The sequence below is a fragment of the Corylus avellana genome, chromosome ca1 (assembly GCF_901000735.1).
Source record: "Corylus avellana chromosome ca1, CavTom2PMs-1.0".
Taxonomy (NCBI): Eukaryota; Viridiplantae; Streptophyta; class Magnoliopsida; order Fagales; family Betulaceae; genus Corylus; species Corylus avellana.
The window spans coordinates 5,905,478-5,975,430 of record NC_081541.1 but is presented as its reverse complement, the minus strand read 5'-3'; the positions used below and the strand labels follow the sequence as shown (position 1 = coordinate 5,975,430).

Genomic DNA, 69,953 nt, shown 5'->3' with positions numbered 1-69,953 from the left:
CCAGTTGGATTTTATGTGATAATCAAATGTAGAACTCTCTTTTTGTGGTAAATGTCTGAAAATTTTATGAAGGTTCAGATGTTGAATGCTGAAAAAAAAAGTCATCCTAGTTTTCTTAGCCATTGTTTGCCCACATACTGGAGAAGTCCTGTATTCTGAAACAGAGACGACGACTCTTTTGGGATTTTCAATGAATATCATACCTGTTGACTGTGGTAAGTAACTGCCCCTAAGCTTTCGGACCTAGTTTTCACTTCCTTGGATGAGACCCAAGCTTCATTTTTCCTCAGTCTCAAGTTTCTTTTCCCCCAATACGTAATAAAATGGGTTTTGTCAGGCTGCTGAGGTATGAATGTTGTATTGGCTTCTAGGGACAACACTAGCACTGATGCTTTTAATATGGTGTTGAATCTCCAGTCTAACTTCTAATCACCATTTCTTATATAGTTTCAGAACTTTGTACTTTTCGTAAGATAATTAGCAGTTCTCTTTTATTATGTTCTAGCCAATTTTTCTAGATTTTTGCGATACAGCTTGTTATGTTCTTGAAATAGTGCCAACTGTGGATCTTGCAGGCATTGTTGCATTTGAGATGGAATATGCACACTGGGTTGAAGAGCAACGCAAACGAAATTTTGAACTTAGAAATGCATTGCAAGCTCATGTATCTGAAATAGAACTTAATATACTTGTAGAAAATGGCTTGAACCATTATTACAATCTTTTTCGCATGAAAGCAGATGCTGCAAAGGCCGATGTCTTTTATTTACTGTCCGGGGTGTGGAAAACATCTACAGAACGTTTCTTCCTCTGGATTGGAGGATTTCGCCCGTCAGAGCTTCTAAATGTAATAAGTTGTTTATTTAATCTCAATGCTTGAAGAATGCTTATATGTTAGTGTCAAAAACAAATTTGTCTCCGTATTTGCTGTTTCTATTTTGGATGACTATTAGTTATCAGTGTGCTGGCCTTATCTTCAACCTTATAGGCGGACTGCATATCTGGAAAACTAATATCTACCTGCACATTATGGAAAAGAAGAAATTAAAGATTATCATGCAGGAAGCTGCCCTTATTCTGGAAAAATTGGTTGCAAGCAGAAGTCTCCATATTCTTCAACTTCTTGCAATTTACACAATTTCACCTCTTTGAAACTGTTGCATGATAGCATTCAGGACCTTATGGATGTTGGTAGTGTATTCAAATAATTTTTACAACATCAAATAGCTGGAAATGCCACTTTGATAAGATGTTTCATGAGTTGCGCATGGGCTTTCTATATACTGTTTAGTTGTTTTGCCATTAACTATTTAAATACATGCTAAATTGCTCTTCTACATCAAGCTGATTTATATTTAGAACAATACTTTTGGTTCATTTGACCATAGCTCTCATCTTTGGATCTAATCTCACTTAATTACATCGTCATGATTTGTTGTTAGCTCGTGCAACCTTATTCATAAATTGTGAAATGCTTACTTTATTTTGACAGATCCTCTTGCCACAACTTGAGCCATTGACTGATCAACAAGTTGTGGGAGTACGTGACCTCCAGCGGTCATCTCAGCAAGCGGAAGATGCCCTTTCACAAGGAATGGATAAACTCCAGCAGAGTCTGTCCCAGGGCATAGGAGCTCAATCAATAAATGCAGGAAATTATGGGTCTCAGATGGCTGCCGCAATGCTTAAGTTGGAAGATCTTGAGGGATTTGTGAACCAGGTAATATATTACAGATTGCTGCTGTGAAGAATTTTAGTTGATCTGAGAAATATGAAGTTCATTTAGGGCAGTTAACTCACAGGTGTTAAAAAAACTTATGTTGGTTCAAAATTTGCTTCTTGAAGATGTAAGACATCATTGGGTCTTCAAATGAATACAGAGCAGCCTACACTACATATTCATCCATCCATAACCTTAAAATATAGCTCAACCAAGTGATGTTTAGTCATTTAATGGAAGCAAAAGCTGTGTCAAGAATCTAACATGTCTATAGTTTTTGTAATATTTACCATGTATCTATGTGCAACTTTTTCACTGTACTGTGTTTCCCTTCTACAAAACAGGCAGACCACCTTCGGCAACAAACTATGCAGCAAATGTCTCGCATCCTAACAACCAACCAAGTAGCTCGTGGCTTGCTCGCCTTGGGGGAGTATTTCCACCGTCTCCGTGCTCTCAGTTCGCTTTGGGCTGCTCGTCCTCGTGAACCTGCCTAGCCTAGAAAGTACCTCTAGAATCACCATATATATATATATAGAGAGAGAGAGAGGTTGTAGTCCCTTCACGCCTCAGCTGCAAAGGGAATGAATACCGTACCTTTTGTTTGAAAACAGTTTCTCTAGTTTGATAAGGTGTAAATATGCATATATATATATATCTCAAGGTTATGTTTATCAAGAAATTTAGGAAATGTGATATTCCATACAATGCCTGTTGTAGACTATATTATCTGCATTGTGATAATATATGAACTTGAATGTTGGTGCTTCTTGGGCAACATGTTGGCTTTAGATGATTGCTGCACCATTAAGGCACATTGAATGCAAACTCCCCTTGTTTTACATTTTCTCAGGAAAAAAGAAGGAAATTCTAGTATACCAGTTATGCAGCAGTAAAAGCAATGTATCAAACTACAAAAACGATAAGCAAATCAAGCGCACATCATAATCAAGAAGCTGAATAGGGCTTTTAAAGAATCAAGCACACATCTTGTTTTGCTTTGTTGAAGAGAGCTTCTAAAGAATTTTTCCTACATTTAAAGAAATTTAAAGAAAATGAGATTTAAGAGTTGGTTGAAGGTCTTTATAATCAAGAAGATGGGGTCAGGCTCTCGTTTGTGTCCCTTGAGATTCGAGTTGAAAGGTCTCGAGACGGTCATGTCTCTGCGTATCTTCTATTTTGGTGTTTTCATCGCTTTATACTGCTTTTATTAAGAATATCAAGTCATTTTTTATTGTTTGTATGTATTATCTATACTATATTAGTCGTTTTGGATTTGTTGTTGGATAGCTCACTAGTTTTTTAAGTCGGGGTGAGGAAATGGGCAAAATGGTAATATTGCATATCCCAACTGTCGTTGAACAGGAAGCCCAACCGTCCACAAAATACCCGGTTTTTATTTTATTTTTTATTTATTTTTAAGTACTCCAAAAGAGTATCTAAGAAAAATATATATATATATATATATATAAAAATTTTAGATTCAGCCAGAATCTTTCACATGTATGGTATCAGAACCTCATTTCACTTCCTTCACGTCTTCAACCATGGGAGCTAAATCATAACAAACTAGTCAAATTTTTGTGAATAAAAACGAAACCCTAATTTTTGGTTCTCAATCTCTCTTTGGTCGTGCGATTTGAGCTCCAACTCTTGAGGAAAAGATGAGCAATCTGAGGACAATCTGTAGGCCACACGCGGCCTTCTTCTCCTCCTTGGTGTGTTGCAGGCAGCGAGCTCGAGCTAGGGCTTCATTTCGAAACCCTAACTACAAGCCTCGCTTCTCCTCGCCGTCTTCGTTCGCTCCCTGGTTCGAGTCCTTGGGTTCGAATGGGACTGAGCCGTGGTTCCGTGGGAGCCAGAGGAGGACACTGGTTCGGGCGTCCAAATGGTCCGATCAGAAATCCCCCTACGACACTCTTGGTAATTCTTATTTATTTATTGTTAATTTTTTTCTTTAAAGGTTCTGTTGAAGAAATTATAGAGAGAGAAATTTGTTTTTATTTATTTACATCTTTGCGTGACTATATATTTTTCGTTCTCAATCTCTCTTTGGATGTGTGAACAATTGAACAAAACATTGTGGAAAAAATTGAAACTTGTGACTATACATGTGCTTGTGATTGAGTTTAGGACAAAGCCTTCCACCAGGTCAACGAAATTCCACCAACCCAGTCTATTAAATTGGCGTATGACGTTGTCCTAGAGCATGTGAGCATGTAATTCTCACATATATTTTTATCTGCTGTTGGGTGACATGTACACCTTTTGATGTGTGTATTCTATTAGTATGTTTGAGAGTGGTTAACAAATTAGGCCTTAATTTTCTTATGCAGAGTTAGAAGGAGATGCTGATGAAGAGCAGATAAAGTTTGCTTACAGACGCTTGGCCAAATTCTATCATCCAGATGGTTTGTCCTTTATCATGAGTTCACTTTTTGGGATTTTATGTTTCATGGATGTTCTTTGCGACTTAGTTCCTATTTGTGTATGTATTGGTGTTTGCTTAAAAGTTGGCCCCTATTCTTGGACTCTGTATTGATCCAGTCATCTTTCCTTTTTCAAGTGTATGACGGTAGAGGGACTCTTGAGGAAGGGGAAACGGCTGAAACTAGGTTTATTAAGATTCAAGCTGCTTATGAATTGCTCATAGATGAGGAGAAGCGGAGGAACTATGATATGGACAACCGAGTCAACCCAATGAAAGTAAGATTTCTAATTTATATGTTAGTCGCTGTGTCAGTTCATAGTTTACTTTAGGCTTCTAGATGTTTATATTCTGGGTATTATTGGGAAACTTAGATAAGCTATTTAATTTCTATCATATGTTTTTTACATGTCATTCCATTGCTTGCTTTAGAATATTTTAATGGTTCTATTGAATTTCTATCATATGTTCTATTTTTACATGTCATGTAAATTCCTGATTGCATTATAGACTCTGGTTGCACAATCCTACTGCCAGCCTGGTCTGGAATATGGCAACTACGCTGTGCACACTGCACACACTCAAAAAGTATTGTATCAATTACTTTTGAGAAGGAAGCAGCACTGGATGATTTCTCACCATAAGTTAACCATGAGAATGAGCAAACCAATGATTTATGAATTTAAAATTTTTCTAGTTTCGTGCTAAAGCCAAATGGAGCATATTGATTCATTAGATGCATTGGAGCTGTTGTATCACGAGTCACCATATTGTGTTTTGTTTTTTCAAAAAAATAATATGAAGGGTATATTTTACATTCTTTTTTGAAAACTAATACGTAAAATTGACCTTGTCATTTGTTCAAACACATAAAATTGACCATTTGGTTCCTTGGTTATTTAGTTCATGTAGTAGAATAAAGTTTTGTTTGTTTAGAGAGTAATCTTAATTAGATGATGCTTTTTTGTAATTTTATTAATTCTGTCCTCACTTTAGCTGCTTTACTAACGGTGATTCCATGTTGACTATTATATCAGGCATCTCAAGCATGGATGGAGTGGCTTATGAAAAAGAGAAAAGCTTTTGATCAGCGGGGTGATATGGCCATTCAAGCGTGGGCTGAGCAGCAGCAACGTGAGCTGAATCTCCGTGCTCGTCGTCTTTCGCGTTCAAAGGTATTGAATTAAATTATATCTCCCTCAAGTTTGGAAAAAAAAAGAAAAAAAATTGCTCTCATGCTCCATATTTATCTTCTAACAGCCATTCGCCTATATCTCTGTTCTTGTTTTGTTTGCTTATATATGTATAAGCAAATAAAGTTATGCTGATTCTACACCATATTAATGTTATATATAGCTAATTTCTGGTGACATCTAAAAATAATAATCTTAACTGATTCACATTTGAAATAATAGCTTCAGTGATAGTCCTTATGTGATCTCACTTTTCACTTAATTGAGTTCTTTCATTATTGGCCACATTTTACTGCAATTATCTCTTAAAATCTATGCTGGGATTTCAGGTTGATCCTGAAGAAGAAAGGAGAATCCTCGCTAAAGAAAAAAAGGCATCCCAGGAGTATTACTCCAACACCCTTAGGCGGCATACACTTGTCTTGAAGAAAAGGGACTTGATGCGAAAGAAAGCAGAGGAAGAGAAGAAAAAGGTTATCAGTCGGCTTTTAGCTGCCGAGGGCCTTGAGCTTGACGCAGACGGTGATGACGAGGCACTGTAGGCAATTTGCATCTTACTACAGAATACATTCTGGAATATTTGTTGGTGATACATATATTTATTGTACAAGAAAAAAAAAAGTTGTATATATTATTCCTTCCATAGTTGAAAAGAAATGAACAGAGATGATCGTTACACATTTAAGTGCTCTCCCCCCCCTCTCTCTCCCACACTCAGATCATCGAGTTTTCGAGTCGTTCGGAATGAGTCTCTTGTTTTGTTGGTGGTGGTATTAGCTTTGCAATTGGTTGTTACATATTCAAAAGCCATCATATAGATGAAAGAAGGCCAATTTACGTCTATTAAACAATTTGATGATAACGACGTGACAATAAAAATAAAATCTTTTAGATGATCACTTGTTAAAAAAAAAAAAAAAAAAAAAAATTTTTTACTGCCATGTCATTATAGTTATATTTTTGTTCTATATGAGTTTACTAAATAACATTATCCGTTACTAATGAAAAAAACATACGATCCCAAAGTACCCAAGAAACCAGGGCAGTAAAACATTAATAGGGTACACACCCCTCAAGAGAAACTGTAAGAGATGAAGGTTTATTCACTAAAAATTCAAGACAACAGCTTTTTATTCACTTTAAATTCACAGTTCTTCCAAACAAATAAGCTATTGAGTGAGTACAATTTTTGCCTTAATCTCCCTATCATTCTTGAACACTTCTATTTTTCTGGCTCAAAAAAAGCAAGTATATCAGATAAACCAAACAACACTGTAAAAACTAAGACGAGGCAAAGAAGGAAAGCTTAGGTGAGGCAGAAAGGCAAGTTTCTGGGTAAACTTGTGGTGTTGTATGCATCATCTATCTGAAGCTGTTAGGCCTACAACATATCAAAGGTCGTCAGGATTCTCAAGATAAGCTGAATGTCTCTCCACAAGAAGTCGTATCAGGTGATTCTCAACATCATCACCAACCTGCGTCTTGTCCCGGCGAACTGATATCTTTTCATTAGCTGTAACAACCACAACCTCCTCGTTGCGGTTTGAAAGCTCATTTGCCACAACCATATGCATCTTGTTCTTTTTAAGAGCCACATCAGCCTTCTCTAAAAGAATTTTTGCATCTGTCTCCAGCTGTTTAGTCAAGCAGAGGAAAACTTTTCAGCACCACACTAAAACCTGATTTATTAACAGGTACTTCTCAATTATACATCACAAAAAGTCAGGGAAGGTTATAAAAGGACACTCTGAAAATTCTATTCATCACGGAATCATCCCTGGGGAGGAAGAGAAATAGACGAGAATCGGGTGCAATGAGCTGCCAATCCAAATATCAGAAATAGGGGTGCAATACGGGCCGGCAGCTCATTGCACCTAATCCAAATCCGAGAAATAAGCCCTCCTCTTTCTTCAGGACATAGGGGGGGTAATAAAATACCATACTATAGTCTGTCTTGGCCTATCCTTTCATATTTGCAAATTCAAATACAACCCAGCCACCACTTATGGACAAACAAATTATATTCTACTTCTAACATCCTTGATATATGGAGGAGAAAAAATATAAAAGTTTCATGCATAATATGGTTGATATTAACAAAAACAATAACCTTTTCTTCTTTTTTATTTTTATTTTTTAATCTTATGTCATAGTTGTAGATGCTGCTATTCATCAAATAAAGGTTTACAAGTATAGTCAAACCTATATTAGTAATAGTCACCCAAGTTACAATACACTAGTGGTAGAAAAACATCTAACCTTGAAAGATATGCAGAAGGCCAAGGGAGCCCAGTCTTTCCTAAGCACCGAGAGCATCTTTGGCACTTGAACCAGTCGCATATCCAAAGGACCAGATGCTGACTGTATCTTGTGCTCTGCCTGCAGAATTGAACCATGTAAAGTAGGCACAGACATGATATACTTCAGACAAATCTTTTACGTGTCCATAGAAGAGCAGTCTTAAATTGTGGGAGTGGTTACAAGTTCCCTAGTAGAGGAACCTCTGCTATAGCAAAATGACACAGGAACCAACAGGGTTAAGTTAAAGAAATCTGAGCTAAGTTCCTTGGCTAAAGCCGAGACTTCAAAAGCAAATTGGTGCTGCTCTCATGTTTCTGTTGCTATTGCTACAAACATGATGCTTATACGAGAGGAATTTGAATTATATAGTCAGCCCATTTTCCAACATGCAGCTTACCAACAAAAGATGGTGACCTTTCTTCATGTTGTACCAATATATAATGTGTTCATAAAAAGAGCTTATTTTTACCCATCGAATAAAAGAACTGATTTTCAATCTGTTTTCCAGAACACTAAATGCAGCCAGAAGAAAAGAGTAAAATAAATGACTACTCAACATATTAAACCTTTACCATGTTCTTCCACGGAACATAAAAGTCAGAAACTGCAGCTGCAAGATAAAACATTGCATTTGCCCCAAGACGACTCATTGAAACTCCAATCATTTGTAGCATCTGCTCATAATATAAAGACCACTAATCAGTCCATAGGAGAACGCCTATCATGTCCAAAACCAACAGACACTTTAGTAATATCAAATAGAGCAGCAACAAGTTTATAGGATGGAAAATTGTCCTGCAACAAGAAGTATAAACAAGTTTATATTGCCTAAGCACTTTAACAACATCATTGTACCCAAAAGAAAAGGTAAATTTACACAAGGGAAAGGGTAGCCAAATAAAAGCAGCCGTTGGCACCATGAGGGATTCCATACAATCACCATATGACATACAGGGACAAAAAAGACTGGCCATATGGGGCTTAAGAACTACTTCTACATGACTAAAAGTTATAACTGAACAACTCTCCAGTAGAAAGCAAATCAGACTACCTTATAATTCCTGAATATGTATCTATAACCTTTTTTTCTTTCCACTTGAGCAGTCTATGGTGGCATTTACTGCATTGCACCCTGGATGCAGAGGTATGGTACTTGACCTGCAGAATTGAATACTACTCTCCCAACAGGAAGCTTACAAATAATAAAGTGTTGAGTGTGGAGGGCACATAGAGAGAGAAGCTGATTTCCATGATAGACACAAAATATGATCCCAAACATCGACGCAAAAAATCATTAAATATACAGATGTACAAGTAGGCACATGATTTGGCGTTAAAGAAAAACAACCAATGATCAACTGAAGCTAACCTGAAGATACTCAAATATGGTTGTAAAGGGAAGTTTTAACAGATGGCCTTCTGCAACTGCCTGCAAGAATAAAACCTCAAACTGGCTCACTGTTATGTTGAGCTAATCTTCTGCCATCACATAATAAACCAAGAGATCTAAAAGTTGAAATACAGGAGTAAAGGGGGGAGAAAAAAATGCACGGCTAAATATCGATAGTTCATACAGCATGATGCTCAGTGATGGCCTTCTTCACTGCTTCAGCATGTGACTGGCGCACTGAAGTATGAAACGAAATTCAGTCATCTTATCAGGAACCATCAGTGCTTCATATAATATTGATCATGAGAATTTGACATATTAGCACTCTCAAAAAGCAACCGGCATGGGTTTCAAGTATTAGAGCCATGTGATAACTTAGGCATGCATTATAAGCACGATTCATCACATTTTAGGTCTTTCCTCAGGGTCCAACCGTTTTCTACATATGTAAGCATGAAGGAAAAAAATTGATTCACTTGTCATGATGTCGTACATATATATATTCTCAGTGGCCAAAAGAAACAAACCTTGAATATTTGACTCATCAGTGATCTCAAAACATTCAACTAAGGGATCCTCTGGAAGAGATCTGCAGTAAGGCTGGTAGGTTCCCCTGCTTAAAATACATACAAGATCCACCATATGGTTAGAAGACTAAAAAAATTATTCTCTTTCAACCATGTAAACTTCTTTTAGTCAATGTAAAGGGTATATCATGGTAAGAAAATAATTCACCTGCGATATAAAAAGATAACTGCATATCCGGCCTTAATAAAATTCCTGCAAGATAATCAGCACATCAATATTGATAACATAGCATTAAAGTTTGTAAACTACAGGCTTCCTGTTCGGTATGGTGGAATGTAACATACTCCGTGGATGCTGCTCCTCTATGGCCTGAGCTGAAATTATCAATGTAGCGAACACACCGTTGCTCCAAAGGAACCGTGGTGCCACCAGATGTCACGCACACAACCCTCCTACCTCTTCCATTTCCTGAAAATAATTTTCAAAACAACACACACTCAATTTACCTTATTCATCCAAGGGACCATTTTGAAAGTTGAGAGTAAAAATTGCAAATGAGATTAACTAGAGAGTGAATTTGCCTGACACTGCCGAATTCCTCTCAACAAATTCCTCCAATTTTCCACTGATATCGTCCCTGTTTTGAAGAGGAGGAGCGGATTCAAAGAACGATTTCACTTCTGCATCCAGTGTTTCTTGTGGAACTCCCAGTCCATTTTTTACATCCATTGCAAAATGCCTACAGCCATTTTCTTGTCAAAAAAAGAAAACAACCCCACAATTTGATTTCACGCACAGAAACCAACAGGATCACAAATCACAATCTGGAGGATTTGGTACAGCCGTACAGGACAAAGTACATGGATATGAAATTTTCAGCATCAAATAAAAAAGCCACCCTCATACTCAAAACTCAAAAGAAAGTCGACCATCACTAAACAAAGGAAGGAATTGAACAATATCTCAATCAAGTACTAAAATTATCAACCCAAAGAAAGGAAAGAAAAAATTTTGAATGAGACCCATTGTATATAAGATAAACGTTAACCTCAAAAACGCATAACAAAGCAAATATCACAAGGCAAGTTAGAGAAAGGGGCAAACAAATGAACCCTAGTCTTTCCAATACAAGAACACCGCGCACTGGTTAAACACACGAATTCGACGCAGAAATTCGTGGAATCGAAACGAATTTGAAATTGAAATTCAACAATAGATTTGAGTTCACAGAGGAACCCAGATCGCTTACCTTCAAGAAACAAAACGCCTGGTGAAAAAAAAAAAAAAAAACGTGAGAAAAAAGCAGTGTTGAGTTGGTAGTGTGGAAGATGAAGATTTCAGCTTCTTTAATATACAAAGCCCATCACTTTTTGGGGCTTGAAAGTTTTGTGCGCTAATTGGATTATTTATTAAAATAACGGCATGTATTTATGCTGTAGTGAAAGCTGTAGTAGACTAGTAGTGAAAGGAACTGTTAAAATTAAATCTTCAAGTTAATTAACTTTAAAAAGCTTTTAGTAAGAGAGAAAAAAATAAAATAAAAATTTGAGAGATTCAATCTTAACTATTATTTACACAATAATATATAACAGTATGTCCAAAAATTAGTTAATTTGTACTGCGTGAGCGGTAGGCCGTATATTTCCACCAATATTGACGATCATGAAGGATGATAAAAGAGACAAACTACATTTATCTTTAAAGCACGATAAAAAAATAAAATAAAAAGTCAAAATGATTAAAATGGCATCAAGATGGAAAAAAAAAATAATGTAAATAAACTGGCAAAATGTATTTCTAAAGGAGAAATGAGGGGCAACAATTAGAAAAATGCTTCCGTCCACATTTGGCCTATTTTTAATGATGTGATTGATGGATAATCACATGAAAAAAAAGATTCAAATTTAAAATTTTAATTTCAATCCTCTCTTTTTATCAGACAAGTAATTAAATATGGACATTATATTGCACTGTAGGATACCTCTAACAATTTTTTTTTTTTTTTTTGATATGACAATATAAGAGGAGGGAGTGAGATTAGAACTAGAAACCTTCGTTTCATTAGACAAAATCCCAACCGATTGATCTACCTCTTAAGACGCATACCTTCAACAATTATATAGTGCTTGAAACCATCAAAAATTTCTCCCAAACACGTGAAAAAAAAAAAAAAACAAAAAAAACCTAGACGGAGATAGGTTGACTTATAAAAAGTGGAAATTAGCAATGCATTTAAGAAAAGTAAACGAATAATAGCAGCTATTAATGGAAAAAATCAGCTATTACTCTAACCAAGAATTGTGGGCGGGGCAGGATGGTCACCATCCACTAACCCCGTCTTAAACAGAGCCACCTAAATCGTTGTGATCCTGATGGGCCATGGGCCAAGGGAATTGAATCAGGGTGGTCCAAGCCATAACAAATTGTAGGAAAAAATAAAGAAAAAACAAGAAATTGAACCCGACGTGAATCGAACACGCAACCTTCTGATCTGGAGTCAGACGCGCTACCATTGCGCCACGGATCCACTTGTTGATAGTACGGACAATCATATTAATTAACAAAACCATTAGCTGACTTCCACTTTCACCAATCTTTTGACTTGAAAAAAAACAAAGGGACTTCCCGCCAAGCCCAACCGTTTCTAGAAACAGAACAACCACCACAGCTGGACGACGAAAAGGCGCCAACTCCTTCCTTCAAATACCCCTCTCTCTCCCTCTCTCTCTCTCTCTCACTCTCTTTCGATTTTGGCAAAAAAATGGCCGACCCCTCCAAGCTCTACTCCCACATCGAAATCAAGGCCCCTCCTTCACCACCACCGCCACCACCATCGATACCGTTCTCCACTGACCTTGCCGCCGCCGGTCTCCAAGACCAAAGGATCCCCTTCTTTAGGTCACGCTCTCGGCGCAGCAGAAGCGGCGGCGACACCTGGGTGATCTCCGTTTTCGTGATCCTCCACGTGGTGGCCTTCTTCGCCACCATGCTCGTCAATGATTGCTGGACCATCTCCCACCAGGACTGCGCGTTCAGGGCGCTTGGCAGGCTCTCCTTCCAGACTCTCTCCGAGAACCCCCTTCTTGGACCCTCCGCTTCCACGTCAGTAAACATTCACAAAAAGAGCTTCTTCTTTGTGATGACTCTTTTTCTGTGATTGGTTTGGCTGTTTGGTCGCTGAGAAAAACTGAGGAGAAAAAAAAAAGGAAAGTTTTGTATTGGAAGTTCTGATTTTCATAGCTGGATTAATTAGGGTTTCTGGAACATTTTTTCTTAGTGTTATAATCACTGATTTCTCTTTGATTCTCAAAAACTATGAGCTTATAGTGATGCTCTGCTTGGGAGTTCAGGACAATCCAACGGAAATAAGGAATAGTTTTAGCAGCTGTTAATCTCTTATGCTAGGGTTTCTGGAAACTTTTTGGGCGTTTTATTGATCCTTTGGCTTTCAAAAATGCTTAATTGTATTTCCCGTTTGGTTGCCATTTGCCAAGAAAGTTTGAGAAAAGGAACTTTTTTTAGAATTAGAAAACCTTGCCCGACAAAAACTTGTCTGATTAGGAGCTTTGGATAGAGATTGTGATTTTGGCCTGAGAGAATTGGAGAATCGTTTAAAATATTATATTTATGGTGCTTCAGTTGACTGCTAAAGCTATCTTGTGTGTTGCAGAGAAATTCATTGCTTTTTGTTGACTTGTGTTAATGTAATTTTGTATATGGGTTTTCGATTTCTACTACTCTTAGCCTTTTGACTCATCAAGTTGCCTGCTGGGTTAGAAATAATCCTTGCCTTTTCCTTTGTATTCGAGAATGAATGAGCATTTTTGTTAGAATCAAAACATGAATGTTGATAAATAAACTATTTGATGAGTGTTTCTTGAAGCTTTTTCTTCCTAATGGGATTGGTACCATGTAATTCAAAGTGCGTAGCCTTTCATATGTTTTGTGAAATGTCTCAGACAGTTGACTGCTTCCACTGTTGCAGGTTAGATCAAATGGGGGCTCTTCGAAGGAAATTTTTGACAGAATATCACCAAACCTGGCGTCTTTTCACATCTCCATGTTTGCATGCTGGAGCCATCCACCTTGTCATCAACCTCTGCAGTGTTATCTTTGTAGGGATTCACTTAGAACAAGAGTTTGGACCATGTATCTATTTTCTTCTCTTGAGACTTTGTTTTGCATAATCAAATAAGTATACAGCTAGATCTTGAAAAGCTTTTACCTTACTTGCTTTTTTCACTTCTGTTGGGCAGTAAGGATTGGAGTAGTATATATTCTCTCGGCTTTTGTTGGTACCTTGGTGGCTGCACTTTTTGTCGAAGATAGCCCAGCAGTTGGTTCATCCGGAGCTCTATATGGATTGCTTGGAGCTATGCTCTCTATGCTTATTAGGAACTGGAAAATTTACACCGATAAGGTCCTTCACCTGCTTCTTTTCTCAGTTCCCTGTTATCACTTTATTAATTATTATGATTAAACCGGTCTAATAATTGCTTTTTTCTTTGATTGCAGTTTGCAGCTCTAGCATCACTTTTCTTTTTCTCTGTGATCAATTTTATCCTTGGTTTGTTACCTTATGTAGACAATTTTTCAAATATTGGAGGTTTTATATCGGGATTCCTGCTAGGATTTGTGCTTTTGTTCAGTCCTCAGCTCAGGAAAGTGGCTCAAAATAAAGGAGACCTTTACGAATATGGTGTTAATAAAGTTTCTACTAAATTGAAGTTGAAGCAGAAGCTAGACAGGCCAGTTCTGAGGAGTGTTTGTCTTCTTCTTTTTGGTCTTATGTGAGTATTTTTCTTTTATTTGTATGACAAGCTATAGTCTTGCTGGTGCTCAATAATAATTGTTTTTTGGGCTTATGTGAGATCTTATAAGAGGAGCTTCTTCCAATGCAGACTTGGTGGATGTCTTCTAGCAGTTCTTCAAGGAGTTAACATGAACCAGTATTGCAGATGGTGTCAATATGTTGACTGCGTTCCTTTCAAATGGTGGAGCTGCAAAGACAAGGCAACTTCTTGTGAGGTATAAATTTATTTCTAGAAATTTTTTCTATAGATAACCCTGATTCATACAGGGTTATGAGACTGAACCGTGGCATTACTCTCTACCCCTTTTTGATACCGTCTTACATCAATTAAGGTTCACCTGTATCTTTGTACTTTCCTAATGCATCTTCTCTGTCTTTTTAAGTTTTCTGTTGTAGATGGAAGAAAAACTTTCTTATGCATATGATATATTCTTCCTTCAAGTCACCAAAATGGACTCTAGCATGTTATGATGTAATTTAGTCTTACAGTTTGATACTCCATGCTAATGGTGGTTAAATATCAAATGCAGACCATGGTGAGCGATGCACAGTTGACATTGACCTGCATGAGTAATGGAAACTTCAGGGTTTTCCCTTTTACTAACATTTCGCAAGCAAGGGCAAACGATTTGTGCACTCTGATATGCAGATAAAAACTTGTGAGTTCTTTTGATTTTTTTTTGTGAAACAGTAGAGCTATACAAACTTTTATATGCATACCAAGATAAAAGCTAGTACGTGTAAAATGCAGACCATCAAGTAATGCAGACCTATATGAGCTGAGTAATGGAAACTTCAGTGTTTCCCTATCACCAACATTTTGCAAGAAAAGTTGTGAGTTACAGTTTTGTTATGAGATGGTAGACCTCTACACATTTTAATATAAACCTTTTGTTGATTACTAGTGATGAAATCTGTAGCATTCTGAAGTTGCCTATGTCCCATATTATCAAAATTGTATAATCGAATGGAAGATGAATACGAATGGGAGATGAATACAATGAAATGAAACGAAATGACACGTGAGTATATATACTCATATATATGTCCATTAGCTTAATTGATGATGAACCAAACAGAATGTCCTCCGCAGACTGAAAATATGCCTTGAGGAAGGTTTATCTTATAGTCTGAGGATCACACCCTCTAGAATGATTGTATAGTGTGATAACTCGACTTCACTCACTCTTGAAAACCGGCTTGTAAAGGTAGGGTATACAAGAGCTTATATACACATAATTAAGACTATACATAAACCATGTGAAAAACTTAGGATGATTACATTCTTCAAAACTGCATTCACCCACAGTAAAATTTATGCTGCTATAGATACAATATCAAGAACAAAAATATGCAATCCGGGATTTCAGTAGAAAGGCACCCACAGTAAAATTCTTGAATATCACAGTAATGGGATGAAGTTCTGATAATCGAAATAAAGAAGGAAACCATTCTATAGGATATTTCTTTAACATATCTGGGGACACATATCAAATTCTTTTTTCTTGAATTCAATGGCCTATGTTGGGGTCTACCGACGTAAACAGTTTCCAAGTACTAAAAATAAATAAAAAAAGAAGAAGGATTCTTTGAGATAATTAATACCAGAAGCAAGTATCTCTCTTCTGCTTCATATGAGAAATCCATTGCTTTCCATTAGGTCACTTTCTCCACCAAGTATAAAGTCTCAGGTAAATTATTTTCATATACTTATCTTACTTTGTTTATTTTTTATTTTTTAATATGAGACTTAATACTCACACGTGCATCTACAACTTTATAACTAAACAACAAATTAGCGCAGAAAACGAAAAAGAAAAAAGAAAAACTCCATGGACTTTTAACTTTTTCAGCTATATCTTCCGGCAAACGATGTAAAGTCCACATAGTAGTTCTCTCTATGTCTATAAGCTAATCTTATATAGATGGTGCAAGAGAACAGGAGCTCCTTCAGAGTTCAGACCAGTGGTGTTACACTGATACTGTTGTTTATGTCCTCTGTACGTGTTTTGTTTTCATTATTTTTCAATGTCAAAAGTACATAAACTATTGACAATGAGATGACACCTAACAAGAGATCGACATGAACATACATAATAGCATTATGTGTTTTTTATTTTTTCTTTTTTTTACTCCCTTTCAAAATACTCCACTAATTTTGAACATGTTTAGTCACTCCATCTTACATGTATAATGCAATTATGAATGTCTTCTTTATGAAGCAACAGAATTCGAACTTGGGCAAACACTTGTTTAGGCGTGTTACACCCAAGTCAAAGAGCCACTTAATCGACCCATTAAGATTGAGCATGATGGGATTTTGATTCTTTATGTTTCAACTGGGATTTTATTCGGACTCTCTTTCCTCCTTTCCTAATGACCTTTCTTGTTTTTAAAATCCCAACTTTTTCCCTCTCCCTTTCATTATGATGATACTTTCATAATATGGCTCGCAATTTATGATACAACTTCTGAATCCAACATAAAATTAACGATTTGGAGTTGAGAAGAATTCATTTAATTAAATAGGTCGGGTTAGAGTTAACATATATAGTCGAGAGCTGCTGCCATACGGTTGTGACAGAAAACATGGGTTTTCTGCCCACCAATCACAACATGACACATCAACATTTTAAGAAAAATGCAAAAACTTAAAATGAGAACAAAACACCAAAAAAAAAAAAAAATGAGGACAAAAATGAGGAACCACCAGCCCCATCTGGGTGGCCGGGGTGGCCCGCGCGGCCACTCCCAGGCCTCGGGGTGGCCGCGCCGTGGTGGCTGGGGTGGCTACGGGCCACCCCTAAGGGGCGGAAGCGGAAGCGGCGTTTTCGGGGCTGCGGCTTCAGGCGGAGGTGGGCGACAGGTCAATGTGGGAGGAATAATATGGTATTTTGTTCTCATTTTGAGTTTATGTGCTAAGTTGAGGTGTCAGCTTGTGAGTGGTGGGCAGAAAACCTCCCCTTTTTGCCTTGACCGAATTGAAGTTATTCCCTATATAGTCTTATACTTATATCTTGATATAACTTAAATTCTATACGTAAATACGAATGGCCACCCATATCTTACATATGATATGATAAGCAGTTCTGACTAAATCTAATCAACCAATTTTGGAATTGTGGGTTTAAGTTTTCACAGCTCCATGCCTAGCTAGGTATGTGATTCTTTCAATTTCAAGTGAAATATAGAGTCATTTCATGGTTAAATTAGATTTTCCATGTCTAGTGACGTGTAAATGTTGTGATTTATACTCTATAGTTGGTTCCCAAGAACACTTTTGCGTACTTTTTCTAACCTAACGGATCTGAGAGTGGCCACTGGACGGCAGGTATATGAGGTGGGCTCGAGTCCCACGCCATATTGGGTTACTGGTCCACTAACGGGAAAGACACATGAAAAAAATATCTAGATATATATTCTTTTTATTCTAATTTAAATATTTATTTTCTTTTTAGGGCATTTCAAAATAAAAATCAGCATTATGGCGTTCTTCCGGTGTTATCGTGTTTCTATGTGGATATTATTTTTAAAAAAAAATTAAAAAAAAAAAATTACCTATATTTTTCTCTTTTGATTTTTAGAAAATAATATTCACATAGAACTAAAAGAATACAAGGAAAACACATGGTACTTTCCATTTTTTTTGTGTTTTTTTTTTTCATAAAAAAAATACATTAACAAACAAGTCAAAACACAAAATACTCTTTAAAACACAATTTTTTTTTTTTTAATATGCATATCGCGTAGAAATTTCCTCAAAACACATTAAGAAACATATTCCTTCTTTTTTCTAATTAGAATATTATTTTTACAAACGACCATCAACCTTTTCCAAATATATATATATGGTTCTTGTTAAAATCGTATCCACCTCTAATTTAGGAAATTAAGTCATCTTTATTTTTATTTTTTTTAATAACTATATCATTTAAAACTAAAACACTTTTGTTTTTTTTACATGGAAAGAGTACGGAGTACTAAATAATAATTGAAATACTGAAAACAGGGACTCACATGGTACGGTAATTGACCTCACTTTATTTTCATTAATCTCAATAAATATCATACTATACCATGGGCTGCACGTAAATAAATAAAGGCTACTCATTATAAAATTAAGAAAATTAAAATAAATTTTTTTAATCACGAATTGTAGAAATTTTTTGATAGTTACATTAATTACAGAGAAAGGAGGAAACACAGACTCGTGGAAAGATGAGATATTGACTTTAATTAAATAATTAAATTTATATACATTTTTTTGAATAATTGATAATTTAACATGCTATTAAGGTAAAAGGTAAATTAAGATGCTGCAATAGATATACATAATAGGAAGATGAGCATGAGAGTGATTATAAGTGATGCTATTGGGGAGGTGCTAGCCACTTTGCAATCTCCAAAATATAATATTATTGATCCGATTGTTGCATTGTTTTTAGAGCATTAGTTTTTGTTAAAGAGATGTAGTGCCATAAGGTGAAATTGAAAGGAGATGCATTACAAGTAGTACAAGCATTAATAAAAGGATGACAAAATTTGGCATTGCTATGGCTAATTAATTGACGATGTCCATATTGTGCTGAATTCTTTTCAAGAGTGGGAAGGTATATCATGTAAGAGGGGAGTCGAACATAATGCACTCTTATTTATGGATGAAGTAGTCCACATATAAGAAGCCCCTCGATGTGTTAACGATATTGTTATAGTTGAATGCATTGTTCTATATATATTTTTTTTTCATCAATGATATGAATGAATGAATGGTTTCAAAAAAAAAAAAAAAAAAGGTGATAAATTCAAACCATATCTCCATAATTTATCTCATTTTTTATTAAAAAGTAATATTATTTAGTAAATTGTTATTATACGACTAATATACGACTAAAATAACATAACAATGAAAAATAAGCTTTAGATCAACAAGGACTTTGTTAAAAAAAAATTAATTAATTTTTGCTGTCACATTATCCCAAATAAATGTGAGAAATATTCCTTACCCTAAATATCATTTCTCTGTGTTAAAATATTTTAGGTATTGCCAATTTGCGTGGAGAGAAATTAAAGTAACATGCGATCATTCCAATTAGCTCACAGGCCACAGAGCTAGATGGATAGAGCTACCTCAGCCGCCCTTACTGGGCCAGCCAGCCGCAGTGGTTTAAATGACTAGTTGTTTTTTTAAAAAAAAACCATTGTGCCCCAATACCCAACCCTAATAATAATAATTATTATTCTTTTATCTTTTTTATGGGTATAAAACCTTTTATATGTGTCTGTCTCTTTAGCAGTTTCTAAATATATATAATTTAAAAAAAAAATAGAAAATTTAAAATGCATTTACATATTTGATATAATTAGCTAGGGTTCGGCTTCTAAAATTATGCGTTTTCATGTTATCTACGGCAAAAAATAAAAAAATAAAATAAAAAAATTCAAGTTTTCAAATAGTTATTTTATTCAATCAAATGCATTCATAAACAAAATACTCTTGTAGTTTTTTTTTTTTTTTTTTTTTTTTTTTTTTTAATCTAATCAATTGAGTAGGTGATTTCAAAGTAGGGGGATGCCAACCCTAGGAAAATTGGTTCCCCAAACCACACCCCAAGAGAGAGAGAGAGAATAATATGTATAATTATGTGTGGAAGAAGAGGGCTGCTTCTTTTGTTTTAGGGCTGCTTTTGTATATACTTTTAGGGCAGGGGACTGAGGGCTGGGGCTGCAGTTTCAGAACAAACTTGGGCAGAAAAATTGAAAGAGAATTGGCATCTTTGGAAAATCCAAAGAGTTGGACCACTGTACCTCAACGGATCGGAAACCATAAATAGCCAACAAAATCCTTAAAATAGAGCATTATTGCACATGTGGCAGCTTTAGTAGCAGCTATATTGTGTGATCAAAGCAGCTACCTCGCCGGCAATACAAACCCAGGCGACGATGATGTCCAAAAAGATAACCCAACCCGCCAACTCGTAGCCCACGCTTTATCACTTCCCTATAACAAACACTAGAACCACATAAATAATAATGTCTACTTTAAATCTTTTTTTTTTAAAAAAAAATTATTTAAGATAAATTTGTTTTCTCTATAAACATTTTCAATATAAAATCTAAATATCACGAAAATGGTAGAAAAAAAAACAAGTACATTTCCACAAATTAAGCCATGAAATTCCATCCAAACTTAATTTAAAGACTTCGTTTGCGTTCCTTTTTGTATGATCCACGTATCGTGATTAGGAGTCATTAAGTAGAATTTTTGCAATCAAATGCTTGTACTTGTTCTAACATCATCCTTTCTTTCTGCAACGTTTGAACTATTTTCAGTGCATCTCCCTCCACCAATTTTCAAGCTGCCACAACCCTAGCTACGGGCGAGTCAAAAATATATAGCTTTTTATAACACATTAATTCCAACACTTTTCCTTTGTGATCCTCAAACTTTTAATAAAAGATATTTAAGAGAAGAAAAAAAAATGTGAACAACAATAAAATAAAAATACTTTAATACTATGACAAATGAGAAAACCTTTGCCCTTCCACCCAACGTAAAGGCTTCCATTTTCACTATATATGATTATACTATATTAAATTAGACTGGATTTAATCTAGTCCCCTTCCCTGCCCTGTATTGTCTAGAAAAAAAAAAAATCATTTTTTTTTTTTTAATTAGTAGATGAGAAGAGAGAAACAAGAGAGCTATAAGGGAAAGATCCGGAAAATGTTTATATTAAAAGGGAAAAATTTCCCACCAGTCAATCTAGGGTGGTCAGGCCACTCCCAAAAAAATGATTTATTTTAATATTGATATTTTTAATTAAAAGGGTACGTTTCACCTTCTGATTGAGTATGATATGGCAATATCATTAGAAATTATTCGAAATGTAGATAAAATAATTTATTTGATAAGAGTTCAAACCTTAGGAAAAAAAATTAACAAAAAAGTGTGGATAAAAAGCAAAAACTCTTAGTCTCTCTATATATACAAATCATTGTAACATAATTTTATATAGGTCGGTATATTTAGATGTAGCCCTAACACTTCATCAGTTTCTCTCTACTTTTGCTTTCTTATCTCTTTCATATTATATCCCATCATATATTTCTACAAATATAATTCTCACATGCTTTGCATTGATTTCATAGGATTAACAAAGCGTATAATTCTCACGTCCACTTTAAAAATAAATATGAAAGTAACCTCCTCTAAAAACTCATACCATCCAGTCTTTTGAATGTGTTGTGTGCATGCCATCTGTCCCTAGGGCACTTTCTGGTCAGGATCAAAGAACATGTCATCTGTCGAATTCATAATATACTGCAAAAACATCTGTAAGATTCTCCACAAGCCTCATGCACCGTTGAGGTAGTAACCATTAGAAAAGTGACAAATGGCAGGCTCCCACTAAAGCCTAAAAACAATAAAAACCCTTGCAAAATGATAATCATGAAAAAGGGGTCTCAAGGTTCCTTTTTTTAAAAATCATATCTGGGATCTAAAGCCTAGTAGAAGGCACTAGCACTTGTTCTAGTACTATAAATGTTTAGTTGATGGGTTTGTGCTTAGTTGCAAAAATTTGTAGAATTTTAGAAAGCTCCCTCTTTTAGGGGAGGAGAAAGGGACTAAAAGGCAACTATAGTGGGAAGGAATCCTGAAGTGGGTGTTGCATAGTTGAGCCTAAAAGCAAAGCAATCCTTCTTGCCTTTCACCATCAATGTTAGTCAAAGAGGGATAATGGGTTCTATGGCATAGACCCTATGGAGTGTGGCCTTTTTCTTTTTCTTTTCCCTTTTTTTTTTTTTTTTTTTTTTTTTTTACCTAGCATAGACCCCTATGCACTTAAAAAATATGATCATTGGTCTCTTTATGAAGGTTGTGCTAAGTGGTTGACCCCCTCTCTCTCCCTCTTTCTCTCTCCCCTCTCTCTCTTGGTAGATTGACCTTATTTATAAGAAACAATATCGGTAAGTTCATCGATATGATGTGGCAATACATTCACGCATAAGAAAAGTTCATCAATAGTTTTTGCAATGTGGCAATATATTTACGGGTACATTGTTAAATAATGTAAAATCTAATCTAGATTTTGTTTCATAGAAGAAACAATACATCAATTAATAGGTGATTGGTGTGAATTTAATCTTTCTATTAATATATGGAGGTCTAATGGAAGTTATACATTATTAATGAGTTGATTATGCGGTGAATTGTGAAGCTCACCGCCCTTTTTAGATTAATATAAAATATTCAAGCACTAAAGAATTAATCAATGTTGTGTTATCTATTGTTTATACTTTATAGTATACACAAATATATTTTCACACTTCATAATTTGATGGTTCGGATTATTAGTAACATGTTTATTGGAATTAGACATGTATTTTAAAATTCAACTAAATAGATTGTCTTGAATTTATGCAAGTTATTTTAAGATGTGTTGAGATGTACTTGCTCAATCAACACTAATAATATATTGAAACATAGCGATCTAATTTAAATAATAAATTTGCCCAAATTAAAAATTAAAAAACAAAACAAAAGACGAGCGGCAATTTGCTCATTTCCGGCCACCTCTCACAAGAGACAGGCAGCTGCCTATACAGGAGAAAAACAGCTTGTGTTCTCTTTTTGTTTTTTAAAATAGATTTCTACGTGTCTGTATGTCATCGGTATTGATATGTCTAAACGGCCCACATTTTTATGGAGAAGAAAACCATATATATGGACTGATTTTTATTTTTCCTAAATAAAAACAGACAATTTATTTTTCCGACATTTTTTTTTTCTCCTTTTGGTACCAGCCAAAACCCACTTAGGAGGAAATTCAATCTGCCCCGTTAATCTTATCAAGGAATGGCTTAAATCTTCTGAAAACCAGTCAATCTCTGTGATCAGGTCGTTCGTATATAACGCGTCTCCGGCAGCCCATCTTGTTCTGAAATCGTTGTCAACAGTCAACGGCTACTTTCTTCACATGATTGACCAATATATCAATAAAAGTAAATATATTATTCATATATAAATAATTATATATATTCGTATATAAATAATTCGGTACTCATATGATTCCGCAGACGAATAATATACCATTATACCTACCTACTATAATATCCACGGCGTTTATAACCGCAAATCAGCTTGATCAATAATAATGAGGGATTGTATATTAAATTAAATAAACAAAAAAAGGATTCTCTTAATCATATATATATGATACTCACCAACCCTTTTTTTTTTTTTCTTTTATATTTATTATATATAATAATCAAAGTCATAAGCAGCAAATGGTATGACCCTCCACAAATTTTATACTAGCATACCATATCATGAAAATGAATATAATGATGATGGCAAAAATAAAAAATAAAAAAAGGAAGAAGAAGAGTTAGGCGCATTCGAAAACTCGCCGCCCTAACATTCCACTCGCACGGGTCAAATTCCAACATGATTTATATTCAGACGAAGTCAAAAAATTCATCAGAAAGAGGTTGTTACGAGAATTGAGTTTTATGCTGAACATATCTCTGCCAATTCCAAGTCCCCCACCCATAATGAAGAGAAAGATGGTGGAAAAAAAAAAAAAAAAAAGCACTCGCGGGCCTAACATCCCACTTGCATAGGTCGGATTCCAACTTTGGCAGAGTATGAAGTTTTTATCAGAACAACGTCGGAGGTGATTTCAATGTATCCGACAAAGCGGAAAGCCCATTTCCGCCTCGGCCAACTCCGACACCCACCCATAATGAAGAGATGGATGATGGGAAAGAAGTAGGATTAGGTATAGTCAACATATACTTGTATGGGTATGGAAGTTGTGTGACTGACAGAAAAGAAGAGAGGACCCAGTCCAGTAGAATTACGTGATCCCAATCCACTCTGCTGCATAATTGTCTGTACGATATTGATTTTGTTCTCACATTCAATACAATTAAATGTGTCCCGAATCTAAGACTACTTTAAATTTTGTTTTGTAAAGGTTATTTAGGTGCCCTGACGAAAAGAAAAACTCTACTTTAGAAGGTTGAGAATATGATTATCATCCAGTTGTTTAGTTTTATGCTTGCCACCTGTCATAAAAATGCATAGGATTTGTAAACACTTTTTACCTAACTTTAGCCTCCAACAGGGCAGTGATTTATAATTGCTCATGTCTATGATAAGTGGAGCACCTTCCTGAGAGAAAGACAATAATGCCCGTATTCAAACTCCTTTAACTTGCATTTAATACAATTTTTTTTTTTTTTCCTGTGTCTTTGTTCTTGGGCATGTGTGAAAGATTTCAGTAGCTTGTTGGTCTAGCTGCTAGTCTATTGATATTCTGACTTGCATATTTCAAGACGAAATTATCTTCTTTCTTCATGATGTTTATAAAGTTGCCATCCAACATTGTTATCTTTTTCTTTCTCTTTTTCAATATTGTTTAATATTTATTTCTCTAAAAGTGAGATAATGTGAGAAAATGCTACTATGCAATCTCGATAAATCCTACAGATTCTCATCCTCCTCATCATACACAGACTCAAATTCCATATCACATTTGATCACATCTTCAAGGAAATAATTAAGCTCATATTCTACAGATTGTTATGCTCTTGCAGATTCTCTTGCCGATTCTGCATAATTAATACACAGAATCAGAATCAGAATGCATAACACATTTGACCACATCCATAAGAAAAGAATCAGACTCGACGTAGAACTACAGAAGACAATTCTCATGTGTAAAATATTTATTCTCTATTCTCTTGTATGTGTATACATTTTGCCTGATTGGGTATTTCAATATATATATATATATTTCATTACAAACTCTTTCTTGATATCAAGAGCTATAGGCATGCATGATCAGCTCTATAAAAATGTATATGGCTCCATTAACCAACTTGTCTCTATGAAGCTTGATGGGTCAAATTATCTTATGTGGTTGTCTCAATTTCTACCAATTTTGAGAAGCCATGATCTCCTGGCATTGTGGATGGTTCTTAAACGTGCCTATCTAAGTTCCTACAAAGTGAACAAGGCAAGGATTCATCTACTCCTATTCCAAAATTTATAATCTTAACTACGAAATATCAATAGCTCTTGAGTTGATTGAATATCACTCTTTCATAAAATTTTATGGATTTGACAACCTAAAAAATTCCGTCGCCTTCCTAAGCAAAATAGTCAAGAGCGCGCATCACTTATCTCAAATGTCAATTGCAAAATATTCATTAAGGATCAGCAGTGATCATGACAAAATCTTTCATTTCCGTGCCGCATCAATCTGCATTACTATATATATAGAATTCTAAAAGAGAAAATCCTAAGTAAATCCGTAGTTTAGATTCTATTATGAAAAGTCTTTCTTTAAGTTAAATGATTTTACGCTATTGATTATGCTAAGGCGCTTTAATAGACGAGTTAAAAATGAAAAACTATGCCTCTGTTTTAAAATAAGTTCTAATTTTGAAAACCAACTTTTAAAAATATAAGAGTGAGAAATTTTGAGGTAAATAAGGACTCGCGTCACACACAAAGAACGATCGGTTAGCCTTTACTTGTTGAGTTGTGAACTCACATTTTTCACTTACATAATTCAACAATTTTACAGATATAGTCGCAGAGGGCAATGAGGAGCCCTACTTAAGCTTAGATTACTATCCTTAAGGTCTGCGAAGCCTTAGCTTTTGAGGTAGACCCACTTTTGTTGGAATCAACTCTTAAGTTTTTTTTTTTTAAAAAAAAAGAAGAAGAATAAGAAATTGAGCAGAATTTTATTAATAATAAATAATTTAAGCAGAAATAATATCAACACTAATACAATTGAGAACTTCCTCAAGATAAATCTCTTCCTCACTTAGTGAGAGTGCCACCTTTGCAAGGCGGTGAGCCGCCTTATTAACTACACATGACATGGGTAGACTTTCATTGTTGAATAGTATTTAAGACCCCGCGAGCTGCTCCAATCAAATGCCCATATTATTCAATTTACTATTTTTTTTTCCCACAGAACCAGAGTGTCACCTACCGTTCCACTCGCAATCAGCCATAATCTTGATTAATGTTGTATTTGTAACCTTTCGAAATTGTATAGAACAATAATAGTCTAGAAATATGCAATGACTTTTACAAATATAAGGTATATTTAGTTTAGATATTTCGTATTCAGTTTACATTTTGTATAAATGTGAATTTTTTGGCTGTTTTATCTTTAAAAAATAATATCCATGCAAATTTTCGCCAAGTAAGTCAATGTATAAGTAAAAGTAGTAATATCACGTAGAATATGCTAATATTTCGCTCATAGGCTTATTATTTAAAGTCGGGACTTTATAGGAAGAATAAGAATAAAATTAATTAATATAAGTTACGCGTCTGTTGATTATTATCATTATTATTATTATTTTTTGTCTTCGTTTGTGTGCTATATTATGTTATTTTTATTCCAATTCTTACAGATATTTTATTACCTCATAACACTGTAATTGATATTTAATTAAATATTTTACGTATTAAACCTTATGTATTATGAAAAAATTTAAACTCACACGTCAATGTATCTTTGACGTTATCTTTATTTACTTTTTGTTTGACATGTTCACACAAAAGGGAGTGGAGATTCAAACTAGTAACATGGTATTTGGCTATGATACAAACATTAGGTAGAGCTCGTCCTTGAAAACCGGCTCCGGCTTGTAAGAAAAGGGTGCCCAAAAAATTATATACACATGATTAAAATTAGATTTAATCCAAATGGGACACAAGGAGCATAACAAATCCATCCAAAGTCTAATGGTAACTTTTGCTGTCACTGATAGATGTAAAATGAATGTGAAGAGTAGCATTATTATTTTTAAAAATACATGTAAAAATTGCATGCATTTCATGCCCATGTCAATTTAGTTTTGTCCTTAAAAATAACATAATTTGATTTTCTTAGATATTCCAAGTAAAATGTTTTGTGTGGAAGAAATAAGCCAAAAGGGTATTACACTTTGCTATTTCATATCTAACACCATTTGACTTTGTGGAAATATTAAATTAGAAAGCATACCCTGTTGCTTTTATATGGAGGATCTCAGGATCCCAAGCTTTTGTCTGTTGGCAATGGGTCTCGTTTCTTCTCTTGTCGTCTGCAAAGATTTATTACAAGCAATTGCTCATGGTTTCACCATGAAAGCCATCAACTTCCCAAAAGTTTAGGATTATGATACTAGATTTTGGTTGTTTCTCGGGAAAGTTGTTTTTTCTTCTTATTTTCCTAAACAAATAGACAAGAGGACAACTAGAGACCTGGACGTAATCAAAATAACACCTTATCCATCGGAGGGAGCATCACTACAATTTAATGAAATAGCATCCTTCACTATCGCCAATTCCAAATTTCAATTCCGCACATTTTGTGGTTTGCAAATTATCTATACTATACTCATTTCATACCGATTGACGTGATATAACGTATTTTAAGTGATTTTTTTTTTTTTTCAATCACTTAAAACATACTAGTCAATCGGTGTAAAATAAATGTAAAAAGTATCATTACTTCTTCTGTTTTCTAAGTGACTGGCCAATCAACCTGAACTATCACTTATAACACGTCACATCGATCATCTGATTGATGTGAAATAAACGGTGAAAAGAGTAAATAACAATATTAAAAGAAGTGGGCTTTGAGGGAATTATTTATCCTCATTAAACATGAGAAGGAAGAATGAAAAGAAGTGTGGGGTGGTCCCCTAAAAAACCCCCCAATTTAATTCGAGAATTAATATGATAAGCAACTTGTCAAGACTAGGCATATCCAACCCACCCTCCCCATGCCCAAACTGATTGGATATGCCTTCTCCTCAATGCCTCCCTTCTTCCTTTTCCTTTTTTCTTTGCTTTGAATTTCAATATGAACATTTATTCCTTCATATCATTTTCACTAGTTTAGAGGCTCTGGACCATCCAGTTGTATATATCTACGACCATTAAGAAGAAAATGAAACATTCTCCTACACATGACTTTATAGGTTAATATGACGATGGGATGATAGTGATGTTGCCAGACAAATCCAGCCGTCCATTTCTTTTACTCCCATACCACCAATGGACCCACTTGACTCCAATATGTCTCTCCACCACCACTTTCAAGAAGGACCCAAGTTTTCCATCATATTACAATATGGTCTATTAAACTGACACATGTTTAAATTAAGAGAAATGTTTCTTTGCATTATGGTATTCATTATAGTTTCTCTGAGTTTGCATGTTACATTAGGGTGAATGAAATATGCTAACTCAACAAAGATATACGTGAGATTGATACTAAAATGTAAGGGAAAACTTCAGAAAATTTCTCTGAACTTTCACGCGTTTTGAAATTACCCTGCAAAGTTCAAAAACTCTCAATAAAGTGTATCGAACTTTCAATTTTTTTCAATTACCCCATTCCATTATGATTTTCTATTAAATCTTATCAAAATTCCAAATTATAAAGAAGTTGAAAGTTCGCTACCCTTAATTGAAAGTTTTTGAACTTCGGAGAGTAATTTCAAAACGCGTAGAAGTTCGGAGAAATTTTGTGAAGTTTCCAAGGATTTAAATTTTTTTTTTTAACCCACGGCACCCTCAAAATAATAAAAAATATATATAATTAAAAAAAAATCTTTGTACAATTTTACCTACTCATTACCCATGACAAAGCAACCCTTCTCCCGCACCAAAAAAAAAAAATCTCTAAGACGCTCTCTCTCAGACTCTCTCTAGTCTCTTCGTTCTCTATTCTTTCTATCATAGATTCACAGGTAACTCCTCGTCTCCTCCTCCTTGGCTTCTCAGTCGCTTTTGTAGTTTTATGTTATAGTTTTAGATTTTTGTTCTAATTTCTTTCTTTTACCTAGTTTTAATTTTGGATTTTTCGATTTATTTTATCAGTTTCTTGAGGTTGTATGGTGGAGAACTAAAAACTGGAGAACAGGAAAAGGCGTGGGAAGGATCGAACTCAATGACGTAGCTACCAAATAGTTTAGTTATCTATATTGAAAGGAAAATTGCTGAGAGTTTCAATTTAGATTCGATACTTGATGATTTTGTACTTTTAAGAAACCGTAAAGTGCAGTTCTAGACACTTTCTTTTTTTTGGTGGTATTTTTGATATAGCGTCGACATGTTACATTTCTAATATATCAATTTTAGTACATATTTATGAACTTTTATAGATATTTTTTGTGATGCATATATTGTGTAAATTACCAAATTTTTAGGGTGAAGAAAATTTTTAGAACGCCAACAAAATTTTGGCGGCACTTCCATTATAAAATGGCTGGCTCCGCCACTGCTTGTGTTTAAAAGGCAGGTGATTCTCACGTGTATTTTGAACGGGTTGTTTTACTTTTTATGATGTTTGCTATAGATAAGCAAGCAAGCATTCACCCACCCAGCAGAAGCAGATTCTAAAATCAAACACTTGCCCTCGATTACCCGGCCAAATGTGGATCCTATGAAGTTAATTTGTTTGCTCGGCAAATATGGCAAGTGTTTCAGATTTTTAGGAGGCTGCTGAGCTGTGGCTTTTGTCTTTGTTGAATCAATTCAAAACTTCAAAGTTTAATTCAATTCCAATGCTCACCAACCTTGGTGAAATAATGGTATGTAGTAAAGGCATCTAGAGAGGCTGTGTTTGATAGGCATGCAATTCAATTGTAAAAAAAAATAATAATAATAAGAAAGATGTCTATAAATATCACTTTTGAATTTTAATGTAGATTTTAATTTCACAGGTTATTTATTAAAGTTGACAAATCAATTTTTCAACTGGTAAATGGGTATCAGGTCATCTGCTTAATAGATTTTGAGGCTTAAGGCAACAGTGGCGGAGCCAGACAATTCATATTGGGGGTGCCGCTAAAATTTTTTTTGCGTCCTAAAATTTTCTACACCCTAAAAAAAAAAAAAATGGTCTAGAACTGCATTTTACGGTCTCTTAGAAGTACAAAATCATCAAGTATCGAATCTAAATTGAAGCTCTCAGCAAGTTAAATTAATCAATTCATAAACCTAAAGTTTATTCATGAACTTAAAATTTTCAAGTTAAATCACGACCTCGTAAGAGACAATCAAAGTTTATAAACATTAAACAACAAAATAAACAATTATATGGATATTAAAGTTTAACATACATATGTATTAGATAAGGATTTTTTTTTTGGGTTACCATACATATGTAATAAGTTTTGGCATTATTAAAGTTTACCATCCTTGGAAATTTTTTTTAAAAAAAAAAAAAAATTTGGGAAAAAAAAAAATTTTAATCACGGCACCCCCAAAGCTCTATGTGGCTCCGCCACTGTAAGGCAACAAGCTTAGGTAGAATCTTTTTTTCTTTTGTTTTTAATTAAATAATTTTAATTGTAAGTCATTCTTTTTGTTTTTTTCCCTTAATTTTTTCCTAAGCAACTTGCGAAATTCATCTTTGTTATGAGACATTTAATTTCAACATATGTCAAATTTTGTATTGAACTACATATAATTCTTTTTATGTGTAATTTAATTTGCACAAAACGCGATTTACTTTAGGACCCGTTTGAGATTGTGGTTTCAATAAGTGTGATTTTAAAAATTGTGTTATTAAAAATTACATTTTTAAAATTCATACTTTTTAAAAACGCAGATTACTCTTGCGAAATCGCAATCTCAAACTCACACTTATTCTAAAAATTGTTTTAATGAACGAACTAAGTCAATATATTGGTTTTAAGTTTGTGAAATTATGAGTTTAGTAACTGTTGCAATTAATGTAACTTTCCATTTAATATCTTAAAATTTAATTCTTTGTATTTATTTATTTTTGTTGTAATTAGGACCTTAATTAAAGCGCACTTACTAACTTTTTTGTCATAATTAATTATTTTTACCATAATTTGGGCCTTAATTAAAGAACATTGAATAACTTCTTTGTCATAATTGGGGCTTTAAATTTTTTTTCTTTTAATAAAAGGAAACTTAATTATGCTATGTTTTAGGCCTTAATTATTTCATTGGGGGCCAATTATGACAAAGAAGTTAGTTACTTAATTCACCTAATTCAATTATACATTTTAGTGACTGATGTAATAAGTGTCGTATCATATTAAAGTAAAAATTATAATACCCTAAATCGTATCGTAGGGGCATCACCATTTGTTGTAGATTTAGATAAAAATCCACATTAAATTATAAAAATCCTGAGGAAAAAAAAAAACTTGCTTTCATAATCAACTACTCCTTCTTATCATTAGACACCATAGGACACAAAGAACTGTTCTTCAAATATTGGAATCACAAGAGTTGGCATTCAATTATTTGGTAATGAAATGTCATTGTTACGTATTATCTTCTCCAATCATATAAGGATATTATTTATACTTGTTTCATCCCTAGATATCACATGTTCTTCATTTTGAATTCTTCCTCCATTCCCAAATTAGTAACTTTGCATATGATTAGGAAAATGACTTGCTATAAAATCCAAGTCACTGATCAATTAATCTAAATCACACTCCAAAAAATTGACAACTCGAAGTCTTATAATTAGGATATCTATTATCTGGGTCTTCAAATGATAGTTCAATTGGTTAGAGATTACGTCTCATGAAGCGAAGTTCATTAGGTTTCTATCTCTCATTTCTCTCATTGTGCGGACATGTTCAAAAAAAAAAAAAAAAAAAGAATATCCGAAAGAAAAAAAAAAATCCAAATAAAAAATAAGTTAATTTAGTTGTTAAAGTTATTATTAAGTTCGAATACCCCCTCGGCCTTTACTCAATTGAGATTTCAATAGTTCATGAGTAAGAAATATAGTGTAGAACAAATTTTGAAAAGAAAAATGTAAAAGTAAAATAAATCAATAGAATGATAAAATATAAAGTTTTCCTTCAAACTCGACGGAAGTATTTTTTATTTTCGTCTATTAAGTTAACATATATATATATATATATATATATATATATTTCTTTTTTTAGATATATAAAAAAAGAAAAAAAAAAAAAGAATTTCGAGTTTTTTTATGAGAAAGAGAGAGAATAAAATTAAATTATTAAAAAATAGAATATAAGCTTTTTTTAAAAAAAAAAAAAACCTCGAAAACTACCCTGCTGGTGATACAATGGGGAAGATTATAATAAGGTGGGGTGCTGGGTAAACCAATGAGGCGCCTAGATCAATGCCCTTAAATAATGCTACTTGGCTCTTTCTTTCTTCACTTTCCAACGAAATCTTAAAAGACAAACATACTCTCAAGATGTCCCGTTCTCCGAAAACCCACGAGCACCCGACTAAAGTTTAAATCAAATTTACTAAATTGTTTCATTAACATCATCCATCATACATTAAGATTTCCTGGTCCCCTCCCCCACCTCTATCTATAAACAAGACAACTACTTACTTAAATAATAGGGACTACCAAAATAAAATAAAAAATAATTAAATAAATAAATAAACTAAATTCTTCGTTAGTCGTTATTAACCAGTGAAATTCAGACAGTTTAAGAGAAATGACTGCAAATCCCATAAGCCTCAAACAGCTTAAGATACAGGTAAATTTCACAACCGTCATTCTCTCTCTTAAGTTAATTGAATTTCTATAAAATTGAAATATTTACAACCTAATAACAAAAACACCATAATCCCACTTTTAGACAAACAACTAAACCCAATCAATCATTACATACCCATTTGACAAAAAAAAACAAAATTGGGACCCAATAAATCAACCATTTGAGAGTCCTCAAGAGGAATACTAAGGGAACAATTGGGATAAAATTTTCATATATATATATATATATATATATATATATATATATATAATTCAATAAATTGTCATACAACTTAATAATGTGACAATAAAAAGCAATTTTTAGATCAATGCTTATAAAAATAAAAAACTAATTTTCACAGTCGCATAATCTTAGTTGTATATATTACTAGTTGTTTTGGAATTGTTCAATGTACATGGGTGAGGGGCCGAGGGCATGAAGAAGATATCCATTTAGTCCTAGAAAAAAGCAAAGAAAACCCATAAAAATTGTGGCCTAAAAAGACTGATCACGCATAGTAGAAGGATACAAAACACATATACGAGGAACCTCATCATTCCCATTCCTCTCTTTTTGAAAAGATCAACAAAAGACCACAAATATCAATAGACGAGAGGGGAAGTAAAGGAGCAAAGTCAGTTGCTCGAGGAAGAAAAAGAGGGAAGAAGAAGCCAAAGAGCACAAAAATCAAAAGGAGGATGAGTATCTTCAAGAAGAATTAGTACTAGTATTAATGCTACTCCTAGAACCAGAATCCCAGTCAATCCAGTCAAACTTTTTATACCCCAATAAACTCAATCTTCTAGCATCATACAACAATGCAAACTATATAATATTTATATATATAGAAATAAATAAATAAAATATGTTATAATAGGTATATTTGAAATGGGGAGGAGAAAGGAAACAGAGGAAATGGAAGGGAGATGATGTTCATGTTCATCTCAAGGACTTGGCTGCTCTGTTTCCCTCATTACTTTTTTACTTAATTATTATTATTTTTTTCTGGGTCTTTATTGATTTATTTAAATTTAAATTTTATTTTTTTATTTTTTTTCTTTCTGCCCATTAAACAATGAAAATGGCATATTACCAATCATCCTTTCCCCTCTATAGGAAACACCCATCATTGCTCCCAACAATCCTTTTCAACCTTAGAAACCTGAGCTTCTTCTAAGATATTCCCTCCCTTCCAATTCTTCCACTCTTATGCATCCTCTCACAATTTATATATCTCTCTCTTTGTGAACCTTTTTCTTTACCATCCCTTTTCCTTACCTCTCTTTCCCCAAACAGGCAACAAAATGGATCCTTCTTCTACCAACTCCGTCAATGGCTTCTACTCCTTTCTCACCCGCGGGATCGATGATCTCGAGCGCGTTTACCTCTCCAATAACTTCATGTCAATCCAATTCCTTCAAAGGGTACTTTCGCTTCTCCGATCCTTCCACTCCCAGCTCACCCTTCTCGTCCAGAAGCTCCATTTGCCGGTGGGTGAGAAGTGGCTCGATGAGTACATGGACGAGAGCTCCAAGCTCTGGGAAGTCTGCCATGTTCTCAAGTCTGGGATATCCGGGATGGAAAACTACTACTCTGCCGGCCTCAATATAACCTCTTCTCTTGACAGCCATCGCCATCTAAGCCCACAAGTCTCACGACAGGTCCATCACCGAATCACAATCTTCAATCAATTTTTCTTTTTTCTTTTTTTCTTTTTTATTCACTTTCAAGCTTGATTTGATCGAATTCTTGGAACAGGTCATTCGCACAATCTCTGGGTGTCGCCGGGAAGCTCTGGGATTGGAGGAGGAGAACAGGGGCTTAATGGAGACGAGAATCCAACCGCTATCGCTGCGGTTCGACGAGAAGGTCTCAATCGAGTCGAAGCTCAACGGCTTCAACGGCTTCAGGGGAGTCCTGTATGCAATGAGGAACGTGAGCTCGCTGCTGCTCATGATGTTGCTCTGCGGATTGGTCTACTGCTGGCCAGAGTCAAACTTTCTTATGGGAGGCTACGAGGGGTGTTTGCTATTCGGATCGGGGTTCATGATATCGACGGCGAGGCTGCAGCAGAGGGTGGCGGCGGAGATCAACGAGATGGGCGGAAGGCCGGGGATTCTGCTGTACGAGTTCCGGCGGTCAAAGGTGGCGATGGAGGAGCTGAGAGGCGAGTTGGAGAGGAGGAATGGGTCGCCGGCGGGAGTGGTGGCAGACTGGGAGAGCGAGGTTGGCATCAGGGAGAGAGTCGACAACTTGAGAGGATGCTTTGGAGTGTTGAGATCTGGTGCCGAGAACATTGTTGGGCAGCTTGATGATTTCTTTGATGAAATTGTTGAAGGAAGGAAGAAGCTTTTGGACTTCTGCAGTCATAGGTAGACAGAGATAGGGATGCTAGAAATATCAAATATGGTTGGATAGTCCAAAAAAAAAAAAAAAAAAGAAAAAAGAATATTACAAGTAGAGAGGAATCAGTTGTTGGGGGTTGTTGTGCCTCTAAGCCTTCTCTTTGTTTTTGTTTTTTGTTTTTTTTGTTTTTTTTTTTTTAATTTTTAATTTTTAATTTTTAATTTTTTTTTTTTTTTTTCATGTTTCCTTCCTCCTGCGGTTTCACTGTTCTTACAGTTACTATAGTTGAAGCTTTGGGGATGGGATAGCTTTTTTCTCTCAGGAAGGAAGCAACCAACCCGAAGAGGAAGGTTCTTTTGAATGGGGATGTAATTCTAGGTTTCAGGAAGTCTTCAAATGAGTATCCAAGAAGGAAAATTAGACAAAAAGGTTCAGGACTAGTTTTTCATGCGGGGCCAAGAGAAATTCTCCACATCTATCCCCAACCCAAACACCAACCCCTGCCTCTTATTTTAATATTGGATTAAAAGAATGGAAGCTTCTTATAATTCTCTCATAGGGGAAGACAAAACAGCCATATTCCCACCTTTTTTTTTTGAATTTTTTATTTATTGGGTGTTGTTATTTTATGTTTTATTTATTTACTTTCTTCTTCTTCTTCTTCTTCTTCTTCCTCTTTAAAGAGATTTTCCCTCTTGCTCTGTTTTCGTAGGTAGTGCTCTTTAGTTGTTATAGTAAATGCCTAATCATTCTAGTTGTGAGAGAATGATGAAAAAGGGTGGCTTAGGACTGTAGGGGCGACTGTGAGATTCCTTGGCTGCTTTAATTTCTAAAGCAGCTTCTTTTGCTCTTGCGAAGCTTTTGTCTGATTCGGTTCGCTTTGAAAGCAATGGAGTCGATGATGAAAGCTCCTCACCGCATCGCCCCTCTTCCTGACATGTCTCTTCTCATTTCTCTTTCTCTTTCTCTCTCTCTCTCTCTCTCGTTAAGAAAAATTATATATATATTATGCTGCCAATTTCTTCCCCTTTTTGGGGTTCCAGATATAAAATATTCAACATTATATTTCAGGGGTCACTGTCTCACTTGTAACCGTATCTCATGCTTTTTGTCCCTTGCCGGAAATTCATGCCTTGCCTCCCTCGGGGGGTTCCATATGAGTATGCTAAACAACAAAAGAATAGAATAATGGTGAAAGGGAAGAACATAAAGACAAAAACAATGAGTAGAACTCATAAGAAAAGAAAGACCGACATGCCTGATGCCAGAAATTCTGGCAGCAGAGCAGCTGTGTTCCAACAAACCCAATGGGTAACGTCCTGCTCACGCCCATTACCCCTATAACACCGCACCATGTTTAACATCTACCACCGGAGACCATGGCTTTGGTCCCTCTAAAAGATAAAAAAAAGAAGAATTGAGCTTTCTGCCTTTTGCTTCTCCATTGAATTTAACAAAACTCAATGACCGCAAAAGATGCAAACTACAGATGCAGACGATTCAAGATGAAAAGCAACAGCAAGCAAAAGATTAAATATGGTTGGTGTTGTTTCAAGTTCAATACTGAAACTAAAGTATAACCAAGTAATCTGAATTCTTGACACAGTCAAAAGCAATTTCAAATGCATACATTCACATATTCTCTCATATGCTCATATGAAACAGCAATTTTCCAAATCTACCCCAGTTCTGTAATTACAAATGTATTTCAGAAGAACAGTATAGGCAAAAGACCATCAAAATTTCGACAACTTTGGTAACGCCTTCACAAATATACCAGAAAATTAAAAAGGACGATATTTTGGTGTAATTTTTACAAAATCACAACAAAAAAATAGTCAGACAGGATCTTGGGTGCGTGATGATGCGTGTAAAATGTTTTGGCAACATCTGAATGTTGATTTTTTTTTTTTTTGGTTGGGGCATAATTTACAGGAGAGGGCATGGATGGGTTACCAAGGTTACCAAGTGAAATGTTGGTAAGCCAAAGAAGCAATACTGTGATGTTAAAGATGAAGGCAGGCTGCTTCTTTCACAATTTCAAATGTCAAACCCTGGCATTGCAAACTGGGAAGCAAATGCCTCAACCCGATTTCGGAGCTCAACAATATCTTTATTGCTCTGCAGACCCTTGAGAAAATCTTTCTGAAATTTTCCATGTTCCCTCTGCACCATAATTGTAATCTGAGCTGCCTTAAGAAGAAAGTCAGCTATTGTCTCAAAATCAGCCTCCAAACAACCTCTGGATGTCATTGCAGGAGTGCCTGAATAAGAAGGACATAAGAAAAAGTAAGAGGAAGTTGAATGGAATAGCCCAGAGTAGGATGGTGACATTCAGATATATGTATTATTTAGCAATTTTAGTAATGAAATAAAATTTGCAACACAACAAAATAGTAATGACATTCATATACTTGTATTATTTGCCACGTTAGAGAATCCAGGAAATGGTGATATAAAGTGTGGAAATATGGAAAGCTTCAACTTTATTTCCATGGGGCGCCCAAAGAGGGAGAAGCATGCTAATAAAATATTCTTCCATTAAAAAGAATTATGTTAAAAATCTGGATAGGGGAAAAGATTATTTCTCGTCTACAGGGATTTCGTGGATAACTTATCAATTGATAATAAGGAGTAAAAGGGGATAAGGTTTTTTTTTCTCCCTTATTGGAGAGTTACAAGTGCATCAATGAGTCTTAAGGCCATGACTTCACCCTCCACCCCATTCTAAGAATATAGATGGTAACATTTGAGTTAGAGCTCATCTACAATAGAGGTAGATAAGATTATACATGATAAATTTAAAGGTATGTCACAAACCTACGTGACACCTTTTTGAGCCTAGTTGTTAATAATGCAGTATGACAAGATTGCTCACCAATTCTAACTCCTCCAGGAGAAATTGAACCATTATCACCAAATATAGCACTTTTGTTGAGAGTAATGTGGCACATCTCACAGACCTTCTCATAGTACTTGCCTAGAAAACACATCAGGGTAAAAAGATTAGAAAATGAGGTGAAAATGTAGGAAGGCAATTTATACATTTCTACCCTAAAAGTAAAAAAGACAACAATTAAATTATACCACAAAAGCAAAAAAGCTAGATATATATGTCCCTACAACATGTTGAAACTTTTCCTTTGCATGTACACTTCTTCTCCCTTTTACACTTATCAAGAAAAAAAGTACTTCCTTTTCACAATTCTCTGGTAACACAATCACAGCAGAGTAATTTCTCACACAATAGCAATATTTCAACAATCCCTATACTTTTCACATAGGCAAGTCACCAATTCAAAAGTTCACCGATCTTCAGATTCCAGATTAGTATGTTTACACAGCTAAATACCAGGGCCTGCACACACTGAGGCTGGCTTACATATTTCTGGACAATAGTCTATTACAATCTTCTGACAATCAACAAAAATTGTACACAAGAATTAGACTGGATTTCATAGGCAGTAAACAAAAACCCAAACCACATCAGCCCTAGACACCAATTGCCACAGAAGTTCAGAAATTTAAATCAAACCACAGCAAATTTCCTGTTGATACACCATTACAATCAGATAATTTGCAATTAAAGTACTCCGATATATGCATTTTGATATTTTTCATAATTTTCATCTCCTCCTTCAATGACTTAATGAACCAAAATGAAACTTCTTTTCAACAACAAAGAAGCAACAAGAAGCATTTTCTTTAAAAAACCAAAGTAGTTTCACATGAAAAGGTATAAATGTAATTCAAAAGTAACTGCCACGAATTTGATGACTTAATGAACCAAAATGAAACTTCTTTTCAACAACAAAGAAGCATTTTCTTTAAAAAACCAAAGTAGTCTCACATGAAAAGGTATAAATGTAATTCAAAAGTAACTGCCACGAATTTGATCTGGACAACATGTATAATGGCAGATGCATGTATTCCCTGTTAGACTACAGCAGTCCATAATTAAAACCAACTTTGCTGATCCATATAGACAATGAAAGGAAAAACAAATTAACAAGAAAAACAAAAAAAGTGGAAATATAATCAGCAACCATACACAGCAAGCCCACTGAGACCTAATTAACATGAAAAGTCGTAGCCATTCAACTCATTTTTATTACCAACTCAAACAATAAAAATACACTTCAGTTCCAACTTAAGTAAGTTTTTAAACTTTCCAACTCAAATCTCTTTTTTTTTTTTCGACAAAGCAGTGTCCATTCAACTCATCTATATTACCAACCAAAGTAGAAAAGTAGCTTGGCAGACAGACTATCCTAAGCTGCCAGGTTTGATGTTTGCCAATAAAACCCCCAAGTACATATTTTCATCTGTTATATAACATGAGAGCTTGATAACCAAAAACGAAACTAATTAGCATAAACATTGATAAAAAAAATTGTTAAACTGAAAACATTTTCAATAAAGTCGTATAGACAAGATGGGTGCCGCTAAATGTAATAACAAAATCAAAACAATAAGTCAAGAAGTAAGATGGAAACACAGCGAAGTCATCTTTTCCAATCTATTGTTTGCGAAAATTGAGTAGGTAAATTCAGAATACCTGCTAAGCCTAGAGCAGTTAGATCCCAAAGCAACAAATGATTGTCAGTACCCCCAGTCACCAGCCTGCATTTTCTTTTCAACAAAGCAGATGCTAATGCCTGAGCATTTTTCTTCACCTGTTGTATATAGGCTTTATACTCCGGAGTAGCTACTTGTTTTAAAGCTATGGCAAGAGCAGCAATGTGATTATTATGGGGGCCCCCTTGTAATGATGGAAACACAGCGAAGTTTATCTTTTCCTCAAAATCATAATGAGCACTACCATCTCCACAACTAAGGTGCAGGCCCTGTTTCCTCGATTTCACACCTCTTCTGTAAAAGATAATACCTCCCCTAGGACCCCGGAGACTTTTGTGAGTCGTTGAGGTAACGATATCACAGTATTCAAATGGATTTGCACATTCCTGTAATTGACAAGAGACAAGTTTAAAACAGAGACCAGGATTCTTCATTGATTAATAATACGACTGTAAGCAAATCTATAAACAGCGTGATAGAGTCCAAAGAAAATAAATCCAACTCACCATGGAATAATATGTATATACACACAAACATAAATATGTAGGACCAAATCCAGTTTTCCCTACATATGAATTGTCATCCAACATTCAAATTCAAGTAAAAAAAACAAGTCCTTTAGATCCACTAGTTTGAACCATATTCAGAGGATGCCTATCTGTAGTGTTTATAGATTTATTTGAATGGTTTTGTTCTAGATGGCAATATCCTACATAGTTTATCCCACACAAACACACTAACCAAATTGTACTCCAAAATAAAATTCAGTCATATCTGAAACTCACACGCACACACACATACACGCACCCCTATATGCCATAGGTATGTATGTATGTATGTATATGCCATATCTGTCAGCGAGTTACTTTTAGGAATCAGAACTTTGTTCTGTGGTCCAATTTATTATAAAGAGAGTTTGATGCATGGTACATGAGTTAGATAATACAGGCAGCGCAAGAGTATACAAAATAAATGAGAGACTAAATAGAGAAGCAGCCAATAAACTGGACTTCAATTCTTGCACACACCTATCAATATAGAAGAGATGAGTCTAACTTCCATAAAATAAATATATCTTGGCAACCAGGTGGTAATTACTAATGGAGGAATTAATTTCATACAATTTTTTTTTTTTTTTTGGTATAAGTGATTTCATGCAGTTCTGCATTCTGAAACTTCTAGCCCACAGATGAAAGGGACAGGGGAAGCACATTCTTATCTGTACAAGTGCATTATATTGCCTCTTGCACATTGTTGAAAAGCATTTTCATGTTCAGAACTATAAAAAGGGACAAGAACCCTCTCAACTTGGCGATGCAACTTAATTATACCCTCTAAACTGTTGTGACAACTTATGAAAGAAAGAAATCTCCAACCAACCCTTTTAAAACACCTCAAGTAAGAAATTTCAATAAAAATCTAAAAAATTGAAATAGCAGTTTTAACAATGAAAACAAATTAAAACTGTCCCCATAGAATTTCTATATAAATAGAATAAGCTAAAAGAAAGTCCGAAAGATGTAATTCCAAGTGATTAGAGTATAGAATGTGTAGCAGCAAAACTATGAGACCATCATCACACATAAATTTATACTACTCCAGAGATCCTATATATCCATGCATGGATAAAGGTATGTTTTTTCTTGTGACACAACATGCTACACGGTTAAGTCTACAGTGTACACGTGTGTTTCGTATAATATCGTGTGTGTATATATATATAGTTCAACAGTTGTTCTAGATACAAGAAGCTAAGAGGTCAAAACATGAAAAATGAAATGGATCAGTTTCAAATGACTGTCAGGACTCAGCTGCACTACTCCTACGACTACCAGTATAAAGCATGGTAACAAATATGCCGTTAAACCACAAGAACACCATCTCCTTGTACAGGTAAGTTAATTAAATCAACCTAGCTCATAATGAGCCACGCCGAATTCTATTTAAAATAAGAAATCGAAAATCAAAGTATCACAGTCAATATTAAATTAAATTCTAAATTCCCCAATCAAGTATAAGATGACTAAAAGAAGCTTAGACCTTAGCTGCCACGAGACCGCTAATATGAGCCATGTCGCACATCAAAACCGCTCCACATTTATCCGCAATCTGCCTTAACCTCGCGAAATCCCACTCCCTCGGGTAAGAACTCCCGCCGCAAATAAGTATCTTAGGGCGAAAATCAAGAGCTTTCTCCTCAAGCTTCTCGTAATCAATGTAACCCGTTTGTGGGTTCACTTTATAAGGGAGACTCTCAAAGAATATCGATGCGGCCGAGACCTTCTTCCCGCTCGGAGTGTAATACCCATGACTCAAATGCCCTCCGGACGGCGAATCCAACCCCATAATCCGATCGTTGGGGAGCAAAAGACCAGTGTAAACTGCGAAATTTGCAGAGGTACAAGAGTATGGCTGAACATTCACACCCCACTTCTCGGAATCAAGATTGAACGCCGCCAATGCGCGCTCCCAGCAGATCAATTCGATCTGATCAATGTGCTGATTACCCGTATAGTACCTCGCTCCGGGCATTCCCTCCGAGTACTTGTTGGTCAAGTGGCTGCCTAGAGCCTCCATCACAGCCCTGCTCACGAAATTCTCCGAAGCGATCAATTCGATTCCTCTGAACTGTCTCTGCCCCTCCTTCTCCATGATCGCGTGCACTTCCGGGTCCGCCACAGCGAGCGGCTGGTTCCCCCAGGCCCGCACCGCGGCCCGCCTCGCCTCGAGACCCGGGTCAACCGCGGCCCGCTTCGGCGCGCTTCCACATAACAACGATTGCCCATCTCTCGGCCTCTTCAGACACATAGAGTGCCCCAGAATGCTGAATTTCTCATCTTCGCTATGATCCTCCCCAATTTCGAGTTCTATTTTCTCTTCCTTTTGCTCAAGCAACTGCAGCGGAACGGACGGGACCGAATTCGACGAGCCGCAAAAGCTCGAATCAATTTGAATCGAAATCGGACTGTCAGCCGCCGAGGCTGTAGAAACCGACGATGTATGTGAATTGAGCCCTAGAGAAAGAGCCGACCGAGCACACTGTGAATCCATAAACTCTAGAAACCCAAAAAAAAAAATCGCTGATTTCGGTACTGAAAATTTGAAAAAATAAAATAAAATCAAACCCCCCCTACGGATAGGTGTAGAAGCAACAGAAACAGCGACAACAGCGCCGGAAGAAACCGCAGTGACAATAACGAAACGAGGATCTTCGGGAGTTCGCTGAAGCAACAGAGCTTTCCATATATAGAAGTTTCAGAAACCCTAACCCTGACGTGAAAAATAAAGGTGGGAATTATATTTATCGTGAAAAAGAAAAGATGGAATGAGGGAGAATTAGAATAAGGGAAGGGAGTCAAGGGACTGGTCGATAAGCGAGGATGAATCTGGCGCTGATAATGGAGGAAGGGGGTGACCGGGGATAGCCAGTAGCGTGTAGGTTATGTTCCGGTGACCCAAACGTGGAGGGAAAAGGGCAGGTTGGTCCACGTGGACGGAATGGAGTCTAGGTACATTCATTTGGGGCTTTTTGTAGAGGGGATATCTCTGATGCTCTCTGGACTTTCCTCGTTGGTCTGCGTCTGAAAAAGTGGGCCATATGACGTTCACGTTTTGTTTCCCCCGAAACATTTAATGACCCAGGAAGCGATACCCTCCTTTTTTTGGCTAAAGTCAAGAACGTCACGTAGTCCGTTACGGAACTTTTTTTTTATTATTAAAAAATTAAAAATAATATATATATATATATATATATATAGAGAGAGAGAGAGAGAGGGAGAATTTTCCTTTAAATTAGTTTAGAATAATTTAGTCTATATACTTATTTTTTAAATTAACATGTGAAAAGTACATAACATTTTTATAAATTATTAAAAAAATATGTGTTCACATTGCAGTTTTGCAAACTAAGTTTGATAAATTATTCCAAGTTAATTTAAAGGAAATTTATGCCCTAGAAAATTTGAGTAGTTTTTTTTCAACCCAATAAAAACAAATTTATGTCTTAAAAAATATAAAGTATATATGTTTCTTGGGTTCAGATCCCCATTCTAAAATCATGAAATCTAAGCTTGAGAAATGTCGCATATTAAAAGGTTGGCATATTACCAATAATAATTGAATATGTTTTTATCAGTTTTTATATTAAGTTTTTGTTGCTCCTTATATTACATAAAAGCTTTTACCCAAAAGTTTTTTATGGGTTTTATCGAGAGAAAAAGTGTCAATACCAAAGTAAATAAAAAAATATTTATATATTTGACTGTCTCAATAACCTATCACTTCTTTAATAAATATCACTTTTCAAGTTGTTTAATACAACCAACATAAATTCAGTAATTTTAGAATCTATGGCAAGAGATCTTTATCAGAGAATATGTGGGTTTATCTCACATTACTTATATTAAGGGTTTTTACCTGTTATCAAATTACTCTATAAAAGTAAGATGTAATCTATAAAACTTTAGTGTATGGAAGTAAGTCATACACCGAACCACCTTAATATCTCTTGTTTATTATTATTTGCGTTCTATTCCTTGTATGCTTTTCTTGTGCCTTGAGAAAATGAAAAATATGATATTTAATAGTGGGTGACCATTACGTTAGCCCAATGTGCACCCGAACTTCAAAGAGACAAAAAGGTGTAAAACAATCGGAAGCTTCATGCAAGCAGCGAGAATGACCTGGGTTACAGGTTACAGCTTTGGATTAGAGTTGAAAATTAAAATAAATTTTTTTATTTGTGGTTTAAATTTTTATTTCTTTGTTTTTTAAATTGATCATTGAAAACGACACATGTTATGACATTCTTATTCCGCCATTTTGATATATTATTATTATTTTTTAATAAATTTATTTATTTGTTTTTAAATGATTGTTGAAAATGACATATTATGGAACGGTATTCTGTCTGTCTTCAAGAAAGTAGTTCAATTGGTTAAGACCATGCTTAATGAAACAGAGGTTACTAGATCAAATTCTCATCTCCTCTTTCGTGCGGACATGTCATAAAAAAAAATAATAATAATAATAATATTTTGTCATATTATAATAAGTTAACCTTCTTCGCTATAATATGTTTTGGTTTTGGAAATTTTTGATAATATGTGTTTTCTATAGATTTGTTGTGATATGCAGAGGGATATGATTATTAAAATAAAATAAAAAGATAGGATCTGATCCTGAATTGACAATAATAAATAATAATTTCTAGGAACTTGTTTTACCAAAAAAATTTAAAAATCTATCTCCATTTTTATGACCACTAGTTTTTTGTTTTCTTCTTCTTTTTTTTTGTTCTTCATGTCAGAATCACATCTATTTTTTATTTTCATATGCATTTTAAATAAAACATATAAATACATGGGAAAATTACACACACACATATATATATATATATAACAAAAAATCACATATATTTTAAACACATATCAATTTGATAAACTAAATTAAAAAAAAAAAAAAAAAAAAAAGTTTTATTCAACCTCACGAGCTGTCCACGCAGGCCTTCCAAAGGCCCATAGAAAATACAACTTAAGCCTGCTATCAGTTGAGCCCAACAAACTAAGACGAAACCAAGACCGACTCAAAGACCGAAGGCACCCAAGTCCAACACTTCCACTGCCGTAAAGTCATACATCGGAATTCGGAAGAACTTGCGCAGGATGTCCATGGAGTCCTCGTCGTCTTCTTCTTCATCAAAATATTCCCTTTCTTATTGGGATTACCTCACGCTGTTTCTTCTACGCCCGGTCCTCGCAATCGCATTCGTACTCTCCTTGATTTCTCTCGGTAACTATTTAATTCTCACTTGCTCAATACGATCACACTCTCCCCGTTTATGCACAAATACTGGGTTTCGTATCACCTCCATTGTTTTGGAGCGAAATCAGGATATGGGTCGGTGACGATTTTCTCTATGATTATGATTTCCACCTGAATTTACGAGTTATTTGGGGGGGTTTTTGTGTAGGTTGGTTGTTGGCGTGGAAGCTAGTCCTGGTTCACGTGCCTTTGGTGCAAGAGATATTAGGTTTACGAAAGAAACAAGTCAGGCAAAAGCCCCAAACACGTAGGATAACGAAGATTTACAGTAGCATGAATGCCCGGAATTCAGCTTCTTGATGGTAATTTTATTTCACGCATTTTTTTTTCTATATAATGGATAGTTCAGTTTGTTTGGATTTAATGTTTCATGGTATTTTGGATTTGATTGCTAACATGTTGCTCTCTGCATAAACAAGATGGTATGTGTGGAATTATGCTTAAACTGCATCATTCTCATAATTTCTTTTTTCTTTTTTTTTTCTTTTTTTTTTCTTTTGAAATTGGGGATTGAGGCTGGTGCTCAAAGACCAACTGGCTTTGGATTGATGGTGTAGCAGCTGGGAGTTATGCCAAGGATGGAATATATCATTGAAAATTGAAAAATGATTTTTTTTATAAGTAATCGAGATATCATTAAAAGCAAGAAATCGATGCATGGCACATTTTGATAAGTAATCAAGAAATTTAAAATGTTGACCTCTAACATTACAGTATTCAATATGCATGTGCGCAAGAACAATAATGTTCCAAGTATTTGTTTTAGTTCAGTGATATCGAATCCTTTGAATAAATGCATGTAACATTGCAGTTCGAAGGCATATGTTAAGAGGATGGTGATATCCAGTTTAGTATATGGTTGTAGTTTTTGGGCTAGATGCATATTTTGAATGACATGATTCAATTTTCTCCTTTTCACATTCTATATGCATATGCATACTTGGATGCATCTGGTCGTTAAATGCTTAGTTTGCCTCTTTTAGATCTATTTGTTGCTCCTGTAAGGGGACATAAAGGACAATGGGACATCCAAAACATGTAGTTATAGACTTATAGTTAAGGAGGATTCGTTTGACTATGATCACTTAGGTCATTAAGTCATGAAAACCATCAAAAGTTGGATGCGAGTTGCTTGGATGCTCAATTTAAGTAGTAAAAGCTATTTCTAGTAAGTCTCATCCTGGTGTCTTAATCCTAGTCTTCCTCAAATAATGATGCTAAGATTGAATCTTACTCATTCCATAGTTGCAGGTTCCAAAATTACCTAGGGGCTAAGATTTAATGTGGCTAGTTTGGAATGAGTCTTGCTGAAAATAAGTGCATTTCTAAATGCTTCAAGCCCAAAAACTTTGTTAGATAACTCATAAATGAGGCTCGAATTTTGACAGAAGGTGCAGTTTTTTTAAAAAAGGGGTTTTTTTCTCTCGCAGTTTTTAAAATGGCTGGTTTCTCAATTACTGCTGATCTAACCAGAATCTCACAATATATACAGATAAGTGACTTGAAAAAATTATCTGGGTCTTCTCGCAGTTTACTTGGCCAACTGACCATATGTTCATCTTGTTGAGATGATTAGTTCCACAGCATATATGACGCCAGAGACAAGTAAACGTAAATGGAGAAACTAGAGAAAAGTGTCATACAAGATTTCTGAACTTGTAATTGCTTATATTGTTGAATAGCTTTGCATGTATTTATTATTATTTTTTTTTTTGAACAAGTTTGGTTGTAAGGGGAGGGGGATAGGGAGATTTGAAACCTCCCTTTCTTTTGGTATGATCCATTCAAAATTGGTATCCCGTGGGGTCACCCTGGCATGTTCTTAGTTTGCATAGGTCATAAATTTGGTATCTTCTTTCTTCCCCGAAAGATGAAGAAGATTCTTACCTTCTTGGGTTAGGGAGTGTTTGTTTGTCCATGAAGTTTGGAGTCATTGAGTTTGCATTCTAAGGCACCACGAATCTATCAGGATTGTGTTTTCACTTTCCATATAAATAAGAAGAGAAGCCAACAGATTGGTGGTTTTGTAATGCTTAGCTCTTTCTGATTGATGAGTTTTTACAGAAAAGTGTTGCGAAATACGGAGCTGCTGTTCAATTTTCATGATACCTCCATTTGCATTCTTAGTTCATGGTGCTCGAAGATCTTTTGTGGACAAGTAATGTTATTTAGTATGCTGTTATACGACTACTATACAACTAAGATGACGTAACAATGAAAGTCAACCTTTGAATTAGCAAAGGCTTGTAAAAAAAAAAATTAAGAGTTATACGACTGACATGTCGGTCGTATATCAATTTATTAAATAACATTTTTATTTGTGGATTATGGAATCTAACTGTGGCATTAATGGGCATTGCAGAAAAGAAAAACCGCCTTTAGATGAAAGAGGGGCAGAGTTCTCATTCTTTGTATGTGCAGATGTGAAAGATTGGAACTTGAACAGCATTGTGGACGAAAATACAGAGGTTGTTTAATGCAATGAAGATATTGACTTTGGCGTATGGAGAGGATTGGAATGGGAGATTACACTCTAGATGTATATAAATTTGTAATCTTCTTGAAAATTATGATGCGAAAATCAACTTGATTACAAAATTAATTTAATTAAAGGGATCTATCCTTCCATGTCAAATCCGATTAGTGATTGATTTGATTTTAGTGCTATAAATTTTATGGATTAAAAAATATTTGAGAAATGTTATATATTACACGATTATTTCACTATATTGACATGGTCGGATGCAATAGTTTTTTTTTTTTTTTTTTTAAATAAATAGCTACTAGACCCTGTCACGTTAACATAATGGGATAAAAGTGAGATAAATGTGTGGTTTATAACATTACTTTAAATATTTATATGGCAAGCTAGGAAAGTGAAAAGTGGAAAGTGGAAGGCCAATATAGAGAACTTAAACCAGACCATGACTAGAGATGGGAGCCACGCAAGGTGATATAAGATGAAATGAAGATGATTTATTTTATGGTTTTAATTCGGTTTTACATATTTAATAATATATATGTTGACAAGTCATTTAAAATGTTTTCATATTATTTAATCGTATCATGTACATCATAAGATACAACAAAACAAAATCTTTATTGTAAAATAAATGGAGAGAATCCAAACTCTAAGGAATATTGTCTATGATTCCACCAAGCTTACATTGGTCTATAAGGCTTGAAGGATTGGCCTGACTGAAATATTATGCAGAAGCTAGAGGACAATATCACATTGCCTATTATCATTAGAATTGCCTAAAAAACAAACAATGAAGTGAATATTAGAGTTTCAGAAAATATTGATATTTACATCCTTCCAAACAAATGGGAAAAAATAAGAAAAATTAAGAGATGAGTTGGGGTCAATATTGGAGGCACTAATTAATTTGTGATGGGAAAAATGTTATTTAACTACTTCAAGCTTTATCACTGAAAAATAATAATAATAATAAATTTCACATATTTCTATTTGTATCAGGTGCAGGCTCACCGCAGTTCGCACGCACCGGGCAAAACCAGAGAAGCTGAACATTTTGAATCGTATCTTTCTTTGCAATGGCTGCTCTACAGAATGGGTTACTTCCTTTACCTGACGTTTCGTTCTCTCATAAGCTCAACAGCTTCCAACGCCAGACACCCATTTTCAGATTTCAAACCCCAGCGGCTACTTTTAATGGGTTCAACGCCGCAACGCAAAGATACCCAGAAGGCCAGCTTGCTTCAATCGCCAGCAGAACCACCAACCATTTTATTTCAAGCTCAGAAATTGACACTGACATTGATCAGTGTCTTTCGCTGCTGAAGAGTAACTGCTTGTCTGATTGCAGACAAGTCCATGCTCAAGCTGTGAAGATCAACGCTTTTGAGTCTAATAGTTTGATTGGAAATAAGCTGGCCATTCTTTACTCGAAGAAGACGGGGTCTCTGGAAGTTGCCCGTAAGTTGTTCGATGAGATTCCTGAAAGAACTGTACCTGCTTATGCGGCGCTGATAGGGGCGTTTTGTAGGTCGGAGCAGTGGGAAGATCTTTTTTCAGTGTTTGGGTTAATGGTTGATGAGGGGATGCTACCAAATAAATACTTGGTACCCACGATTCTCAAAGCCTGTTCCGCGATACAAAAGTTTAGGATTGCGAAAATGATTCATGGGTATGTGATTAGGAAAGAATTGGAGTGGGACGTTTTTGTTGGAAATGCACTTATTGACGTGTATGCAAACTGTGCAGATTTGAGACTATCAAGAAGTGTTTTTGATACGATGAAGGAAAGAGATGTAGTTTCGTGGACTGCCCTTATTTCAGCTTACATGGATGGAGGCCACATGGATGAGGCAAAGGAGATCTTTCGTTCCATGCAGTTGAATGGAGTGGAGCCTGATTTGATTTCTTGGAATGCAGTTGTATCAGGCTTTGCACGGAATGGAGAGATTGGCTTGGCCCTGTTATCTTTGGAAGCAATGCAAGAGAGAGGGCTCAAGCCAAGGGTTAATTCTTGGAACGGAATGATCTCCGGTTGTGTTCAAAATGGATATTTCAAAGATGCTTTGGACGCATTCAGTAATATGTTATGTTTTCCGGAGGATCCAAATTTTGTTACAATTGCAAGTATCCTACCAGCTTGTGCAGACTTGAAAGATCTGAATTTAGGCAGGGCTATTCATGGATATGCTCTCAAATGTGAGCTTGATAACAACATTCATGTGGAAGGATCATTAATTGATATGTATTCCAAATGTGGGTGGACAGATTATGCAGAACAAGTTTTTGTCAAGGCAGAGAATCAAAACACTGCTATGTGGAATGAGATGATTGCAGCTTATGTGAATAAGGGTAAAATGAAGAAGGCATTAGGGCTTCTTAGATTGATGGAAAATAAAGGATTAAGACCTGATGTGATAACCTACAACACATTGCTTGCTGGGAATGCAAGAAATGGGCAAAAGAAGGAGGCATATGAGTTGCTGTCTGAGATGGTCCGGATGGGTTTCAAGCCGGATATTGTATCTTTTAATGTTCTGATTTCTGGTTTTCAACAATCTGGGCTTAGTTATGAAGCTCTTAAATTGTTCCAGACCATGCAATCCAATTACCACTTTCTTAATCAGGCGCTCATTCTGTCGACTCGACCAAACTCCGTCACAGTTACCGGTGCTCTTGCAGCATGTGCTGATCTCTATTTCTTGCGCCAAGGGAAGGAGATCCATGGATACACATTGAGGAATGGGTTGGAGTCTAACATCTATGTCTCAACTTCTTTGGTTGACATGTACACAAAATGCCGGAATATGGGTTTTGCAACTGAAGTGTTCAGGAGAATAGAGGACAGAAACACAATTTGTTGGAACGTTTTACTTGCAGGCAATGTCAGCAATGGGCAGCTGGAAGAGGCTCTTCAACTGTTTAATGAGATGCTGCTGGAAGGCCTCAAACCAAGCTCGATTACATTTTTGATTCTTCTCTCTGCGTGTAGTGATGCGGCAGCTCTTAGAGTAGGGAGAGAACTTCATGGATACATCATAAAGAATCAGTTTGAAGTCCTCAAAAATAGTAGTATTGGAAGTGCTTTGATTGGTATGTATGCCAAGTGCGGTTCAAGTTAGTATTTCCGTCCCGAAAAGTTTTGCCAAATTATATGATCATATATTCATCATACTTGGCTACATATTAAGATGATTGAATATTGAAAATCATCTCATTTATAAAAATATTAAAAAGTGGGTTTATTATATTTAAAAATCTACCATAAGTTTCGGATGTATAGTAAAAAATGTCATATTTATGTGAAATTTAGCAGACGGCTATAATCATATACATATGGATGATAATATTTAATTCAATGATAGACGATAGAATAACAATCCAATAAAATGGTTATTGAGTATAATGTCATAAAGCATTACATTTAATGTATATATATACATCCAGTATTATTTACTCATAGATTTAGTAAGGATAACTATAAGCACCCCTCGAAATAATACTCTATTTGCAGTGTCTCCCTAAACTCTCAGTGAAAAAAATAAAAAAATAAAAAGGGAAAGGCAACCCGTTGCTGGCAATTATAGATTTGTATTTTTATAAATTTTATAAAAGTATAATGGTCATTTTAGCATCACATGCAAGTCGCTTGATGCATGCAGCCCTCTAACTTAACAAATGTTCCTAATGGAAGGACATTTGCTATCTCAATTAGAGATTTAGAGAGACATTGCAAAAATTGAAAGGTTGAAAGAGCATTGCAAATTAGATGGTAATTCAATGGGTAAATGTAGGTTCACATTTAGTATATAAATATAAATAAATTATAATTGAGTAATTATCAGATAAAATAGTTTTGACAAGTATAGTGAACTTTTTTTTTTTTTTTTGGAAGCAATATTGTGGGTGCTTTAAGGGCAGAGGAAGAGAAGTACAAGAGCAACAAGTACGGTGAACATGTGAAGTATAATCTTGAACAGTATATATTGGTTCTATGAAAAAGAAAAAAAAAATGATGGAACATTATAAAAGAGTTGCATCAAATGTAACATCAACCAGCACAAACGTGTTTGAGAGTGTGTGTATATATATATATATATATATACGGTCGTCACAAGCCACGTGTGATAGTAACATTTTGCCCACATGAATGTTCTCTTGAGATACAAATTGAGTCATCGCCATCTTTCGAAAACAAAAATATGAATATGTGCCTGGATGTGGCAAATCAAAACTAACTTGTAAAGCCTAGATGCCCAGGAACTCAATTTGCCCGGGCAGAACAAAAAAAGAGTTCAACAAAGCTTCACAAGCTGATGAAAATACCAGGTAGGCTTGCTTATAAACTGGATATACTGGTACATCAAATTGAGCTTGAGCTGGAAAAACTATCGTTCATCCACTCCTGCAGCGGTTGCAGGTTGGTCGGTGGATTTGTCAGCAGCTGCAGGGGCTTTCACACTACAAGGTCCCGAAGAAACTTTAACCATTGCCGGTCTCAAAAGCCGGTCCCCAAGCAGAAACCCACGGCGGAATTCTTGAGTTACAATCCCTTCCTGGAACTCTTGAGACTCCTCACGTGCAATGGCTTCATGCAGCTATAACCAAAAAAAAAAATGGAAGCCAACCGATGATGTTAGATGGTTTTTTTTGATAAGTAGCCAACCGATGATGTTAGATGGTGTGGAAAGGTTTATCAAGATGCATATCAATTCAGATTCTAGTGACTAACACTGCAAATTACAAGCTCAGTTACCACACGATAGTCATCCTTGGCAACTACACATCTTATTTTTATGTTTCATGATTTGGGACAACTCCCTGTTTAAGAGTAGTAAACTTCCCCTATGAGAAGAGAATTAAACCCTAAAAGCAATAACAGACCAATATGACTTTCCGATGCATAAAGTTGAGAAGGATGTCCAACTTTTTGTTTTTTTTTTTTGTTTTTTTGACAGGACTGTGCACTGGGAAACCAATCAAGCCATGTGATGCACCCATCCAATAAAAATAAAAATATATTTTGGTGTAAATAGACGGAGCACAATACAACTTGTAGGCTTTTGAGTGACCGAGTATTAAATTTTAGGGTTTAAGACTTTAAAATTATAAATAGGTGAGACTTGGCATTCGCATCAAAGCAGCCAGGCACCACATGTTCGTTCGAACAAGGCTAAATTATAAGCGTCAAACATAAACAAGCTTGGAGAAAAGGAAACTTCAAGTGGTAAGTTTCTACGGATTTTTCTTCCCATTTGATTGTTTAGTTTTAAGTATTATTGTTGAGATTTTGTTAAATGTTTGTTGTTGATGATTTGGTGAGCTACATGTGATTGTTTTGGGATTTGAAGTTATATTGTGAAGTTTGAGAGGGTTTGATCGTTGTAGAGTTTTGTGTTTATAGATTTTGGTGTTTTGTTTATGTGTTGAGATCATTCAGTTGGTTTTACAAATTGGAGGTTTTGATTATGTGGCATGAGTGATGAAAATGGTGTTGTATTGATTGTTGTTGGTGTAAGTCAAACAGTTGATGTAATTAAGTGACTATGAATGTATTTAGCATGTCTATGTTTAGTGCTCTGGTATAAATATTGTCTATGTGATGTAATAGATATAGAAAAAAAAATTATAGCATTTTCTGTTGCAAGTTTAAAGTCAAGGCTTAGTAGTAATGCCTAACAGATGAATTTCGTGGGGAATTATTACAAGCTAATGGTACCTCATATTACAAGCAGGCAAAAAGACAAAATAAATACTAACACAAAACATGAAACTGATACATGTATCAAAAGCTTTCACTTACCGAGGGATCAAAAGGCTTTCCTACTGTTGCTACAGCAGCCACACGCAAGCTCCTCATTATCTCCACGAATTGCTTGTATATACCTTGATAACTTGCATCAATCTTTTTTTCCTTTTCTGTTTCTGGTTTAAGTTGTTGCTTGGCTCTCTCAAAATTATCCACCATGGGCAAAAGACTCTCAATTACATCTCCTTGGGCATCAGACCTTATCGTAAGTCTCTCCTTCTCTGATCTTTTCCTAAAATTATCAAAATCTGCTTGTAAGCGGATATATTTCTCTTTTCCAGTAGTCATTTCAATTGATAAAGCAGATACTTTCTGGGCCAATTCATTCTTCTCATTTTCTATTATGTGTATCCTGGCCTCAATATCAGATACAGTCTTTTCATCTCCAGCAAGAATAGCTTCCTTGTAAACTTCAATGAGGATCTTTAAACTGGATTGTTGTTGTTGATCTGCTTCACTTTCTGCTGTTTTTACATCATTTTGACTAGCCTCCTCCTCACCATTTGTCTAGGTAGAAGAAAGTTAAGAAAAAAAATGACTATGAATTATGTCAGGTGAATAATTAAGTTAAAATTGCAATTTAAATTCATGCCAATGGATATTTAAGCTTTACTGTTATATTTAGTATCAATAGGGAGTGAGAAAAGGCATGGATGATATAATTAAAAAAATTACCCAAATTCAAAATAATAAAAGAGCAAAATAAAAAAGAATATTCAATATACCAAAATTAGGATTTCATAATCATATGGAACCAACCCAAAACATAAGTTCTTGGTGGTGGGAAGGAAATGTAAATGCATATACAATTGGGAATACAATTATGGAGATGAGTGATTGATTAAAGCATACCAACTGTACTGGACATCATGGCATTCTTAATTTTGAAATTTTACATTTGCCCTTTCCTTTCTCTACAAAACAGGTATTTCTTTACAAAATTGCACCTGTTTACATCTGAATAACAAAGACACCTGCAAACCTACTTTTAGCCAGACATTATTTTTTCAACAAGGAGCTTCAATTAATCTTACCCGCATCCTTTTTACTTTAGTTCACTTATTAAGAGTAAGTTATCCAGCCTCCCAACTTCTTAGGGATGTAGGGTTGAGTTGAGTTCCACTAAATTGGCAGACCATTCGTGCTCCCACTCAAAACGGGGTTGGGGGTGAGAGAACCGTATAGTAGTAACATTAAATGAGAGAAAATAATCTATGAAGGAGGATGATAGATAAGAAGTATGGGACTTCTTGGGGAGGATGGTGTTCTGATGCACGTAGAGGATCTTATGGTGTTAGTTAATGGAAGAATAATAGAATATTAGAAGAAATTAGGAAAATTTTCCAAATGTTATAGGTTTGCAAATTTGATTTTGACAAGATCTTTGGTCTGGAGATTCTCTGTTAAGGAGGCATATCCTGAGTTTTTCCACGCTGCATGGAAAGAGATGCATTATGGAGTGGTCAAATGGTAGTTTTCACAGGAATCTGAGGCTTATTAGAGTGGTGCAAGATTGACAACTTAAATCCTTGGTTTGCTTTCTTGAAGAAATATACCATACCAAGATCATCAAGTGGATAAGGACAAATGATTTGGATTCCTGCTATAAGAAATAGAGGTTTGAGATCAAAAGATACTGTAAGGCTCTAAGTGTTGGAGGGCAACGGAGTTTTTCCTTAGGAATAAATTTGTCATATATACAGCTCGGAGGAAGAGTGGCATTTTTCACTTGGATAGCTGCATTGGGGAAGAGTTTACTGCAGATAATTTGAGAAAGCATGGAATAGACATCGCAGATTGGTGTCGCATGTGTAAAATCAAACAGGGAATCAGTGAGTCAATTATATTTTCATTGTAAGAACCTCTAGGAAATGTAGACTCTTGTATTTTGTTTATATGGTATTAGGTGAGCCATGCACAGATCGGTGGTCGAACTATTGGCATGTTGGAAGGGACCTTTTGGCGGATAACTTAGTGTTGAAATTTGGACAGTTAATTCCTTTGGGTATGATGTGGTGCATTTTGAGAGAAATGAATGCAAGCACTCTTGAGGGGTGAGTCAATGTTAGGGAAGCTGAAGCTTTTGTTTTCACGATATCTCTATGATTGAACGGCGGCTATTGGTTCACTCTCTTTTCAAACTTGTAGAAATTCTTAGATCTTTTGAACTTTAGATATTAGTTTTTGCTTTTGGGTGTTCCATTTATATACCCCAGAGCACCAGGGTTGTGCTCCTATTATAAACAAACCTTATTTTTTTAAGTAAATCAATCTTATGAAAAGCGCAAAAGACAAAACCCAGGCTTCAACTTGCCCAAATCCATACCCACCTCACACGCATCAGCTTTGGCCAATTGGCCTTAATTTACCAAACAAGTTAACAGATATGTATAAAAACTCACACAGGCCTAATCCAGAAGTAAAAATGATTTACCAAAGTTTTGCAATCAAAGAAGTTTGATACCAAGCAATCCTACTAATTCAGTAATTTGCTTTGACTTGTAAACATACTTTGCGCATTCCAAACGTGGATTAAATCCAAAATTAATCTTACCAGAGTATATAAGCTTTAAGACCATTCAAACAGAGAAAAAAGGCATTCAAACTATAGTATAACATTTTTTTTCTAGATAAATAACTGGTAAAAGAGAGAAACAAGCATTAAGCGAAAAAACAAAATAATAATAATAATAAAATAGGGGAAAAGAAAGGCGTACGGTGGGGACGGAGTCTCGGGCAGAGAGATGGAACTGGAAGGAACGCCTGCAGTTGGTACTGTTCGAGATTGGGGATGGTTTGGTGAGAGGAAGAAACCCTAGAATGGGTTTGCAGAGATGAGGGGAATGGTGGTAATGGAGGGGTTTAAAATGAGCTACGGTTTTGGAGGGCTTTGGGGATGAGAAGGAAGCAGAGAGGCGAGGAGAGAAGAGGGAGGAGTGGTTCGAGAGAGGGACAGCCATTAAGACAGAAAATGAGTTCTTTGATAAAACCCCCCAAATCTACTACACCCGTTATTTGTAAGGGGGAGCTTGCTCCGGGCTGCCGGTGTAGAGTAGATTTGGGTCTTCGTTTATATCGATTTTCTTTCTTTCTTATCAAATCCCTTTTTATTTCGTGAATTGTCATTTCATAGAAAATCATCGATGAAAGTTGAAACTATATATTGGAAAATGGAAAAGCCCACAAGTTTTTACTTTTCTTTTCTTTTTTTTTTCATATTACGATTAATTTTTATTTATTTTTTAATTATTGTTATTATTATTGTTGTTGAAGTGGGTTGGTGTACTTTCTAGTTTCTAGTTTCTTCTCAAGAACCCGTGATTTGGGACTTTTTTTTTTTTCTTTTTTTTCTTTTTTTTAACTACACTTTCTTTTTGAAAATCTATAACCTAATTTGTAATATCCTCTCAGTTTTTCAACTTGGTTAATATAGCCTACCAATTCCCCTTCCACCCCAAAATAACAAAAATAATCTGCATAAAAAACAAACAAATTAAATAAAAAAGAGATAAAAATCCAAAAAAAAAAAAAAAAAAAAAATCAAAAAAGGGGCAAAAAAATTGGAATAGACTAAAGTGATGTTTATTTTATGGGTTTTTTTTTTTCGTCTTTTATCAATTTTTTTTTTTTTAATTTTGTTATCATATACAGTGTATTTTTGTTATTTTGTGTCGTAAAATGAAAATTTGAAAACTCAAGTGATAAATCAATAGACTACATTAACAAAATTGAAAAATTAAGGAGACATTACAAGTTGGATGATAGATTGAGGAGGATAAATGGAGTTTCCTCTTTCTTCCTTTTTTTTTTTTTTTCTTTCTTTCTTACAAAGTTTCCTCCAAACTGTGTTGGATTCAACATAGTTTACTTAATTGACATGTGTCAAAAATGTATGTTGTTGATATAATTGACTGTACCAAGGTAATCCAAACAAGAATACCTATAAAGACAAAAACAAACACGAGTGATTCATCGAAAAACATTGACAGTTGACACTCTAATGCTTAAGTCAGTAGAGTAATACTTAAGAGGGTAAGAAGCTAGATGATAAGGGAATATAATGCATACCTCAGTCTAGGTTTGTGACCTTCTCACCAAAGATAATGTAAGTAGGTCTGATATGAAAAACACCGTCAGCCAGGCAATCGTCAGTCAATTGGAAGTTTGTCAATCAATCGATTTCATTAGGGGTTGCCGGTCAGTTAAAGTTCCATCATTTAGTGAAACATCCAAGCTGTAACACCCTGGTCCCATATTGGGAAGATGAAAAGAAGCCCACATAGAGTTGGTGATTTATAAAGATAGTAATGAATGCTAAGTCCCACATTGCCTAGTTATTATGTGATACTGAGCTTTATAATGAATTATAGGAAAGCTCAAAATTGACTAGTCCTCTTGGAGTAATAGTACAGATGTGGCTAGCACTTTTTCTCTTGGTCGTTACAAGTGGTTAAGAGGGGGAGTTTGTAACACCCCAGTCCCATATTATGAAGATGAGAAGAAGCCTACATAGAATGAGTGATTTATAAAGATAATTATGGGTGCTAAGTCATACATTGTCTAGTTAGTAGGTGAAACTGAGCTTTATAATAAATTAAAGAAAAGATCCAAATTAACTAGTCATTTTGTAGTAATAGCACAGATGTGGATAACATTTTTTTCCTTGGTCGTTACACAAGCGGTCCTATCTTGATGGGATGCTCAATCCTTCCTGAGGGTAGACAGGCCTTTATGGGCATGAGGCTATAAAACAATATTAAACTGGCTTTCGCATAAGTGAAAAGTTAAGCATCTTTAGTAGAGGAAATCCAACGGTATGAATCCAAAACCTTCTCAATGCAAGGAAGAGATATATCTCAAATATATCATTAAGAGCATTAACAATAGGCTCTCTATATTTAGCTTTTCTCTAAAAATTTAATAAAACTCATGAAAATACCTATTTAACAAGCTCTATTCTCTACTTTATATTTAATTGTTGTCATAGATGCTCTTTACATTCCAAGAGCCAAAAAGCTAAAGTTATATAATTTTTTAAGCTTATTTTTTACCCTCCTCTCTCTTGATTGGTTTAAAACTAATAAAATAATAATATTAAACTAACGTAGAAAAATGAATAGAGAGTTTGATGTTTTAACTCATTTTAAAAGTGGCTCTCTAAATTTGATAAAATGAATTTTAATTTAACTTTTATTTGAGGAGTCCATTGTGAATGCTCTAAATCATCTCCATATTCATTATGGCCAACTCTTACAAAAATATGCAAATTAGGGCTGTGCAAAATAACTGTCTACCGCTTATCGGCCAAGTACTGACCGACACCGCTTAATTGATGGCTAGTAGGCAGTAGACTTTTTCTATTTCCAACAAACTCGGTTTGGTAGGCGGAATAACATTTTCTAACCGAACCGACTTTACCGACCAACTTTTCCATTTTTTTGCTTACCGACATTACCAACTGTCACCATAATCATGTCAGTAATAGAAAATAAAGTTGGCGGAATAAGTCGGTAAAAATTATGACTTTACCGACCATGGTGGTGTGAAATGCGAAAATCTCATTTCGTAACCGAATTATCCGACTCCCAGCCCTAATGCAAATGAATGATATACTGTACTCATTATCTTCACCATTTACAAAAGCAGCAAATGTTGGTACCCCGGCACCCGTTAGCATGTACAGCAAGTGGTTAGCTGTAGACAAGTTTGACATCACAACACAATGGCTTCCCTCAGTTTATATTCAGCAATTTGTTAGGTTCAGATGCAGCAAGAGGTCGGTACACGTCCTCCAGAATGATCCTTCATTTCAGTAAAAGCTTCCATTCCAGAACACGTGAAGTCCAAATAGTAAACAGCAATCAGATTTAATTCTAGATGCATTGTCATGATATATATCGCTTCATGAAATGATCTTTCCCATGACTGCAATTTGAATTAGACTTGACTGCTTTTTGTCAAGGAATAGGCTTTAATCCCTACCCATTCACAACCAAATAACCCCAAATTTTAAGTCAAATACCGTAATTTCAAACATCACATAACATCTCACATAGACATCAGCACTTGATTTAGACACCAAAAACCAAGTAGGTTCAAGTTTCCAACATGACAAACTAAAACAAACCAGCCTAACAAAGTAACTACTGCAAGGGTCAGATGGTAATCAGCTTCCTGCCTGCCTGTCTGCCTGTCTGCCTGAAGTACCTGCAGTAAAGAGGAAATAGAAAAAGTAAGTCAAGGGAACTGAAATTCAATCTCATAATATGATGGCAAAAGATGCATGAGCTTCCTCATCATAGTGAACCGGGTTCCAAAAAATAATGATGGCTGAAACAAAGTTACTAAAACCTCTGAGCTCCAACATTTAGTTTATCACACTAATTTTGATTGAACGATAGACAGATCTTAAAGCCCATCAATGAGTTAGGCTGTCAGCAGCTGTAGTTCATGATTCTCACACTATAGTATCAGTCGTGTCTTATATTACATGGTTGTTTCTATGATACTTCCGGACAAGCCAAGATAATTTCAAGTTCTAGATGCAGAAGCCAACTTTCAAGTTTCCATATATATACCATAAATTACAATGTGTCTGATTCAGTATCGTGGTTATGAGAAAAGATACTCGTTTTAGATAGGTAACATTCTGTTTTTCACAGTTCACTGAGGCCATTACAGTATTATGTTACCCTTAATGCAGGTCCTAGATATAATTGTAATTTAACCAACGAAATTCCGTAGCATGTGATGTCAAAAATACATAATCCAATATTCAAGTTATAAACAACGAAATTAAGTAGACAAGGTTGCTACCTATGTATATGACAATACCAACCCCAGAAAAAATCCCACATATACCTCCTGTTGCAAAAAGAAGAGTAGGTTAATGTAATAAGATATAGGTTTTCTAGATGTGCAGAGAATTTAACAAGATTTCTATTCAATGCTTTTTTCAAGAAAATGTTGTAATTAATATTCTAGATTACTACAAAATGATGAAGTTGATTAAAATCATGTTTCTTCCTTTCCTATACCCCCGCATTGGAAAAGGGAAGGTAATTGCATAGGATGAACAATCCACTGCAAAAATGATCGACACACACTTTTAACAATACAATCACGTATGATTATAATGTGCTGAAAAAAAAAAGTATGATTTCTATGTAAATAGAATTGAAACTACACTGAAAACTTTTAAGATCGAACTGGCTATCCAATGCCATGGCAAAACAGAAGAAATGTATACAACCCAAAAGGTACAACAAGGCTCGAATAAGTTCTCTCAATGGAAAGGATATTATATAAAACTGATCATAAATTAATTACTACCAATAAGCCAAACTCCTAAGAATCATATCAAATTTCAGAAGGATGTAAACTACAACTAATTGTACAAAATTTCTTTGGAAACTAGGATTAATTAATGCAATTATATGAACTAAAAGTTTAGTCAAATCCAGTCGGGAAAAAAACATACCTGTACAGTTATTTTCATGACAAAGATGCAACAAGTAGTTCACAAAGTACATGCCTCAACAGCTGAGGCTCTCTCACATTGGACATCAAGTCTATCAAGCAGTTTCGTGTAAGTCAAAGAAAGATCTAGTGGGTTGTTTATTATGCCTTCAGTTTCACTGTATCTTTTAACCCCATCATCTTCTGTACAACCAATGTCATCAAAACCACTTTCAACAGGTTGCTTCATATGGATGATCTTACCAAACAACTGAAAGCAACTAGCACCAACTTTTGTTGAGGTGCAGCACTGGGTCCCAACAAATTCCGTGCCGAAGGAGTGCACACTACTCTGGCTATCTGATGATAAATTTCCAGAGAGTGAACTGCCAATATTCAGCTCAGTAGACACAGTTTTCAACTTTGGCACCGTGTTGTTTCCAAAGGAATTATCAATGCACATATTGTTTTCACTTAATAAGTTGGATAAACTGGATTTGCTGAATAGATTTTGCCTGGCTCCCTGCATGCCAGCAGGAAAAGTGTTATAATTCAAAAATGATTGGCTCAAGTGCCCCATTGTTGAATTAGTTGTGACGGGATAGAAAATGTCGGCCTCTCCATCTGTGTGCAGCCCAGAATTCTGTGGGGTTCTAAATTTCTTTGAGGGAGGGAATGCAGTATGGAGTGGTTCTGATGGTGGGTGGAATTCAACTTGCCAAGGACTCACTCCCTTGACATTCTGCAGGACTCCAGGTTCATCCCATGTAACCTAAGATATATAGACAAAGAATTATCAAAACGGAAACAGACAATAGGGAAAGCAGGTCAATAAAATTTTGTGATACAAGTATTACAATTTTCTCTCAACAATTCTAAGAGATAGTTGAAGATTTATATAACCTACCATATCACTGCAACCACACTAGATACACATGTTCACCTACTATTAAATTAGAAAGATAATTATACTGCTCAAATCAAGTTTCACAGTGAGAAATGAATAAGCAAGTTGCCAATACCCTGCTCAACATGAGTTTGCTGTCAATGTATGATTTACAATCAACAACATAAATTGAGACAGCCAGAGCACATAAATGTACAATAACTTGAAGTGTGTGTGTTTAATCTACCAATATGTATTATCATTATCAGGATCTAAGTTCGTGAAAGGGCAACAAAGCTGGGAAACTTCAAAATCTCAAAAGGATCAGAACACATAATATAGCATACAAAACAACCTAAACATTAAGTTGTACAGTGTTTGCACACACAAACATGCACACATGTTATGTATAAACAGTTCATACAACCCCCATTATGGATCATTTCTATAAAGACAGTCCGATTTTGTAATGCTCAACCAAGGCTCATACGCTGACCTGACTGCAGGGTATGTAAAGTATGTCTAATAAACTTCATAGCACGGAAATAAACAGATTTGTTCCCTTACGAGGGGCAATTCACATCAAGCACAAATGCAAAAGTACACAGAAAATTCTGCAATTGAATATAATATTTAATGTATCACCTTCCACTGAACGAAAAATAAAAGGGGCCAAACTACTATGTGAGCAAATATGCAAGTCATTTGACCAATTCAAGAGCCTTCCTATGAAATTTAGAAACATTACTTGCTGATGCTTTTCCATAACAATAAACAACCATCAAACAACTACAACATGTAGTAATTCAATAAGGATTTTAACAGAGCATTTATATCTTTGTAAACAACCACCAAACTACCGCAAGATGTTTATAATTCAATAAAGACTTTAACATGGCATTTATATATTTGTCAAACATCCAAACACAATTGTACATTCAAATTAATCTTCATCACTAAAAAATATCCCTAAAATACGAAATGAGATTTTATGCCCATGTCAATAACATCTCATGAGTCATAATAGACTACTGAAGCAAGAAAAAAGGGCACACTAGTCTCAAGAGTGTACGCAGACTTCCTATTCCAACACATCAACAGAAGAGAGCTTTATCAGCAAACATAAAGAATGTGGTAGCTACATTGCTGACATCCTATCTTGATATATAAGATCCTTGAATTCTAACACTATATCTTCTTTCTTTACTCAATCAGCATACAAATACAGCAGAATTCCTAAAAAGGTCAGGTTCCAGAATTTTAAATTACACTCATGTAAACAAGAAGCCTGGCCCCAATCTAAACAGCAATACGGCGTATCAATCATTTTAAAATGGAAAACAGAAACAGTCCAATAAAATATATCATCTAATAAGCACCAATACCGACACAAGATACGGATGCGATACGATTCGGATATGGTGATATGGAAATTCTTAAAAAGCTATGATTGATATACAGCTGGGACATACTAATTAATTTTTTTTTATAAGTAATGCATATATTAATGGGTGCAAAGGGGCCAAGCACAACTCTAAGGGCCTGTTTGAGATTGTGTTTGAGGAGCATAAAAGTGCTTCTAACACTCAACAAGTCTGTTTGAAAGAAAAAGTACACGTTTGGTAAAAAAAAATTAAAAGCGCTTTTAAGGGTCCATAAAGCCTAAAAATGGCTAAAACGCACTTTTGGCAAAAACTTTTAAATGAAGTTTTTGCCCAAAAGCTCTTTTTAACTTAAAAGAGCTGTTTCTCGAATGCAATCTCAAACACGCTCTAATACATAAGATGTATACAAAAAGTAACTCCCTTTAAGTATCAAAAGAAGCACGGGACACACTAATTAATTAACAGCTTACACACTAATTAATTAACAGCTATATATATATATATATATATATATATTTTTTGATAAGTTAAATATATATTATATTTAGGAAACACATAACAAGTAGCTAAATATTAAAAAACATATCTAACTTAATATTCAAGCAATAAAAGATACGATAATTATCATCCATATTTAGCTTTCATTGATATCCCCAAAACACAACATTCAAAAATATCCGGAAAATAACAACAATCAATTCGCTATCAGATCTTCAGATGTTCAAATATTTAACCCTGAAGCATTTTATAATAACATTTAGAACTCTATTTTCGTCAAGAAAAAATTATTCTGCCCAAATCGTGTCCCGGCCATATCACCAAAGTATCCTGCCATGTCGCTTTAATATTTATGGACAAGTACGGGACATGTATCTGGCCGTGTCCTGGCCGTATCCGTATCCGACATGATACTTCAGCCCTTTTGAAGTATCCGTAATTCCTAGCATATCACAGACTACACAAACCACAGATATCAACTAAACAAATGCTCAAACAAACATTATCGCTAAGCTATACGCATACCTGAAGCATGCGCCAGGGAGAGCCCTGCCAATTCCCCCCTTCGGACACCGAAACGGCCGAAATCGTCCCCTGAAACCACGTCGTTCTCGATGAATCCTCAGTTTCCATTGCCATCTTCACTCTCATACCGGCGGTCCAAAGCACAGTCATAGCTTCTTCCACCACCTCCGCCTTCACCACAAAGTCGGACCACCCCGGCCTCGGATAGTACACCACTTCGAACGCCATTCCCTGTGCTGCAAGCTCCACGGCCTCCACCACCGCCTCCGCAGTTAACCTCCCCCTCCCGCTCCTCGAGAACCCCTCGGCATTGTCCTCCTCCGCCTTTGCTCTCGTTGGTCCGCCGATATGCAAGGTCCACCTGGCGGCGGAATCGCCATTGCTCGGGCGCACGGCGCGGCGGACTCCGACGAACATCTGGCCCGTCGAGTTCCTCATGAACACCACGGAATCGCCGGCGACCAGCTTCTTGAAGTTCACGAACTTGCTCCAGCCGGTGGTAAGCAGGTGGCGCCTCGGCGTGCCGCGGTAGATGTGCCGGAATTCCCAGACCGCGCCGTGTACGTCGGTGACGGACAAGGTCTGGACCGGCGGCTCAGCATGGTAGTTTAGCGGCGGGAAGATGGAGTCGGCGCAGAACCTCGGAACGGAGAAGCCTCCACCGTTGTTGGCGTCGGACGGCGTGAGAATCTTTGAGAAGGAAACGACCTTATCATTCTCTCCTGTGGCGTCGTCTCGATCGGATTGGTTCCTGGAAGGTTCAAGGAACTGAGAGGAGTGCTGCGGATTAGTAGGTTGGAGAACGAGTTTCGCGTAGACCTCGTCGGTGATCGGATCGGCGAGGAAGTCGACGGCGGAAATCCGGCAGAGAGCGGCGGGCCTGGAGTGGACTGGAGAGGGGAGGAAGGTGGGGCGAGAAGAGGATTGCTCCAAGTGGCCCTGGGGGAAGTAGTAAACCCTAGAATGGACGGCGGGGATTTGGACGGAGTTTCCGGCGCAGGCTCGCCAGATTTTGGAGTCGAGACGGCGAGGATTGGTCGGCGGATGCGGTAGCTGCGGTGGCATTCTCTAGGGATTTGTTTGGGAATCAGAGAGATTTGATTTGATCCAGAGCAATGAAGAATGGAGAGAATGGGTTTGGTTAGGGTTTTTTAACATATGGGCGGAGAGGGAGTCGGAGACCCCCAGTGCGAGTGTGAGAGTGTTTGTGTGTGGGTGAGTGTTAGTCTACAAATGCAGTGTCTGAGCTGGAGAGAGAGAGAAACGTCTTGGGGTCGGAGAACGGGCACGGAGGCAAAAACGGGAAGTGCGAAATTAAAGGATGCACTCTGATTGGTCAGCAAATTACAGTTTTGGCCACGACCAACGTAACTACATCAGAATGCCAAGGACTAGACATCCACCACTCTTACCATGCGCCGCGTGTACTTCACTCGCTTCTGTTTTAACATTTTTTTAAAATCTCGCAACAAATGAACCATGAGATTTTTTTTTTTTTTTTTTTTTGCTTAGAGATAATCTCATATGCCAACAGTCCTTATCTACACCAATATATATAATTCTAACTTTTTATGGCTTATCCAGAGACACTAATAAATGCGACTATAATATAATATTTAGTATTCCTCATTACTCTAATAAATTTATAAATAAAATAAAATTTGAAAAATTATAGGAGTTCATTAAATCTGTTAGAGGCTTTAAATGAGAAATTTTTTGAGTGCTCAAACTTTGAGGGTAAAAGTACGAAGAGGGTGAGACACCAGACCGATGTGTGCGTTGTAAAACGGTTTTGGGGGTACAAATAGGGTGGCACTCAGAGATCCCATTCTGAGGAAACATAAAGCATGTCTATTTCCAAATGACCAAAAAGCCCCTTCCCCCTCTTTCGCATTTGCCTTGCCGCAAAACCGTCCTCGCCACTTGGCGTAAATGCAGAAATCAATGACAATCAAGGTAGTGACAGTGTGGGGCGAGTCAACGAATCAGGCGGTTGAGATTTGGAGGGATGTCATAAGTAGAGGGAGGGGTTTGTTGACTGTCTGTTATGAGCACAGAGAAAAAGGCGCTAAACGTAATCTTGTGGGCCCCCTTTTGTACGGACCGGATTTTGATGCTCGGCTGTCGTTATATGGTTTGCGCAGGCATGACTCCTCCTTTCTTTTTCTTTTTCTTTTTCTTTTAATAAATCGATTGACCACAGGCTCTCTCTCTTGCTCTTTACAAATAATTATAGGAAATTCAAATTCATTTAGAGTTCGTTTAGGTTTTTTATTTTTTTTTTAAATGTGGTTTTTAAAAATATAATTAACAAAATTTTGATTTGGTTTTCAAAATCACGATTTGCTTTTTAAAATTATGCGCATCTTTTTATCTATAATTTGAAAACGTAATTTTTTTTTTTTAAATGCAATCCTAAACAATTTATTTTCTATGATTTAAAGTGCATTTTTAAACCAAATCGCAATTTTAGAGTGTTTGTGATTGCGATTTTAAAAACGAAAATTTTAAAATCGTGTGATTTTAACATGTTTTATTAAACGTGTGCGACTTTAAAAAGTAACACAAATTTTTAAAAGTGCACTTATTAAAATTGCACTGCCAAACAAACTCTTAATTTAAAATCGTACTTTTTATCTTTAAAATCCCAATGTTAAACACATCCATAATTGATAAGTTGTTATACTTGATAATTGAATGCTTATTTTATCCGATGACACTATTAAGCTTTTAAAATTTGAAATAGAAGTATCATCATTGCTACTAGACTACTAGTGAATTATAGATGATTTATTTAATATTGTATATTGTATATAATTGTTTTCATTATTTAAAAATTAATAATATTTAATGTTATGTGTAAGGTACCGGTCTAATTAATGGTAAAGAGATAATAATGATTGTGTGACAGATATTGAATTAATGCTTTAAAAAGTGTCATCTTGGTTAAATTCCATTTTTATCAATGCGCATCTATTGTGTTTTATGAGTAAACAAAACACTTGTTTGTTGTTGCCGCTTGAGATATTGCGGTATTACTGTGGATGATATCTTTTAGTTATTTCAACAGAATTAATTATGTCTCTTCACTTTTTATTCGGTGCGTAAGGAAGCTGACATTGCTACACGTTGGATTGCTTGTCAGCTAAGCTAAAGAAGTCTTCACTCCGTCAAACTTGGTTTCATTCTGCATCTCTTAACTTTGATTAGTTTTTTTTTTTTTTTTTATAGAGATTTTGATCCTACAATAAGGTTGGTATTGCAATATGGCAATCTTTTGTAAGAGTTTATTTGGCTTTCATTTGTTTGGACGGGTATTCGAGCCGTTTGACTTTACTTGTTCGAATCATTTGGATACGCATTCGAACAGGGCCCAAATATACTCAAAGTAAATTACCTTATTGCAATGTTATGAGGCTGCAATATTCAGGATTTTACATGCGGACTTAAGGTATGCAAATGCGGTTTATATATATATATATATATATATTTTTTAATTTATTGTTTGTTTGATGTTCAAATTTATGTGTTGTGGAACAAAATAGGTGGTTATTCTTGCAATTAATTCAAGTTTTTGTTTCTGTAATTGCCTAAAGTTGACATAATTTTTAAAACTAGCATTAGATTTGTGATAGATGATTATATCATAGATGGTAGATAAGGATGAAATCTAATTGTATCAAGAGTCTAAGTAGTCGTAATTGTTTAAAACTTGGATGTGAAAAAGAATTTGAATTTAAGACTTCGGTTCCGTTTCTTTCGACTTAAAATGGTTTTTAGAAAATGATTTATGTATTTTATGGTGTTTATTGCGATGTATAATAGTGGTCAACGAAAAATATTTTATTTTTTACCGAAAATTCTTATTTAATTTTTCGACTTTGAACATCTCATTCTCAAATTGACGGACCCTGCCAATACATGCACAGGAACCCGTCGGGACTTGACCGGGACATGCCCGGGACTTGTTCGGGACTCGCCTAGGACCCGCTCGGGACCTGCCCGGGAAACAACTGAACCTAATCGGGACCCGACCGGACCTCCCAAGACCTCGTCGGGACTTAACCGGGACACACCGGGGACCCCACTAGGACCTGTCCAAGACCCACTCGGGACTCGTTCGGGACTTGACTAAGACCCAACATGACCTATTCGGGACCCGTCAGGGACCCGCCCGAGTCCTCGCCGGGACTCGCCCAAGAGGGCCAAGACCCATCCGAGACTTAGCGAAAAACATTTTTCGATATTTGGCCTGTACGGAAAATCAGGTGGGTCCTGGTCCGGTCCCCGACGTTGAAACATTTTCAGCTGTAAAACATTTTCCAATATTTAGTGCGTACACAAAATCATATTAAACACTAAATTAGGAAAATGTCCCTGTCGGGTCTTGGGCAGATCTTGCTAGGGTCACGAGTTGATCCTAACGGGGTCCCGGGTGAGTCATTGTGGGACTCGGTTCCGACACTTCTAAGACTTGGTCGAGACATTTTCGTAATTTAGAGTTTAATATGATTCAATGAAAAAAAAAAAAATATATATATATATATATATATATATATATATATCAAATTGAAAGAAAATTAAAAATTGATTTTCCGTGCGTACGGTAAACGTTGTTCAAGGAAAATGATTTCTTTGAAAATATTTTTTTGACATAAACCATTTTACGTCAAAAGAAACAAAGCCATCGTATGCTTGGACAAAAAACTCGTTATATTTTATGTATATTTTAAGTTTAAACTTGTCATAAATTTATTTATTTATTTTTTTATTTTTTTAAGTTTAAACTTCTCATTATTGCACAAACTCTCTCTTGCAATTCATTCTCTAGCCACGAGACTACCAGAGCTCACTGGAGGTCGTCAATTGTCGCCATTATCACTTTCTGTCACCCATCGTCTTATCTAATTTTCCATACTAGCCAAATATCAAAAAATATTTGCAGCTAAAGTCATTTTATTGAAAAATGATTTCACTCAAAAGATTTTTTCAATAAAAAAAAATAAAATAGGTCCAAATAAAGGACCTAAGAACATATCCAACAACAATAATCAAAGTAACTACTAAAGTACAAAATTTTATTTTCACTAGTGCAATAGCTAAAATACGAGAATAATAGTAAAGCCGAAGTATGTTATTGTTTTGAGAAAATAAAGAGAAGAGAAGACAAATAAAAATTTGAGGCGTTTGGGTCTTAAAGGCCTGTGTCCACAGTTGTCAATGCCCTATGGGCTATGTCTATTAAACTAC

The 69,953-nt window shown here is 35.5% G+C and overlaps 9 protein-coding genes and 1 non-coding gene across 14 annotated transcripts in view; 5 read left to right on the top strand and 5 right to left on the bottom strand.

Annotated features, from left to right (window-relative positions):
* LOC132192227 (transcription factor TGA3) overlaps positions 1-2,564 on the top strand; it is a 5,248-nt gene extending 2,684 nt beyond the window's left edge. For all 3 annotated transcript variants that reach the window (XM_059607519.1, XM_059607504.1, XM_059607512.1), the window contains exons 8-10: positions 576-847; positions 1,493-1,720; positions 2,065-2,564. In XM_059607519.1, coding sequence (XP_059463502.1) covers positions 576-847; positions 1,493-1,720; positions 2,065-2,217 — 653 coding nt within the window. In that variant the 3' untranslated portion in view covers positions 2,218-2,564. The remainder of the gene's footprint in view (positions 1-575; positions 848-1,492; positions 1,721-2,064) is intronic.
* Positions 2,565-3,197: 633 nt separating this feature from the next.
* LOC132165466 (uncharacterized) lies at positions 3,198-6,026 on the top strand. The gene is made up of 5 exons (XM_059576051.1): positions 3,198-3,643; positions 4,057-4,131; positions 4,287-4,426; positions 5,186-5,323; positions 5,671-6,026. The coding sequence occupies exons 1-5, from the start codon at positions 3,385-3,387 to the stop codon at positions 5,881-5,883; spliced, it is 825 nt and encodes a 274-aa protein (XP_059432034.1). The 5' UTR covers positions 3,198-3,384; the 3' UTR covers positions 5,884-6,026.
* A 395-nt stretch (positions 6,027-6,421) lies between these two features.
* On the bottom strand, positions 6,422-10,942 carry LOC132182469 (phosphopantothenate--cysteine ligase 2-like). 2 transcript variants are annotated; one of them, XM_059595734.1, is made up of 11 exons: positions 10,810-10,942; positions 10,142-10,299; positions 9,905-10,028; positions 9,768-9,812; positions 9,560-9,645; positions 9,217-9,269; positions 9,012-9,071; positions 8,215-8,316; positions 7,601-7,720; positions 6,817-6,975; positions 6,422-6,722 (listed from the first exon to the last, which is right to left on the bottom strand). In XM_059595734.1, the coding sequence occupies exons 2-11, from the start codon at positions 10,287-10,289 to the stop codon at positions 6,717-6,719; spliced, it is 903 nt and encodes a 300-aa protein (XP_059451717.1). In that variant the 5' UTR covers positions 10,290-10,299; positions 10,810-10,942; the 3' UTR covers positions 6,422-6,716. The 2 variants fall into 2 exon arrangements, with proteins under 2 accessions (XP_059451717.1, XP_059451710.1); XM_059595727.1 differs by having other exon boundaries at positions 6,422-6,975; positions 10,810-10,939.
* A 1,073-nt stretch (positions 10,943-12,015) lies between these two features.
* On the bottom strand, positions 12,016-12,087 carry TRNAW-CCA (transfer RNA tryptophan (anticodon CCA)). The gene has a single exon. It is a non-coding gene; the product is annotated as a tRNA-Trp (tRNA).
* A 234-nt stretch (positions 12,088-12,321) lies between these two features.
* On the top strand, positions 12,322-15,236 carry LOC132182459 (RHOMBOID-like protein 8). The gene is made up of 6 exons (XM_059595715.1): positions 12,322-12,662; positions 13,546-13,709; positions 13,817-13,980; positions 14,076-14,350; positions 14,462-14,588; positions 14,904-15,236. Exons 1-6 carry the CDS (start codon positions 12,322-12,324, stop codon positions 15,024-15,026), a joined length of 1,194 nt encoding a protein of 397 aa, XP_059451698.1. The 3' UTR covers positions 15,027-15,236.
* Positions 15,237-34,208: 18,972 nt separating this feature from the next.
* LOC132164542 (uncharacterized) lies at positions 34,209-35,396 on the top strand. The gene is made up of 2 exons (XM_059575077.1): positions 34,209-34,577; positions 34,675-35,396. Exons 1-2 carry the CDS (start codon positions 34,221-34,223, stop codon positions 35,290-35,292), a joined length of 975 nt encoding a protein of 324 aa, XP_059431060.1. The 5' UTR covers positions 34,209-34,220; the 3' UTR covers positions 35,293-35,396.
* A 1,786-nt stretch (positions 35,397-37,182) lies between these two features.
* Positions 37,183-43,294, bottom strand: LOC132184607 (serine hydroxymethyltransferase 7). Its single transcript, XM_059598302.1, has 4 exons — positions 41,881-43,294; positions 39,821-40,226; positions 38,141-38,242; positions 37,183-37,526 (listed from the first exon to the last, which is right to left on the bottom strand). The coding sequence occupies exons 1-4, from the start codon at positions 42,889-42,891 to the stop codon at positions 37,303-37,305; spliced, it is 1,743 nt and encodes a 580-aa protein (XP_059454285.1). The 5' UTR covers positions 42,892-43,294; the 3' UTR covers positions 37,183-37,302.
* A 5,927-nt stretch (positions 43,295-49,221) lies between these two features.
* Positions 49,222-51,264, top strand: LOC132170315 (pentatricopeptide repeat-containing protein At1g19720-like). The gene has a single exon (XM_059581282.1). It carries the CDS (start codon positions 49,222-49,224, stop codon positions 51,262-51,264), a length of 2,043 nt encoding a protein of 680 aa, XP_059437265.1.
* Positions 51,265-52,158: 894 nt separating this feature from the next.
* Positions 52,159-57,062, bottom strand: LOC132168113 (uncharacterized). The gene is made up of 3 exons (XM_059579194.1): positions 56,669-57,062; positions 53,946-54,458; positions 52,159-52,740 (listed from the first exon to the last, which is right to left on the bottom strand). Exons 1-3 carry the CDS (start codon positions 56,909-56,911, stop codon positions 52,531-52,533), a joined length of 966 nt encoding a protein of 321 aa, XP_059435177.1. The 5' UTR covers positions 56,912-57,062; the 3' UTR covers positions 52,159-52,530.
* Positions 57,063-59,873: 2,811 nt separating this feature from the next.
* On the bottom strand, positions 59,874-65,968 carry LOC132187019 (auxin response factor 17). 2 transcript variants are annotated; one of them, XR_009440790.1, is made up of 4 exons: positions 64,704-65,968; positions 61,432-62,181; positions 60,768-60,815; positions 59,874-60,158 (listed from the first exon to the last, which is right to left on the bottom strand). XR_009440790.1 is itself a non-coding variant. In XM_059601177.1 (3 exons), the coding sequence occupies exons 1-2, from the start codon at positions 65,766-65,768 to the stop codon at positions 61,471-61,473; spliced, it is 1,776 nt and encodes a 591-aa protein (XP_059457160.1). In that variant the 5' UTR covers positions 65,769-65,968; the 3' UTR covers positions 59,874-60,158; positions 61,432-61,470. The 2 variants fall into 2 exon arrangements, 1 of the variants encoding a protein (XP_059457160.1); XM_059601177.1 differs by lacking the exon at positions 60,768-60,815.
* Between the last annotated feature and the right edge of the window lie 3,985 nt (positions 65,969-69,953).

Coding starts and splice junctions, on each gene's coding strand:
- LOC132170315 (XM_059581282.1), top strand. CDS start 49,222: ATGGCTGCTCTACAGAATGGGTTACTTCCTTTACCTGACGTTTCGTTC.
- LOC132182469 (XM_059595727.1), bottom strand. CDS start 10,289: ATGGATGTAAAAAATGGACTGGGAGTTCCACAAGAAACACTGGATGCA. Junction 10,029..10,141: donor GAGGAATTCGGCAGTGTCAG/GCAAATTCACTC, acceptor AATTATTTTCAG/GAAATGGAAGAGGTAGGAGG. Junction 8,317..9,011: donor CCATATTTGAGTATCTTCAG/GTTAGCTTCAGT, acceptor TATTATGAGCAG/ATGCTACAAATGATTGGAGT.
- LOC132184607 (XM_059598302.1), bottom strand. CDS start 42,891: ATGGATTCACAGTGTGCTCGGTCGGCTCTTTCTCTAGGGCTCAATTCA. Junction 38,243..39,820: donor AACTGCTCTAGGCTTAGCAG/GTATTCTGAATT, acceptor TGTGTTTTCTAG/GCAAGTACTATGAGAAGGTC. Junction 37,527..38,140: donor TCCTGGAGGAGTTAGAATTG/GTGAGCAATCTT, acceptor CTTCTTATTCAG/GCACTCCTGCAATGACATCC.
- LOC132187019 (XM_059601177.1), bottom strand. CDS start 65,768: ATGCCACCGCAGCTACCGCATCCGCCGACCAATCCTCGCCGTCTCGAC. Junction 62,182..64,703: donor CTCCCTGGCGCATGCTTCAG/GTATGCGTATAG, acceptor TATATATCTTAG/GTTACATGGGATGAACCTGG.
- LOC132165466 (XM_059576051.1), top strand. CDS start 3,385: ATGAGCAATCTGAGGACAATCTGTAGGCCACACGCGGCCTTCTTCTCC. Junction 3,644..4,056: donor ATCCCCCTACGACACTCTTG/GTAATTCTTATT, acceptor TTTCTTATGCAG/AGTTAGAAGGAGATGCTGAT. Junction 5,324..5,670: donor GTCGTCTTTCGCGTTCAAAG/GTATTGAATTAA, acceptor CTGGGATTTCAG/GTTGATCCTGAAGAAGAAAG.
- LOC132168113 (XM_059579194.1), bottom strand. CDS start 56,911: ATGGCTGTCCCTCTCTCGAACCACTCCTCCCTCTTCTCTCCTCGCCTC. Junction 54,459..56,668: donor CCCGAGACTCCGTCCCCACC/GTACGCCTTTCT, acceptor TCTTCTACCTAG/ACAAATGGTGAGGAGGAGGC. Junction 52,741..53,945: donor GAAAGCCTTTTGATCCCTCG/GTAAGTGAAAGC, acceptor TTTTGGTTATAG/CTGCATGAAGCCATTGCACG.
- LOC132182459 (XM_059595715.1), top strand. CDS start 12,322: ATGGCCGACCCCTCCAAGCTCTACTCCCACATCGAAATCAAGGCCCCT. Junction 13,710..13,816: donor AGAACAAGAGTTTGGACCAT/GTATCTATTTTC, acceptor TCTGTTGGGCAG/TAAGGATTGGAGTAGTATAT. Junction 14,351..14,461: donor CTTCTTCTTTTTGGTCTTAT/GTGAGTATTTTT, acceptor CTTCCAATGCAG/ACTTGGTGGATGTCTTCTAG.
- LOC132164542 (XM_059575077.1), top strand. CDS start 34,221: ATGGATCCTTCTTCTACCAACTCCGTCAATGGCTTCTACTCCTTTCTC. Junction 34,578..34,674: donor GCCCACAAGTCTCACGACAG/GTCCATCACCGA, acceptor TTCTTGGAACAG/GTCATTCGCACAATCTCTGG.